The 71293-nt window shown below is 31.7% G+C and overlaps 6 protein-coding genes across 20 annotated transcripts; 5 read left to right on the top strand and 1 right to left on the bottom strand.

The window, feature by feature from the left end:
* The first annotated feature begins 3523 nt into the window (after positions 1–3523).
* On the top strand, positions 3524–4520 carry LOC137838245 (uncharacterized). Its single transcript, XM_068647497.2, has 2 exons — positions 3524–3645; positions 3818–4520. Exons 1-2 carry the CDS (start codon positions 3524–3526, stop codon positions 4518–4520), a joined length of 825 nt encoding a protein of 274 aa, XP_068503598.1.
* An 11359-nt stretch (positions 4521–15879) lies between these two features.
* Positions 15880–31185, top strand: LOC137837157 (cystinosin homolog). 6 transcript variants are annotated; one of them, XM_068646044.2, is made up of 9 exons: positions 15880–16062; positions 16148–16280; positions 16391–16480; positions 16591–16715; positions 18256–18298; positions 18883–19000; positions 19086–19135; positions 19400–19586; positions 30907–31185. In XM_068646044.2, the coding sequence occupies exons 1-8, from the start codon at positions 15944–15946 to the stop codon at positions 19583–19585; spliced, it is 864 nt and encodes a 287-aa protein (XP_068502145.1). In that variant the 5' UTR covers positions 15880–15943; the 3' UTR covers position 19586; positions 30907–31185. The 6 variants fall into 6 exon arrangements, 4 of the variants coding, with proteins under 4 accessions (XP_068502145.1, XP_090157512.1, XP_068502144.1 ...); XM_090301386.1 differs by lacking the exon at positions 30907–31185 and adding an exon at positions 29003–29126; XR_016520448.1 differs by lacking the exon at positions 30907–31185 and having other exon boundaries at positions 16591–16802; positions 19400–19795.
* Positions 31186–37267: 6082 nt separating this feature from the next.
* LOC137837154 (cystinosin homolog) lies at positions 37268–41304 on the top strand. Of its 3 annotated transcripts, none has more exons than XR_016520642.1 (8): positions 37268–37507; positions 37603–37735; positions 37855–37944; positions 38060–38943; positions 39710–39752; positions 40356–40473; positions 40563–40612; positions 40904–41304. XR_016520642.1 is itself a non-coding variant. In XM_068646038.2 (8 exons), exons 1-8 carry the CDS (start codon positions 37389–37391, stop codon positions 41087–41089), a joined length of 864 nt encoding a protein of 287 aa, XP_068502139.1. In that variant the 5' UTR covers positions 37268–37388; the 3' UTR covers positions 41090–41304. The 3 variants fall into 3 exon arrangements, 2 of the variants coding, with proteins under 2 accessions (XP_068502139.1, XP_090157966.1); XM_068646038.2 differs by having other exon boundaries at positions 38060–38184; XM_090301840.1 differs by lacking the exon at positions 37268–37507 and having other exon boundaries at positions 37603–37719; positions 38060–38184.
* A 6470-nt stretch (positions 41305–47774) lies between these two features.
* LOC137837153 (cystinosin homolog) lies at positions 47775–51593 on the top strand. 3 transcript variants are annotated; one of them, XR_016520661.1, is made up of 8 exons: positions 47775–47957; positions 48043–48175; positions 48292–48381; positions 48497–48621; positions 50122–50164; positions 50747–50899; positions 50986–51035; positions 51325–51593. XR_016520661.1 is itself a non-coding variant. In XM_068646037.2 (8 exons), the coding sequence occupies exons 1-8, from the start codon at positions 47839–47841 to the stop codon at positions 51508–51510; spliced, it is 864 nt and encodes a 287-aa protein (XP_068502138.1). In that variant the 5' UTR covers positions 47775–47838; the 3' UTR covers positions 51511–51593. The 3 variants fall into 3 exon arrangements, 2 of the variants coding, with proteins under 2 accessions (XP_068502138.1, XP_090158002.1); XM_068646037.2 differs by having other exon boundaries at positions 50782–50899; XM_090301876.1 differs by lacking the exons at positions 47775–47957; positions 48043–48175; positions 48292–48381; positions 48497–48621 and adding an exon at positions 49168–49374 and having other exon boundaries at positions 50782–50899.
* A 3095-nt stretch (positions 51594–54688) lies between these two features.
* Positions 54689–60154, top strand: LOC137837151 (protein FAR1-RELATED SEQUENCE 5). Of its 3 annotated transcripts, none has more exons than XM_068646031.2 (2): positions 54689–54776; positions 57378–60154. In XM_068646031.2, exon 2 carries the CDS (start codon positions 57382–57384, stop codon positions 59815–59817), a length of 2436 nt encoding a protein of 811 aa, XP_068502132.2. In that variant the 5' UTR covers positions 54689–54776; positions 57378–57381; the 3' UTR covers positions 59818–60154. The 3 variants fall into 3 exon arrangements, with proteins under 3 accessions (XP_068502132.2, XP_068502131.2, XP_068502133.2); XM_068646030.2 differs by having other exon boundaries at positions 54689–54841; XM_068646032.2 differs by having other exon boundaries at positions 54708–54780.
* Positions 60155–60460: 306 nt separating this feature from the next.
* LOC137837152 (uncharacterized) lies at positions 60461–64884 on the bottom strand. Of its 4 annotated transcripts, none has more exons than XM_068646034.2 (9): positions 64659–64884; positions 63404–64006; positions 62782–63324; positions 62596–62651; positions 62414–62482; positions 62172–62247; positions 62016–62078; positions 61791–61904; positions 60461–60951 (listed from the first exon to the last, which is right to left on the bottom strand). In XM_068646034.2, exons 1-9 carry the CDS (start codon positions 64728–64730, stop codon positions 60703–60705), a joined length of 1845 nt encoding a protein of 614 aa, XP_068502135.2. In that variant the 5' UTR covers positions 64731–64884; the 3' UTR covers positions 60461–60702. The 4 variants fall into 4 exon arrangements, with proteins under 4 accessions (XP_068502135.2, XP_068502134.2, XP_068502137.2 ...); XM_068646033.2 differs by having other exon boundaries at positions 62782–63327; positions 64659–64815; XM_068646036.2 differs by having other exon boundaries at positions 63404–64044; positions 64659–64800.
* Positions 64885–71293: the final 6409 nt, after the last annotated feature.

The raw sequence follows: 71293 nt of genomic DNA, 5'->3' as shown, positions 1-71293 counted from the left end.
CAAGTTGAGTCGGATTAGGCCAGTTCGAGCCAAGTTAGTTTGTGTTCATATCAAAATGGATTTAATGTATTTGACAAAGTGGATTTAATCTAATTAAGAAAGTGGATTTAATCTAGATTTAATCCACTTTAAATGCATTTAAGAAAAATCCAAATAAATTTGATCTAGTTAAAATGGATATGAATTTTAAATCCATTCTATTTATTTGGATTTGGATCTAGATTGGATTTTGAAAAATCCAATCCATTATATATTATGAATCAATCATATAAATTTATGAATTCACCTTTGCAATTTAAATATACATTTTTTTTTCTTAATTTATGGAGATTTTTTTTAAAGATAAAACCGTAACGTAAATATAGACAATACTATTCTCACATTTTCTATCATACATTTGGGTTGAGTAGGAAATGAATATATCTGACTTGACTCCAAAATCAGAAAAGACTGGTATGATTGAAAAAGGAATGGAGTGAGGTTCAAAGTCATTTGCAAGAAGTCAACTAACAAGGAAAACTAGCTTGGACAGAGATACTGGAATTTTCCGCGAAGCTTAGCATGTATTTTTCTTTTTTTCTTGTGTTCTTTTGTTCTACCATGATGTTTAAATATGATTTTGTTTGTTTCATAATAAATTACCAAGTTTTGTTTTGTCCTTAATATAAATATTTTAACCTTTTGGTTCTTAATAGATTCTTTATTTTACCTTTATCTCAAAACCCGCTTAGATAACATTTTTAACATTAATTATTAAAATAAAGAGAATTCGATATTGATCATGGAACAAAAATAAAATTAAAAATTTATTAAAATTTAAAAAAAATTAAAAGATGTAAGATTTAGTTATTATTTAATTTTAATATTAACAAATTATATATGTTTATATATTAATCAAGTGATACGCAAAAAAAATATGAAAACAAAATTCTAGAAAATTATAAGATTATATTATTATTTAATTTGAAAATGGAAATACCTTTCTAATAATAAATTATCAATGCATTAGTGTTACTAGAACTTTTTATGATAATTCTATAAGATTTTTCATCACGATTTTTATGACGATATAGATTCAGGTGACATGAAAACTTTACATTTTGTATGTTAGTTAAAAAATCATTATAGTAAATTGAACTTATTATATGATTGTTGTATACAAAATGTTAAAAAATGTGTAAAATATTTATCATAGTATGTTTTGATAAAACTTTTTATAACTGGTATTTTTAGAATCGTCTAAGAAAATATAACTTACTATGATGATTATCATCAGAACTATAATAATAAAAAAAAAATTTATAACAAATATCTTTTTCATGCATCCATTTTCTATAATAAATATTTATATCATAGTAAATATTATATATATTAATTACAATTAAACTTGAACTAGAAAAAAATATACTAATTGAAAACAGCATATTAGGTTGGTCCAATAGTTCACACTAACGTATCACAGTTCTAAAAATTATGAACAATGGTATTTTATAGTGTCAGTTTTGAAACACACATAATATGACGTCAGATTAATTAAATTTCGCGAGGGTTTAATCAATCTAATAAATTATAAAATAGTGATTTATTTGATAATAATAAGAGTCAAGCTGGAACTAATATTATTAGTGTAGATGCTATATAAATTCATTTTAAATAAAAGCAGGTATTTTAAATTCAATTCACATGACATGTTCAATTATCCTATCTTTTGCAGTTAAATTAATAAATAATAATAACAACAAATGCATACTCAAACATGAAAAGAAAAAAGTTAACTTGTTTCAGCTAGCTTTAATTATGTTGTTGAAGAGCATATAAAATTGAAATTTAGAAAAATTATGACACTGTCCTTGATTTGATCCAAAGGTGAGAATATCAATGATACTTATATTCTAAATCCTAAACACATACACATTTATAACTTTTTGTGAAGTGATTACATTTTTCTATATGCGTTATATTATTGAGTTTTTAATTTTTTTAGTACCAATAATAAATTGGGTTATTGTTCATATTTTATTTTAATTTTATTGTTTTGGTCATAAATTTTTTGGTAGATTTCTTTTAGTTAATTCTAGTTTTATTGGATTCTATATTTTTAGAGTTTCAAAATAAAAATATGACTTGTTAGATTTGGAGTTCTCTACTATATTTTATGACTTTTTTTTGAAGTTGAAATAGATTTGCTGAAAATCTTATAAATCAACTATATGTAGGCTCATATTGACTTTAGATTTCTGACCATTTAAATAGTCTAGATGTACTCTAAACCTGTACACACACAAATAATTTTACTAAATTTCAGAGCTTATGAATTATCTCTTCATTTTTTTTTCTCTTTTCTCTCATTTTCGGTTTTGTCGCTTTCTCTTTGAATTTCTTCTCTTCGTTTGGTATTCTTCATCCATGGAGAACTAAATCCTGAGGATTAATCCATAGAATCAAGATTAAACAAGTGGAATTGAGTTTTACATTGATCGTTTAATCCTCCGAGTTTGCTATTTTCTTCTCTAATCTCGATTTTGTTTTTTGTGATTGCAATTTGCGTTTCTAAATTTAGAATCAAATTAGAAATCGATTGAATATTGATTTAATTATTAAATATGGATTAAATTGAATGATATTTTGATTTAATTTATATAACCGATTTAGTTGATTAATTGAATCAATTAATTATTCAAACTTGAATCTAAATCTTTAGAGAACTATTATAAGAGATGGTTTAATTCTTGAATATGTCGATTGGTTTCTTTTCATCTAGTTGATTTTTGCTTTTAATCTCTCTATTGTTCCAATTTATGTTTTACCTTCTTAAATCTCTAAATCTCTAAACTTCTAAACTAATTTATACATAAAAAATACTAAAAATTGAATACAACAAATATGTGTTTTTTTTTATCAACAAAGAATAGAATAGAATAAAAGAGATACTTCAGGGATATCTCAACCCGTATACATAAACCAAGAAACTCAAACTAACTAAGGGTAATAGTTTCCTAGAAAGAAAGCAAAACTCATTCATACAAAGAAAAACCTTTCCTCCACCCCAAACAAACCTACACAAATGGCCTACATAGACCATTGCCTACTATCCCCCAACAGACCCACAAATTAGCACCTATTATACCACATTATGCAGCAGAAACAAGAAGAAAAAGAAATGATTGTGGCAGCAACAAAATGACTTAAAAAACAAAGATTATAGGTAGGCCTGGGATGCACTGAAATAAGCTGAAAGCCCTATCGGAAATTCAGCAATGATGCAACGTGCATTAATTAACTCCAGTGTGGGATTTGTCCCCAGGCGTTTACTGTAAAGCCCTCCCCAGGTGTTTAACTATAACTCTCGCTTTTGTGAACCTGGCAACCCGGCAGATCCAACAAAGTTATGAAAGATTGGGAAAGAAGTTGGCCTAATTTGTAGGGGGAACGAGGAGGAGGTTGTGAAAGAATATCAAGGTCTGGAAGAGAGGGATTTAAAGGTAATGAAGAGTTATGAGGAGGGAAAAGAGAATGGTCAATTATGTTGATAGCAAATCTGAATATAAGAGGATTGTGGGGAAGTGAGGGAATAGATTTTGCTAGTGAGGGAATAGATTTTGTCTGTATCCAAGAAGCAAAGTTGAGTGAGCTTTCAGACGCAAGGTGCTTTTCTTTATGGGGGGGACAACAATGTGGGATGGTTACATTATGGTGGTGATAATGGTAGTGGAAGCTTACTGTCCATGTGGCATAAAGAAGCTTTCTGTTACGATTCACATGTGATGGGGAAAAGGTTTATTGTAGTTTTTGGACAACATATTAAATCAAAGTGCAGGTGTGTGGTGGTAAATATCTATGCTGCTTGCTCATTGAGAGATAAGTATTCTTTGTGGGGGAAGTTGTCTGCGATTAAATTGGCATCCATTGATACAGTTTGGTGTCTCTCTGGAGACTTTAACGCCATCAGAAAGCGTAGTGAAAGGAAAGGTGTAAGCAAGACGGACAACCATGCAAGCGAGATGACAGGTTTTAATAATTTCATTGATACAAATCTGTTGATTGAATTACCTCTTGTAGGTAAGTGCTTTACTTGGTTCAACTCAAGTGGTAAGGCAATGAGCATGTTAGACAGAGTGTTATTCTTTGAAGACTGGATGGTAAAATGGCCTATGTGCAAGCAGTATGTGCAGCATAGAGAGGTCTCTGACCATTGTGCTATTGTGGTGAAGTCCATGGTGAAGGACTGGGGCCCTAAATCGTTTAGATCTATTGACGCCTGGTTTATGGAAAAGGGTTTCGTTGGGATGGTGAAGGACAAATGGACCTCTTACCCAACCCAAGGGAATGCGTTTATAGTGTTTAAAAAGAAGCTGAAATGGTTGAAGGGTGATTTGAAGTCATGGAATAGGGATGTTTTCGGTAACATTGAGACTTCTAAGAAGATGATATTGCAGGAATTAGAGACCCTAGACTGCCAAATTTGCAGTGGTGGTTTAGTGGAAAGTGTGAGGATGAAAAGGATTGAGCTAGTGCCTTGAAGGAATCTGAGAAAAAGATGGAATCCCTTTTATGTCAAAAAGCTAGAGCTAGCTGGTTTAAGAATGGAGACTCTTGCACTAAATTTTTCCATTCGTCTTTGAGATGGAGACACCTTAGAAATGAAGTAAAAGAGGTAGAGTTGGGGAATCAATGGTGCGAGGAACCTTGTTCAGTTCGTGCAGAAGCAAAGAAGCTCTTTGAAAACAGATTTAAAGAAACGAAAGACCTTGGAGTAAGACTTGACTTGGTTGAGTTTAAATCTTTATCTCAAGAAGACAATCTGAGTCTCTTAGCACTATTTTCGAAGGAAGAAGTAAAGGACGCGGTGTGGCAATGTGAAGGATCAAAGAGCCCTGGACCTGAAGGGTTCAAGTTTAACTTCATAAAGAAAAGTTGGGAGTTCCTAAAAAATGACCTTATGGCAGCTATGGCTCTCTTTCATGAAACAGGGGCTATCCCGAAGGGGTGCAATGCTTCTTTCATAGCATTAGTTCCCAAAGTTAGGGACCCTATAAGGCTTGAGCAGTATCGTCCCATCTCGTTAGTAGGTGTTCTATACAAAATCATATCCAAGGTGTTGGCTGGAAGAATAAAGAACATATTACCCTCAGTTATTGATGAAAGTCAATCGGCTTTTCTATAGGAAAGAGGGATTCTTGACAGTGTACTCATGGCTAATGAAGTGGTAGAAGATCTAAGGAGGGGTGAGAGGAGGGGCCTGTGTCTGAAGGTGGATTTTGAGAAAGCCTACGATTCGGTCAGATGGGTTTTCCTTTATGATATGCTACAAAGGATGAGGTTCCATAGTAAGTGGATCTCTTGGATGAGAGGTTGTATGGAAAGTGCCACTGTATATGTTATTAACGGGAGCCCTACGGAGGAATTTAAACCTTCTAGAGGTCTGAGGGAAGGTGACCCTCTAGCTCCTATCCTCTTCAAAGTAGCTGCAGAAGACCTGGCAGGTTTAGTAAGGCAAGCTGTTAAGGCTAATCTGCAGTCAGGTGTTAAGATTGGTAGAAAAGAGGTAGAGCTGAGCATCCTTCAGTTTACATATGACATTGTGTTTTTCTGTGAGGATTCCATTTCCAATGTGGTGACCCTAAAGGCTATCCTTAGGAGGTTTAAGTTAGCTTCAGGCTTGAAGATTAATTTCCATAAGTCAAAGCTAACAGACATCAATGTCCACAAAAACTCCCTTGCTTGTTACTGTTTTTGAATTTTAAAACTGTTTTTGAATTTTAACCATGAGCAGAAGAAGTTCAAAGCAGATGACATTGATCATAAAAAGATTGTATAACCATGAGAAAGAACTTTGAAACAGAAATTAAGAACAAATAAAGGAAAGTCTTATCCTTATGTTAATTCTTCAATGAGCCATGTGCTTTATGATCAAGAAGCCTCTTTTCACTATTGAGGTCTTTTGCATAACATTGATTCAGCTTCAATGACTGTCTTTTTCTTAAAAAGCTTGATCAGATGACTCAGTCCCTCCTTTTTCTTTAGTTTTCCTGCATAAAAGATTTCAAGCAGCAAGATTTGGTCCCCTTACAAATTTGGGTTCGTTTGACTTTTCTTTGCAGTTAAAAACTTCACATCCCTTAGGAATCCATTTCATAAAACCTCTTGGAACAGAATATATCCTTATTTTACAGAACCTAACAGAGTGGCCTTTCTTCATGCAGTAAAAGCATGTAACAACCGGTTGTTTCATCTTAACAATCGGTTGTTTTTATGATTTTCTTGAAAAACTTTTTGAAAACTTATCTTGCTTGTTCTGTGGATTAAAGCCTAAACCAGCCTTTCCAAAATCACAGCTTTGAGATGCCAAGACATTCTCAAAGTTTGATTTCCCTTTTGAAAGTTTGTCCACAATTTCAACAAGATAGTGAACCTTTTTCTCAAGATTTTCACAATTTTCGCAAATGAGAGTATCACACTTGCAAGAGGCATTTTTGAAATGATTTTCCAATTTTTCAAAATCACTTTTTGCTTTTTCCAGATCCTCTTCAAGTGATTTAACTCTCTTTTCAAGCCAACTGTTAAGATCTTTCAATCGATTGTTTGAAAGGACCAATCTATTAGCTTCATCATGTGTTTCTTGAAAAGCTTCAAGCAATTCACTGTAATTTTGTTCATTTAAGGAAGCACATGAATTTACCTCACTTGAGCTGCAAGATTCATCATCATTTTCAGCTACCAAACATATGTTTGCTTTTTCATCTTCACTTGATGAAGAACTTGATGATGACACCTCATTTTCATCCCAATCTATGTAGGCTTTTTTTGTCTTGCGTTTCTTCTCTTTGTAGTTAGACTTTTTCTCTTTGCTCTTGTTTGGACAATCTGCCTTTATATGACATTGCTCACCACAACCAAAACAAGTATAGTTATTTGAATTGAAATCATTGGATTTCTTGTTTCCATACCTATCTTTGTTGTTGTCTTTGTTGCGGTTTCTCTTTAGGAATTTGCTGAATTTTCTTGACAACAAGCTGAGGTTTTCCTCATCACTATCATCACTGGAATCTTGCTTTCCCTTGTGCTTGGAAGCTTTTAAGGCTATGCTCCTTGTGTGCTTATCTTCACTCTCTTGAACATTGAGTCTATTCATCTCTAGCTCATGTTCCCTAAGCTTTCCAAACAAAGAAGCAACACTTAATGATGTTAGATCTTTAGATTCGGAAATAGCAGTTACCTTTGGTTGCCATGCTCTATCAAGACATTTTAAAGATCTTGATGTTCAGCTCTTCTTTATCAAAGTTCTTGTCAAGGCTCATAAGGTGATTGATGATGTGCGTAAATCTTTTATGCACCTCAACAATTGTTTCTCCTTTAAGCATTCTAAACATCTCATACTCTTCGATAAGAGCATGCTTTCTAGCTCTTTTCACCTCATTTGTTCCTTCATGAGTGACTTCCAAAGTGTCCCACATTTCTTTTGATGATTTGCATTGCGAGACCCTGAAAAACACATCAGAATTTAAAGCAGAGGTTATAATATTTTTGGCAATGCAATCAAATTTGGCCCTTTTGCTTTCTGCATCAGTCCATTGAGACCATGGTTTCTCAATGACAGATCCATCCTTTTCAAACTTTGGGACAAAAAAACCATTTTCAATTGCATCCCAAATTCCTTTGTCAAGAGATTCCATAAATATTTTCATTCTTACTTTCCAAAACTGGTAGTTCAAACCACAAAACAAAGGTGGTCTATTAATTTAAGCACCTTCCCCAAAAGGTAGTCTATCAGCCATTAAAAAAGATTTTCAAGATCAACTTGAATAACTTTCAAGAACCAAGCTCTTGATGCCAATTGTTAGAATAAATGGCTTTAAACTAGAGGGGGGGGGGGGGGGGGGTGAATTGTTTAAAGAGAATTTTCGTAAACTTAAAAAAAAAAGAATGAAATTATCTCAAGAAATAATGGATTCAGAAATTCAGTTCGCCAAAACAGCAAGCAAAAGCTGCAGTACCAGAAAAACAATTGGTTGTTTCGCAGAAACAATCGGTTGTTTTGGTACTTAACAGTTCAACCATTTTAAAAACAGTTTTCAATCTTTTTCTCAAAACACCTAAGTACAAACAATCGGTTGTTTCGACAAAATAATCGGTTATTTTAACTTAGTTTGAAAACATTTTACTTTCACAAAGATTGAGATGCTTATGCTTTAGATTTAATCAAAGGGTGGATTACAACATCCAAACTACCACAGAACTAAGCTAAACCAGCACAGCAACATCAAACACAGCAGAGGCTACAACATCCTTCAAAGGATTTGGATTTTTCAAAGCTTGAACACCACTTGGTTCAACAAATAGGCCAATGCAATGTTGAGGTGGGATTTGAAGCAAGTAGAGTATACTACACTACCTCAACACAAAGATTTATTAATGTTGTTTTCAGAGTATTTATCTTTGAACTTTTTTATCTCCCAATAGTTTCAAAAGATCAATTCCTACTTGTTCACCAATTCAATTAGGTATAGTCTCCTTTATCCTAGCTTTGGTGAGCATATCACAAAAGTGTTTTTCTTACTTTAGCTTCATAAACATGTCAAATTTGTCACTCATCATGAGATACCAAAGTAACTCTAGCATGTAAAAAAAACATAAAATCAAATTCATCATAATAAAAGAATGTTTAGTATGGTAATTCATTAAAATTATTGTATGAAGTCACCTTAAAATATTTCCACAATTTAGCTTGGGCATCCTTAGTGATAACCTCGTACTAATGATTGAGACCCATAAATTGTGACCTAATTGTATGGCCAATTGTATCAATGGCATAATGATTAGGCGTCCAACTATTCAACATCCAAAGAAAAATATTAAGCATTAAGTTCCAAAATTAAAATGAAAAATCAATAATAAATAGATTTACCATTTATCCTTTGATTGTATGATGAACCTTCCATTATCATCACATTACATCTCCTCGTTGGAGACATTGTAGTCCACAATAGAACAATCATGTATATTTTTATCTTCCTCAGCGATAGTCGTTACAGGGGTGGGTTGGATTGGAAAAAAATGAGTGGGCTCGACTAGGAGAGCAAGGATGGGCTAAACTAGTGCAATAGTGACTAATAATCACACTCAAAGAGATGACACTACAAGAAAAAAATATTTTAACGGAGGTTTTTTAGCGAAGGTTGATATAACTTTAGAATTGATTTAATTAACAAAGGATTTTTTAACCTTCGTTAAGTTCCAAAGGTTACTCAAAAACCTCAAAAAAATAACCAAGGTTTTTTTAACCTTCGTTAAATTTCAAAGGTTTATTTAAAAACCTCAGCAAACTAGCGGAGGTTTTTTTAACATTCGTTAAATTTCAAAATATTTATTCTAAAACCTTAGCAAAATAACAGAGGTTTTTTTAACCTTGGTTAAATTCCAAAGGTTTTTTCCTAAAACCTCAACAAAATAATGGAGGTTTTTTTAACCTTTATTAAATTCCAAAGATTTATTGTAGAACCTCAATAAAAGACTCCAGATTTTTCAAAATTCAATAAATAAATATAATTAAATCTATTTATAAATAAATAATTAAAAACTACATAGTTTTAATATATTTTTATATATTTTATAACTAAATTCTCTAAAATTTTGAAAGTGTAACTTTACATTACAAATAAGTTTTCTAAAGTTTCAAAAATTTATTTTAAAAACTCAACAAAATAACCTTGGATAATAAGTATATCAACGATTAATCTTGGATAATAAGTATTTCAAGAGTATTTTCATATTTTTTTTATAATTGATGGTAATTGGTTTATATAATTCCTAATCTTTTTTGTTACGAGCTTATAGTTCAAAAAACTTGATTTATTTTGTTTTAGCTTTTGATGTACGTATATTTTATGTGCAATTTTGGTTTTAGTTATAATTGATAATATTTAATTCTCATAATTTTGAAATATTTTAAATTAAGGCTTTTATTTTAAAAATGCATCTAATAATTAGTGAGAAGTGATAATGTTAATTTCTCCTTGCAATATGTTCTTGCAATCTTTAGCCAAGAAAACACATGGCTTTGAAGCCCACATATGATAGATAATGCAATTATTTAGGATATATAAAGCAGTGATAAACACCAGCTGTGGTCGAGTTAGGTAACAGTAACTTATGACCCACGTTGAGACAATAAGGTTATGGAAGAAGTAATATTAGAGTAAGAAGGGGTTGAAGATGGGTGCAAATGGGGTTGAAGGTTATTTCAAATGGAAAGTCATAAATTGAGCCCATGGTATTTTACAGAAGTTTTAAAACTCATGGTATTTTACGGAGGTTTTTAAACCAAGGTATTTTATGGAAGTTTTGAGCCCATGGTATTTTACGGAGGTTCTTAAACCTATGGTATTTAACAAGGGTTCTGAAAGGCTTTTCCTGAGGTTTAAAAAAACTTCGGGGAACACGTTCCCTAATGATGGTTTAGAGAGGGAAACTGCAAGGGTAAACAACTTAATAGAGATTTTAACCTGGATAATATAAAAATAAACTCCCGTTAAAAACATTTTTTTCTTGTAGTGTGAAGAATGAAAAACTCTCAAAGAATGGGTAAGAAAGAATGTCTCATACATTCATAATTAATCACATACAAGTATCTTTATCGTACTTAAGCATCTTGTATCCTACAATAAACATGAACCTCCCATATAAAAAGCTACAATACATTACAAGTTAGTTAGAAGTACTCTAACCAACTCTTATAAAAAAATAGAATAAATTATACAATGATTATTGATCACTACATGTTGTATTATGAGTCATCAAATGTAATAAACAAATAAGACGAGTCTAAAGTTATTAGACATTCAACACCATAGTATTTACATAACTATTAGATGATACCTTAAGACGAGATATCTATTACCACTATATGTACATTTTAGAAAGTCTTTAGTACACCAAGATTTACATTTTGAAATCAATCAAACATGATGTGTTATTTTTCTTCAACAATTTATATTAACAAGAAAATACATTGAGCTTTTTTTCTTTCTTTAATTGAAAGTCACACATTTCCTTAATTGTCTTGAAGATATAAAGAGATAAAAAAGATAACATAAGCAAATAACATAAGAAAAAGATAAAAAGAGAGAAATTATTGCAATTGCATGAACATGAGAATTATTAACACAAGAATTGGTGGTAGCAAATTGGAAACACACTCTTAATAGTAATATAAAATATAAGAAATTCAAAGTAAGATAAAGATAAAGAATTTAAATAACAAATTAGGAGAGTATTAAGGAAATAATAATTATCAAATTATATGCAATTATTGTATGCAATATTTGACGATATTGTACACAATTATATGCAATTAATTTAATAATTATAGAATCTCATGATTAGTATCCTACCTAATTAGATTGTAATTTGGGGAAGAGAACTCCCTATATATTTCCTATACATGAAGTGATGTAATATACACATAAGAGAATAAGAAACTTCTCTTCTTCTTACCATTTTTTATCATTTTCTTATATGGTATCAGAGCACCGATCTTGGTGCCCTGACAGCCTCTCCATTCTTATCCCCTAAATAAAAAATCATGTCTGGCAAAGAAGGCACCAGTAACAAGTCCGATAGAAACCTCGTACAATGCTTCAGTGTCGAGCAAATTCAGCAATTGGCAAGGGCTATTTACTCGCTCAACAATAACGGTAAAAGTGACACGTTTGTTAGCTCTGCAGGTCTGCTTGCCCATAACTCCTCTTCTAATTCTGCTTTTACAAAACCATGGATTTTGGATAGCGGAGCAATCCATCACATTGCATCTGATTCACAATTTTTCACACACACTTCATCATCATTTATTTCAAATGTTAATCTGCCCACAGGCTCAACTGCGCCTATCTCATCTACAAGCACAATTAAATTCAATGACAAAATCACTCTCAAAGATGTTCTTTGTGTTCCTTCTTTTAATTTAAATCTCATGTCCATTAGTAAGATAACCAGTTCACTAAATTGTTGTGTCGTTTTTACTCCACATGGTTGCGTTTTACAGGACTTGGCTACGGGGAGGATGATTGACTCGGATAAACAACACGCAGGCTTATACTACATCTCCCCTCTTCCAAACCAAGCCCACGCATCTCAAATATCGACCGATCCTGATTTATGGCACAAGCGCCTTGGACATCCTTCTCCGGCGTGTCTACAACTTGTATCTTCCTTACTACCTATCCCTATCAGTAAAAATCTCATTCCCATTCATAATCATTGTAGTATTTGTCCCAAAGCTAAACAGACAAGGCTACCCTTTCCTTTAAGCACAATAAAATCTCATTCTCCATTTAATCTATTGCATGTGACATTTAGGGTCCTCATAAAACCCCAACTCATTTTGGAAAACGTTTTTTTTCTCACTATAGTCGATGACTATACTAGATGTACTTGGCTATTTCTTATGAATCACAAATCTGAAACCCAACATCTCTTAGATTCATTCATTACATTTGCACAAAATCAATTTCAGGCATCTATTAAAACCATTCGTGTTGACAACGGACTGTAATTTATTTCAATGTATGATTTTTTTTCTTAAAAAAGGTATTGAATGTCAACGCACTTGCGTTTACACTCCTCAACAAAATGGAGTAGTAGAACGCAAACATAGACATGTTTTAAACACAGCACGAGCCCTCCTATTTCAGTTGAATTTACCATTAGAATTTTGGGGAGAATGTGTTTTAACCGCCACATATATCATTATCACCTTTACTAAAAAATAAATCACCTTTTGAGCTACTATATAATCAACTACCTTCACTTTCTCACCTACAAACTTTGGTTGCCTCTGTTACGCAACTGTTGTTTCACCTAAGCAAAAATTTGATCCGCGCGCCTGACAATGCATCTTCATTGGTTATCCTCACAGTAAAAAAGCATACAAATTATTTGATATAGATGCAGACACTTTTTTTACAAGTCGGGATGTCATCTTCCATGAAAGTGTTTTCCCATTCTGCCAACAGTCACAGACACAATCCTCACCTCCATTACAAGGTATTTTGCCCACTATTGACATTGACTTACCCACTCCTACTCCTGTCCAACTTTCACTCGATCAACCTTCTTCTCTTACTCATCACAATGCACCCGAACCTCCATCAAACCAACCTTCTTCTCCTACTCGTCACAATACACCTGAACCTCCATCAAACCAACTCTCTTCTCCTACTCGTCACAATGCACCTGAACCTCCATCAAACCAACCTTCTTCTCCTACTCGTCATAATACACCTGAACCTCTAGTAGACCAACCTTCTTCTTCCATGCCAAGAAGTTTAGCACCCATTACCAAACCTTCTCCAACCGACCTTCCTGTTCGACGATCCAGTCGCACATCAACCCAACCTTCCTGGCTTCAAGACTACGTAACGGGATCCCAAGCCAATCATTCGACCACTGCCCAAGACCGACCGAATGGAACCAGGTATCCTATGCATCATTTTCTTTCTAATTCACGATTTTCTTCTACACATAGTGCATATCTTGCTAACATCACAGCCACCAAAGAACCTCACACTTATGCTCAAGCTATCCTTGATCCAAATTGGCAAAAAGCAATGGACGAAGAGCTTTCCACCTTGCTGCTAAATCAAAGGTGGACCTTGACACAGTTACCCGTTGGGCAGAAACCCATCAGATGCAAATGGGTCTATAAAATAAAGTACAACTCAGATGGTAGCGTCGACAGATATAAGGCGCGCCTTGTCGCAAAGGGGTACACTCAGATTGAAGGTGTCGACTATTCTGAAACTTTTTCACCAACAGCAAAATTAACAACTTTGAGGTGTCTCCTCACCATTGCAGCAGCCAGAAATTGGTTTACTCACCAGCTAGATGTGCAAAATGCCTTCTTACATGGCACATTGCATGAAATTATTTACATGGACTTGCCACCCGGGCATCATCGACAGGGGGAGAACATTGTATGTCGACTCAACAAATCCCTTTATGGTCTCAAACAAGCATCTCGAACATGGTTTTCAACATTTTCTCATGTGATTAATATGTAGGATTTCAACAGTCCAAGACAGATTACTCTCTATTCACAAGACAGAATAACTCATCATTTACTGCCCTTTTGATTTATGTGGATGATATTCTTTTGACAGGAAATGATTTGACAGAAATTCAGCGTGTTAAAGATTGTTTATTACAACAATTTTGCATTAAAGATCTTGGAGACCTAAAATATTTTCTAGGGATTGAATTTTCCCGTTCCAAAGCTGGTATTTACATGTCCCAAAGAAAATATGCGCTTGATATTTTGCAGGATACGGGACTCATAGGTGCTCGTCCAGGCAAATTTCCAATGGAACAATACTTAAAACTCACACCAGACGATGGAGAGTTATTAAAGGATCCAGTCAAATACAGGCGACTCGTGGGACGACTAATATACCTCATGGTTACTCGGCCTGACATAGCATTTTCGGTTCGGACCCTAAGTCAATATATACAGGATCCACGGAAACCTCATTGGGATGCCGCAATTCGAGTCCTAAAGTACATCAAAGGATCACCAGGACAAGGATTGCTATTGCCATCCGAAAACAATCTGACATTGACAGCTTATTGCGACTCAGACTAGGGAGGTTGTCAGACAACTCGGAGATCAGTATCTGGATATTGCATTTTTCTTGGTTACTCTATTATCTCATGGAAGTAAAAAAAACAGACAAACGTATCAAGATCATCAGCGGAAGCACAATACCGCGCAATGGAAAATACTTGTTTGGAGATAGTTTGGTTGCGATATCTGTTGCAGGATTTAAAGGTGTCATGTAACTTGTCAGCTCAACTTTTCTGTGACAATCAAACGGCATTACATATAGCAGCAAACCCAGTATTTCATGAACGCACAAAACACATTGAGATAGACTGCCACATTGTGCGAGAAAAATTACAAGCTGGGATAATCAGTCCTTCATATGTGCCGACACAGTATCAGCTCGTAGATATTTTTACGAAGGCATTGGGTAAGGAACATTTTTTACTCTACGACACAAGTTGGGGTTCTTGATCTTCACCTACCAACTTGAGGGGAGTATTAAGGAAATAATAATTATCAAATTATATGCAATTATTGTATGCAATATTTGACGATATTGTACCCAATTATATGCAATTAATTTAATAATTATAGAATCTCATGATTAGTATCCTACCTAATTAGATTGTAATTTGGGGGAGAGAACTCCCTATATATTTCCTATACATAAGAGAATAAGAAACATCTCTTCTTCTTACCATTTTTTATCATTTTCTTATAGAGAGTGGAAGAAAAATTATATATAATTATTGAAAAGTTGAAGGAAGAAACCAAATTTGTAGGGTTAATTAAAGATGGTCTCTTCTCACATGTCAAAGACGTGGACACCTCAACCTTTCTATGTTGTATCTTTGTTAATATAAAGTTTCAACCTTTCTTTTGGTTTCGATTTTTTTAATATAAGTACCACATCTCAATAATTTTGAATATATTAATTAATTACTTTGATCTTAACTACTAAGAGACTCATCTAATTATTATTTTATAGAAAGTTATGCAATTATTGATGCCACCACCTTATCCTTATTCATATCTTATTGGAACATACTATACACCAACTTATATATTACATTGCATATTGCATGTTTATATTTTTTATAATAACAAAAACAAAATCATTTAAAATATTTGATGTATTATTATTACAACAAAAAAAATAAAAATATAGACGTTGATGCACCTGTGTTTTCATATTTTTATTATATTGTCTTTTATATATATATATATACGAAAATATCATCTAAACAATAATTATAATAATAAGATTTTAGAAATATTTGGACGATTTAGACACCCATTGAAAGACAAACTCATTGATTCCTCTGTGGCAGAAAGAGAGACAAAGAAATGGTTCCTTGGAAGTCATTTCCATTAGAAGTGACTTACCAAGTATTTGGTTGGTTAGCTTTTCTTTCATGGGCAGTTGCCGGCTACCCACAAATCATCCTCAATTTTCGTAGGAAAAGGTGGTTTTTTTCATGTTCTATAATCATTGCTGTTGTTGTTTTTCCTTTGGGATGGATTCTTAAGTGGTTTTGTATTCAAACTCAGTGTGGTGGGATTAAGCTTGGATTTTGCGCTTCTTAACTTAACCAAGCAGTGTTCATATCTCATATACAATGCTTCCCTCTACTTTAGCCCTGTTGTTCAGAAGCAGTATTTTGAGAGGTATGGTTATGGACAGGTATGTTCTTTTCAACCAAGACTTTAACTTCAATGCCATCATACATAAGTTTATATTAGTATTTAATGATACAAATTGATTATGTATTTTTGGTTTATAACCTCTTGCAGATAATTCCTGTTGCAGCTAATGATGTTGCTTTCTCTAGTTATGCAGTCATATTACTTCTAATTATATTTTCCCAAATTGCTATGTTTGATGTAAGTATTATCACAAGTTCTTCTTAAGAGATTGTTCTCTCATGAATATACGTTTTAGCTTCTGGTCTTATTAATTCAAAGATAGTGAATGATCTGCTACTAATTTGCAGCGTGGAAATCAGAAATTTTCGTATTATTCCATTGCAATAGCTGTTGTAGTGTGGTTTTCTGGCGCTGTTTGCTTTTTCATAGCATTGCCTAGCCAATCCTGGCTTTGGCTAGTCTCCATCTTCAAGTAAGTTTCGCTACTTCTGTGATAAACGACTCCAAATCATGTACAAAAGTTCGGTTAGATGATGTGAAAGAGAAGTTAGATCATATAGTAAGTATTTGTTATAATTGTCTTAACGGTTTCTGTTTTGAATGATCTTCTATTACTTCTTCTACATAGGGTCTATATATATAAAGTTCTTGTGATCTTTGTAAAGATATTGTTGTCTGACCGTTCTTTGTGTATAGATATTTTGTTATCAAATAAAGTGTTTTCTTTAATCTTGTTTTTATTTGTTTTGCTTCATTATTATTGAGAACCCAATAATTGGCATTGTTTGTGAGGACAAAAAAAAAAGTCAAGAAGATAAAGAAATGACCACCAAGTTTGACATTGTTAAGTTTTTTTGGGAAGAACGACTTTGGGTTGTGAAGACTCAAGATGGAAGCCATCTTAATTCAACAAGGTTGTGTTGATGCTTTGAAGGATGAAACGAGAACATGCCAGCATCTATGTCTCAGAAGGAAAAGATTGACATGATCAACAGAGCCAAGAGCGTCATAATCTTGTACCTTGGTGATAAGGCACTGAGAGAAGTCACGAAGGAGAAGACTGTTGAGAAGACTGTTGCATCGTCGATGTGGGGAAGCTTGAGTCATTGTATATGACCAAGTCATTGACACATAGATTTTGTCCGAAACATAATTGTATTCGTTCAGAATGATCGATTAAAAAATATGGTTGAACAGTTGGTAGATTTCAATAAAATCTTGGATGAATTGAACAATATGGAGATGAAATTGGAAAATGAGGATAAGGTTTTACTTCTTATTACCCAAGACGTAAGAACATTTTAAAGAGTTTTGTTCGGAAAGGAGCAGGGTATTTGCTCAAAGTTCTAATGATACAAATAAATATAAGGCAACATATGTTGTTTCCCTTTTAAAACCTTTATTCCTATTGCTGGCGTTTATTAATCAAGGTTAAAAAAGGGCATCATGAATCTATTATTCTCAAGCACTTTATTCTGTTTTCAATATGTGATTATTGCACTCTTTGCACTTTCATTATTGCACTCTTTGCGCTTTCTAAGATTCACATTATGTGTGGGGTAAGCAAGATGCCACTGAGCATAGAGTACTTAATTAATGGTCAAGCTCAAACTTGGCTTAAAGAAATTTTGCAGAACTATGAAGTAGAGAGGCTATGGCTGAATAGTATGCAGTCTTTTCACATATTTATGACTACTGATATATACATTTCAAATGTGATTATTTCTCATATCTATGAATCAACTACCCTTGAGGATTCCTAACTTGTTCAAAAAGGAACGGTGTTATAAATTGAGTCACGTTTCCTTTTGGAATAGTTAAGTCATTTTAGTGTATCACAGTGCAAAACATCAACCTCTTGAAGGACTTTTGAATGGAATGTTGATATTTTTCTGTCTCTTCATATTTATTTATTTCTTAATATAATTGTTAATTTTATGGAGTTCTTTTTCTTTTTCTTTGCTATAATTTCATTTCTCTCTAATAATTTGAGGAAATCAATTATATTGCAGCCTAATTCAAGGAATTATGAGCCTCGTCAATTATTTTCCACAGGTCAGAATGCCTTAACCTCCTCTATATCATGTTCTATGCATAGCATGTGTAGAAAATTGGTACCATGCCCCAGAAGTGGATTTTCCTGTTGTTTACTCATAAGCAAATACCTTCCCACGTTTTGTAGCATAACTGACTTGATTTGATGTTTTCTTAATGAGTTTCCAAACATGCATATGATCTTAGAATTTGACTGCATTTGCTTACTTCAGATTTTCGTACTTTTTGGTGACACATTGGTAATATTCTGACAAATATTTTGTGTTTTTGCCATATTCTCAGTTAACAGAAGAAGATTGAATGTATTTCTAAATGTGTTTACAAATGTGATTTCAGTCAAAATTTATATACTATATAAATAATAGGTAATTAGACCTATAAATAACAGATAATTAAGGCTAGATAAATCAAATCAAATCATCAAAAGATAACAAATTTATCCTCATAAATAGAAAACAGAATCAGCACTAAGTTCTTACAGACTTTGTAGTTTGACAGAATAACACTGACAAACAAAAATAATAATGAAATAATATTTATCTGGTGTAGTTACTGAGTAATGGTTACTTGCTTATGAAATCTAGACATTCCTGAACTTCTCGAGGAAGAGCACAAATGGATTGAGCATTGGCACTATTCTACTTGATTTTTCTGGAGGTGTCTTTAATTATTCACAAATGGTTGTGCAGTCCATAGACCAAGGTGTGTGAAGTAATTATGAATTTGACCCTCTCATCAGATTTTATCTTTGAATATCTACAATGATTTCAATTTTATTCAAATGTAGATTCCTGGGTGAACTTCCATGGAAACATTGGGAAAGTACTTATATCCTTGGTATGAAATTCTGTGCTACTCCATATTCTTCTTGGGAAATCATTGTTGTCTCTTCAACTTAAATCATGTATTAAGTTTTACATTCTAAATGTTTTTTCAGATTCAACTACAAAAACTTGTTGAACATATTATTATTACATACTTTTAAGAAAAATGACACACTGAATGCAATTTCTTAGTTTTTGAATATTATAAAGACTCAGTGAACCACTTGTATCACAGATGATGTATATCATGAATTCTGATTTGTTTTAACCATTGTAGGTAACAATATTCTATGATTCTATCTTAATATGTCAACATTATGTTCTGTACCCTGATAACAAGAAAGGGCTTCCTTCTAAAAGTTCTGAAGAAATCAGGCAACCACTAATCTGTGCAAGTCCAATTGATCAAGAACAAATCAATGATTCAGTTATATCTTCACATCAATCTCCACCAGAAGTTTGAGGTATATATAACTTGGATCATGCAGTGCACAAATTTGTTGTTTCAGCTAGCTTTAATTATGTTGTTGAAGAGCATATAAAATTGAAATTTAGAAAAATTATGACATTGTCCTTGATTTGATCCAGAGGTGAGAATATCGATGATACTTATATTCTAAATCCTAAACACATACACATTTATAACTTTATGTGAAGTGATTACATTTTTCTATATGCGTTATATTATTGAGTTTTAAATTTTTTTTAGTACTAATAATAAATTGGGTTATTATTCATATTTTATTTTAATTTTATATTTTCAGTTCATCTCATTTTTATTTATTGTTTTGGTCATAAACTATTTGGTAGATTTCTTTTTAGTTAATTCTAGTTTTATTAGATTGTATATTTTTAGAGTTTCAAAATGAAAATATGATTTGTTTTTTTAGTTCTCTACTATATTTTATGACTTTTTTGAAGTTGAGATAGATTTGCTAAAATCTTATAAATCAATCCATGTAGATTAGTTTTTTCTCATATTAGTTTAAACTTTTGTAATTGAACTTATTGACCTACTTAAGCCTATATTTAGGTTCGTATTTACTTTAGATTTCTGACCATTTAAATAGTGTAGATGTACTCTAAACCTATACACAAAAATAATTTTACTAAATTTCAGAGCTTCATTTATTATCTCCTCATCTTTTTTTCTCTCTTTTCTTTCATTTTTGGTTTTGTCTCTTTCTTTTTGAATTTCTTCTTTTGGTTTGGTGTTCTTCATCCATGGAGAACTAAATCTTGACAATCAATCTACATAATCAAAATTAAACAATTCGAATTGAGTTTTGCATTGATCGTTTAATCTTCTGAGTTTACTCTTCTCTTCTCTAATCTCGATTTTATTTTTGTGATTGCAAAATTTGCGTTTCTGAGTTTAGAATCAAATTAGAAATCAATTGAATCTTGATTTAATTATTAAATATGGATTAAATTGAATGATATTTTGATTTAATTTATATAACTAATTTAGTTGATTAATTGACTCGATTGATTATTCAAACTTGGATGTAAATCTTTAGAGAACTATTATAAGAGGATGGTTTAATTCTTGAATATAAGAGGATGGTTTAGTTCTTGAATATGTGGATTGGTTTCTTTTCATCTAGTTGATTTTTGCTTTTAATCTCTCTATCATTTCCAATTTGCATTTTACCTTCTTAAACCTCTAAACTAATTTGTACATAAAAAATACTAAAAATTGAATGCAACAAATATGTGTTTTTTTTTTTGGGAGAATCAACCTAAGAAGTTGTATTCTATTTTACAAAATCTTAGGATAAACTTAAAATGTTTGAAAATCAAACCTAAGAATCACACTTCATATAAAAGAGAATAGGAGAATGATCTTATAATTATTACCATCTTTGTTGTCTCATAGCTGTTGGGAAAAACGGGTAATTTTCCCACTAAAACAAAACCCTAACAGAGCTACCCGACAGATAATATTGAATAAATAAAGCGGAATAATAAAAGAGATAAAGAGGAAAGAACACACCCGAAAATTGTTAACGGAGTTCGGCCTGTTTAGCCTAATCTCCGAGCACAGCAAAAACAGCTCACTTTTATTACTATGAGAGAAGATATTACAAATTGGGATATATAACAGTGAAGGAGGGGATGTTAATATATAACCCTCAAACCTCCTTCCCAAACAATGAACCCACCGATGTGGGACTTGAGATTAAGCCAAAATCAACAAATCTCCACCTTGGCTTAATTTCAAGTCCCACCTAAAACAAATCTTCTCAAAACATAACAAAAACAAAACTTTACAGTGCTTCAAATTTGCGCCTCTGGGCGCCAACTTCAAATGTGCAAAATATTAACCAAGTCTAAACAATGTTCAAACTTGGCCCTTGTAACCACCTTGGTGAGCATATCTGCAGGATTCTCCGTAGTGTGAATCTTCTGGAGAACAATCTCCTCTTCTTCGAGAATCTCACGCACAAAGTGATAGCGAACATCAATGTGCTTCGTCCGTGCATGAAAGACTTGATTCTTTGCTAAATGAATAGCACTCTGACTGTCAGAATATAACTCAAGTTGTTTCTGACCAACTCCCAAGTCTTTAAGCAACCCATGAAGCCAAATTGCTTCCTTCACAGCCTCTGTAATCGCCATATACTCTGCCTCTGTCGTAGACAAAGCCACCGTAGACTGCAAGGTAGACTTCCAACTGACTGGCGCTTTTGCTAAAGTGAACAAATAGCCAGTTGTAGACCGTCGCTTATCCAAATCACCTGCATAATCAGAATCACAATATCCAACTATGCATTGACCAAGTGATTCATATTGCTCAAATGCCAATCCAACATCTAAGGTATTTTGGAGGTACCGTAGAATCCATCTCACAGCTTGCCAATGACCCTTGCCCGGATCATGCATGTACCTGCTAACAACACTCACAGCCTGTGAAATATCTGGTCTTGTACACACCATTGCATACATCAAGCTTCCAACTACATTTTCATATGGGACTTTCGCCATGTATTCTCGTTCTTCATCAGTCGTCGGAGATAAACGACTACTCAATTTCAAATGAGGAGCAAGTGGGGTACTTACAGGTTTTGTATCTTCGTGTATACCAAAACGTTGTAGTACCTTCTGCAAATACTGCTTCTGTGACAGCCAAAGTTTTCCCCTCTCTCTGTCCCTGTTTATCTCCATGCCGAGAATCTTCTTGGCTTCCCCCAAATCCTTCATCTCGAACTCTTTACTCAACTGAGCCTTTAACCTATCAATCTCAACTTGGCTCTTTGTTGCAATCAGCATATCATCAACATATAAGAGTAAGTAAATGTAGGAACCATCTTCAAGTCTGCGCAAATACACACATTGATCATATTTGCTTCTCTTGTACTTCTGATCCTTCATGAACTTATCAAATCGTTTGTACCACTGTCTCGGAGATTGTTTTAGTCCGTACAACGATTTGCTAAGTTTACAAACCCAATCTTCTTTACCATCAACCTTGTATCCTTCTGGTTGAGTCATATAGATTTCCTCATTCAAATCACCGTGTAGGAACGCGGTCTTTACATCAAGTTGAGCAAGCTCCAAATTCAACTGTGCTACCAAGGCCAACAAAATTCGAATGGAGGAATGTTTAACAACTGGAGAAAATACCTCATTATAATCAATTCCCTCCCTCTGAGCAAAGCCTTTAGCAACCAACCTTGCCTTGTAGCGAACATCTTCTTTATTAGGAAATCCTTCTTTCTTTGCAAATACCCATTTGCACCCAATTGCCTTCTTACCTTTCGGTAATTGTGCCAGCTTCCACGTCTTGTTCTTCTTCAAAGACTGCATCTCCTCTTCCATCGCACCTGCCCAATTACCACTCTCTGAACTCAGAATGGCTTATGGGTAAGTGGATGGAATGTCATCAACAACTGGAAGTGCATAGGCAACCATATCCATGAAACGAGTAGGCTTCTGAATGTCTCGTCTCTGTCTTCTAACTACAATTGGCGCTGATTGTTTTTTAGATTCTTGGGTAGGAACCTCTTCCTCATCTGACTCTTCTTCTGCCATAGGAGAGTGACTTGTGGTATTTCGTGTTGGGATCACCACTGTCGGCTCAAACTCCACCTGCTTCCGGGCACACTCCACCTGTTGTGGAGTACTATCAGCTCCTTCTGGATTTACCTTCTTTAACATGGCAGATTCATCAAAGGTAACATCCCTGCTGATAATCGTCTTCTTTGCCTCTAGACACCACAAACGGTATCCCTTCACTCCAGGACTAAAGCCCATGAAAAGAGCTTTCTTTGCCCGTGGATCCAACTTTGATTCAATCACATGATAATATGCAATAGAACCAAAAATATGCAAAGAATCATAATCAGTTGCAAGTTTTCCAGACTATACCTCTAACGGGGTTTTGCCATCTATAGCAGATGATGGCAAACGATTGACGAGATGTTGAACGTATGTCACAGCCTCAGCCCAAAACTCTCTGCCTAACTCAGCATTAGACAACATACAACGAACTTTCTCCACAAGTGTCTTGTTCATACGCTCCGAAACCCCATTCTGCTGTGGTGTTTTTCTAACAGTGAAGTGCCGAACTATGCCACAATCTTGGCATACCTTCAGGAACGGATCACTCTTGTATTCTCCTCCATTATCTGTTCGGAGAACCTTAATCTTCCTTCCTGTCTGGTTTTCAACTTGAGCTTTCCACTTAAGGAAAATTCCAAGCACATCATTTTTGTTCTTCATAGTAAACACCCAAACTCTCCTGGAAAAATCATCAACAAAAGTGACAAAATAATGCCTACCTCCGATTGACGGAGTCTTGGCAGGTCCCCACACATCTGAATGCACATAATCCAGAATACCCTTGGTATTGTGAATTGCAGTGCCAAACTTCACTCTTCGTTGTTTTCCCAGAACACAATGCTCACAAAATTCAAGTTTGCAAGCCTTCGTACCTTTCAACAGTCCCTGCTTGGTAAGAATTTGCAAGGATTTCTCTCCAGCATGTCCTAACCTCATATGCCACAACTTCGCTGCCTCAGCATCCTTCTTAGAGCTAGAAGTTGCTGCCGCTACTGTCCCCACCACTGTACTACCTTGATAGTAATACAAATTGTTCTTCCTCACACCTTTCATCATCACCAGTGCTCCTGAAGTTGCTTTAAGAATTCCATCTCGCATCGTCACAACTAGGCCTTTAGATTCTAAAGCCCCCAATGAGATAAGATTCTTCTTCAACTTTGGAACGTACCGTACATCCCGCAAAATTCTAGTGGATCCATCATGATTCCGCAACTTGATTGAACCTATCCCGACTGTCTTACATGGATTATCATTACCCATGTAAACAACCCCGCCATCGAGTTCTTGAAAATCAAAGAACCACTCCCGAATGGGACACATATGATAGGTACAACCTGAATCCAATATCCACTCATCTGGATGCAATGATGCTGAAAGCGAGACAATCAACACATCACTTTTGCTTTCTGCAACATTTGTATCTTGCAGAGCCTTCCCTTCTTGATCTTTATTTGCCATTACAAACTCACAATATAATATTCAATATTACAAATAATTTCAAACAACCCAAGGCGAACCTTCGGCTCTTGATACCACTTGTTGGGAAAAACGGGTAATTTTCCCACTAAAACAAAACCCTAACAGAGCTACCCGACAAATAATATTGAATAAATAAAGCGGAATAATAAAAGAGATAAAGAGGAAAGAACACACCCGAAATTGTTAACGGAGTTCGGCCTGTTTAGCCTAATCTCCGAGCACAACAAAAACAGCTCACTTTTATTACTATGAGAGAAGATATTACAAATTGGGATATATAACAGTGAAGGAGGGGATGTTAATATATAACCCTCAAACCTCCTTCCCAAACAATGAACCCACCGATGTGGGACTTGAGATTAAGCCAAAATCAACAATAGCAAGCTCCAAAACAATCTACCCTTTGAGTCTCAAATTAGACCCACGACATAAATAAAATTAACGACTAAATATAGTTTTTTTAAATTAGATTGTTTAATATTTGAGGTTTGGTCGAGAACCAATTTAGTTTTCTACCATCATATTCATAAATTGATATTATATACATTTCTAAATTTAAATCCAAACTTTTATAATATTGTTGGAAGAATACAAATTGAACTACACAATTTCCAAATATAAATCTTGTACATGTTAACATCAAAATCCAAATTCAATTTACCATTTTTAAATCAAAATTGAATGTTGTTACAAAGTGTTAGGAGAATCCAAATTAAAAATTAAGCATTTCCAAATTTAAATTAAACTTTTCAAATTAAAATTTTAATATTTCCAAATTTAAATTAAACTTTTCAAATTGAAATTTTAATATTTCCAAAAGAAATGTTGCAAGACGTGAAGGAAAAGAGATATATACATAAATATAAATAAAGACAATCTCATAATACAACATTATTGAGAGAATCCAAATTCAATTTTACCATTTCCCATGATTAACTAGGAGCGGTCTTTCTTACTTTCATATGTAGATAGTGAGGACATTATCAATCATGTTATCAAAGCATATAACAATTTTTGTTTACCTTAAAATTGTTGATCAAGAGTGATCAAGTGCTTTGAAGAATCCAAATCCAAGGTGTTTGATGAAAGGCTGGTGTTATTGCTATGTGTGGGTGGAATCTGGGTAGATTAAAGTGTGATCCACTCTTTTGTTGAATCTAAAACAGATGTGAATTAAAACCTTTTTGAAATTCTATGTTTTTTCAACTAAGTGAAAAACAACCTGTTGTTTTTTCAAATCAACTGGTTGTTTTTTCAAATCAACTGGTTGTTTTGTAGTTAGATGTTTTTGAAAAAAGTTGAAGGTTGTTTGACTTGGTTGACTAAACTGTCAAACCAAATCAATCGTTTGTTTCGTGGTTTCAACTGATTGTTTCTCTGAAAATCCTAACAAAATTTTGTTTTTGATTGGTGAATCTGTTTTAAATGATTTCTAAGTAAATACGCTCCTTCATTAAATGTTTTGACCAATCTTTGGAAAATATAAATAGTTTGTTATATGTTTCTAAAGGGTAAGAAACAATTTTGAGAAATTCAATTTTGACATATTTGATCTCAAGTTTTCAAGATTCACATCAAGCTTTGGATTTTCAAGAGAGAGTGAAATAGGATTGCAATTGTATTCTTTTCAGATTTTTCTTTGATTAGGTGTAATCTTTTGTCAATCATCCGTATTTCTGTTGTTGTATTGCCAAGGAGTGTTGTGTGTTCTTGAGGTGTTCAAGATCAATACTCTCGGTGTGGTTTGCCAAAGGTAGTGTGTTTCTTGAGGGGTTCAAGGTCACTAATTTGATGTGTGGTGATTTGTAATCTGGTTTGATTGCTTAGTGGATTACCCAGTCGTTTCTGGGAACTAGATGTAGCTCTTGTTATAAGAGTGAACTAGTATAAACTGTTTGTGTGCATTTCTCTTTCCATTAAACTCCTTTAAATTATTTTTTTAAGTTTTGACTGGTATAACCAACCAATTGATTCGAAGAAACAACCGATTGTTTTTCTGTGCTTTGCTTTAAAAGAGTTTGTGTTCTTGGCTAACTTGATTCCTCTTCTGGATTTCTACACAAAATTTTATTGAACCTTCAAAAGTTTTTGAAAATCTCTTATAAACAATTCACCCCCCCCCCTCCTTGTTTAAGGCCATATATTCTAACAATTGGCATCAAGAGCTAAGTTCTTGTAGTTACTCAAGTTTTCGATCCTAAGTCTTTTTTCTATGGCTAAAAACTACCTTTTGGGGATGGTGGCTCAATTAACAGGCCACCTTTGTTTGTGGTTTGAACTATCACTTTTGGAAGGTTAGAATGAAAATTTTTGTTGAATCTCTTGATAAAGGGATTTGGGATGCAATTGAAAATGACCCTTTTATTCCAAAATTTGAAAAGGAAGGTGCTTCTATTGAAAAACCTTAGTCCCAATGGACTGATGCTGAAAATAAAAAAGTCAAGCTTGATTGCATTGCCAATAATATCATAACCTCTGCTTTGAACTCTATTGAATTTTTCAAGATCTCACAATGCGCATCGGCTAAGGAAATGTGGGATACTCTAGAGGTCACCCATGAAGGGACTAATGATGTGAAAAGGGCAAGGAAACATACTCTAATACAAGAGTATGAGATGTTCAGAATGCTCAAAGGAGAATCAATTGTTGAAGTGTAAAAGAGATTCACTCACATAGTCAATCATCTTATGAGTCTTGGAAAAATCTTTGACAAGGAGGAGTTGAACATCAAGATTATAAAGTGTCTTGATAGATCTTGGCAACCAAAAGTTACTACCATCTCTGAGTCTAAAGATTTGACATGCTTAACCATAGCCTCCTTGTTTGGAAAGCTTAGAGAACATGAGTTGGAGATGAATAGACTCTGTGTTCAAGAAAGTGAAGACAAGCATGTAAGGAACATAGCCTTGAAAGCTGCCAAGAAGAAAAATAAACAAGACTCAAGTGATGAAAGTGAGGGAGAAACTCTAAGTTTGCTATCCCAAAAATTCAACAAATTTTTGAAGAGAAACCGCAACAAAGAATCCAACAAAGAAAGGTATGGAAACAAGAAAACTAGTGATTTTAATCCTAACAATTACACTTGTTTTGGTTGTGGAGAACAAGGGCATATGAAATCTGAATGCCCAAATAAAGAAGGCAAGGAAAAATAGTCAAGCAAGAAAGGGAAATGAAAAAAGGCATACATTGCTTGGGATGAAAATGAAGTCTCCTCATCAAGTGAAGATAAAAAAGCAAATTTGTGTTTGATGGCAGAGGGAGAAAATGATTCAAGCAGTGTAAGTTCTTGTGCCTCTTTAAATGTTGAAAACTATAGTCAATTGCTTCAAGCTTTTAAAGAAACTCATGAGGAAGCTAACTGATTGGCTCTCTTGAATAACTGGTTGAAAGGATTGAACAACTGACTTGAAAATAGAGTCAAGACTCTTGAAGAATAATTAGAAAATTCAAAAACTGATTTTGAAAATTTTGAAATGCATTGCGAAAATTCTTCTTGCTTGTGTCACTCAAAAGCTTGTAAAAACTGTAAAACTCTTGAGAGTAAAGTCCACTATCTTGTAAGAACTGTGGATAAACTTTCAAAGGGTAGATCTAACTTTGAAGATGTCTTGGCATCCCAAAAATGTGTTTTTGAAAAATCTGGTTTGGGGTTTAATCCTCAAAGCAAGAAAAATGTGATTTCAAAGCCTTTTTCAAAAGTGCCAGAAAAACAACCAATTGAAAAATCGAAACAACCGGTTCTTACATGCTTTTATTGCATGAAGAGATGCCACTCTGTTAGATTTTGTAAAATTAGGAAATATTTTGTTCCTAAAGGTATTATGAGATGGATTCCCAAAGATTCTGAAGTTCCTAATCATAAATGTAAATCAAAAGGACCCACTTTTGTAAGGGGACCAAATCTTGTTGCTTGAATTTATTGTGTTGTAGGAATTCTAAGAGAAGCATGGACTCTTGAGTCATCAAATCAAGCTTTTTGAAGGAAAAGACCCTGTCTGGAATTGAACTAAGTATTTTGTACCAGCTTAAGTCTTCTTAAAAGCCAAAAGAAGTTCTCTTGATCATGCATTATGTCTTATTGAAAAGGCTCTATGACAAAAGAATAAGGCTTTCTTTGTTTCTGTTGTTTTTCTTTTCTTAATTTGTGTTAAATCTTCATCTAAATTGTGATATATCTGGAGCAATAACATTTTGATTCTTCTCTGTTATTGAAAATTGTAATTTGTTGCTAATTCAGAAAAACAACCGATTGTTTTCTCGAAACAACCGATTGTTTCTTCTCTGACAGCATTGCATAAAATTGATTTGATTTCTTTATGCATTCTATCTTTTACAGATTTCAATCTTGAAGGAATTATGAGTCAATAAAGCAGTCATAAGAGTCTGATTTGGTTCAAGAGGAGGTTACTTCTTGTCATAAAAGGAATATATTCCATATCTTGGAAATTCAAGTGCCTTTATGACTAGTCAAATCCACATGTGTTGACCGTGTGTTTTCCTGGTATGGGCTGATGTGGTTACTGTGCAAGCTTGGACCAGATTCCTTTTCTTGAAGACTGAAACCCACTGCAACCAAAGGATAAAAAAGGATTTTAGTTTTGCTATAAAACCCTTTGCAACTGTTTTTCTACACAAAAACAACCCATTAGCACATCTCTTGCCGCATCTCATATTTTTCTCTGTTTTCTTTTTCTCTCATTCTGTTATCATGGATTCCACTCCTCCGTCATAAAAAAGGATTAAAACTAGGGCAGTAAGAACAAGAAGGCGTCTTGAAGGCTGGTTTTCAGGAGATAATGAGTTGATTGAAAAATATCGCTTTGAAACAAGTAGAAAAGTGATAAACAACCCAAAAGTTGTCTCTTTCAGCTGGTTAAAAAGTCAAAAGTTGGATGATGTAAGAAATCTTCTCAAAGAACAGCTATTGAAGAGGTTCTTAGAGATGAAAGGGAACATTTATCCTAATCTTATTCGGGTTTTCTACACCAACTTAAAGTTTGTTGGCAACAACCTTGTTTCTCATGTCAAAGGTGTGGATATGGAGATTACTCATGAGGTATGGACTGTTGTAACTGGTTTAAAGTATGTTGGGCTGAGAATCAACAAAGGGAATATTGGTGTAGTGGAAGATTTCAACAAGATTCAGTATTATAAAAGTTGTTTTAAGAATCCTCAAGCACAAGCAAGAACTTGTTTTGTTGGAGGGTTGAAGTTGAATGAAAGGTTGTTGGCTCTCATTGTAACTTGTATTCTAACACCAAGAGGGAGAAATCATTATGTTCTCACTGAGGAAGATCTTATCTACATATACTACATTATGAGCAAAGTCAAGATAAATTGGATCCATATCATCAAGGAACACATGCAGAAATCTATGAGGTTAAGTGACTATCATTATCCTTATGCCATCTTAATTTCTAAATTCTTAAACTATTTTGAAGTAGATCTTGAGGAAGAAACATCTGAATTAGTGAAATCAACACATGAAGTGAACAATGGTTCACTATGCAAGATGGGTTTTATCAAGATTGGTGGAAGATGGGTAAGCAAGGATGGTGAACATGGTGGTTCCTCAAGTGGTGCACATGTTGAACATGATGAAGAAGATCAAAAAGTTGCTGAAGGTGCTGATGTAGATGCTCAAGATGAAGATCAACCTGCTGCTAACATAGGTGTTGGAACAAGTGCTGAAAATCAAGGAAATAGAATTCTCTCAAGGTCTCCTTTTGAGAGATTCATGGTCAATAGGTTGGACAGCTTTGCTGAAAATCAAAGGAATCTTCATGATCTTTGTGCTACAAACTTTCATAACTTTGACAACAGATTTCGAAGCATGGATACACGTTTTCAGACCCTTGATGAATAGATTGAAGCTATTCAAAAGCAACTTTTTGAGTTGTAGTGTGGGAAAGAAGATTGAAGCCAAGTTTTGTTAAAATTCTATGTTAGTATTGCTTTATTTTTGAACTATTCTATTATTATCTCTTCGTAAATTCTATTTGTGAAGAAAAATAGGGAGAGAATATGGTTTATGTGTTGTCTTAAAACAGCTATAAACTGCTATAACTCTGGTTTAAGTTTTTGTTGCATATGACATATGTTTTGGTGCTGTAGTTTGGTGTGTTTTGGCATAGTTCATGGCTGGTTTTTCTACTCTTTTGATTACGTAGAAAACTGGTTGATGTGTAATCATAACCTGCTATTAGAGATGGTCTGGATTGCATAGTTTCTGTTTTGCAGGTGCTGCTTCAGATTCAAAAAGATCAACACAAGCAACCAAGGATTTGTCTTCATCAAATAAGGGGAGATTGTTGATCAAGAGTGATCATGTACTTTGAAGAATCCAAATCCAAGGTGTTTGATGAAAGACTGGTGTTGCTGTTGTGTATGGGTGGGATCTGGGTAGATTAAAGTGTGATCCACTCTTTTGTTGAATCTAAAACAGATGTGAATTAAAACCTTTTTGAAATTCTAAGTTTTTCCAACTAAGTGAAAAACAACATGTTGTTTTGTCGAATCAACCGGTTGTTTTGTTCTTAGATGTTTTGAAAAAGGTTGAAAGTTGTTTGACTTGGTTGGCTAAACTGTCAAACCAAATTAATTGGTTGTTTCGTGGTTTCAACTGATTGTTTCTTTGAAAATCCTAACAAAAATTTGTTTTTGATTGGTGAATCTGTTTTAAATGGTTTCTAAGTGAATACGCTCCTTCATTAAATGTTTTGACCAATCTTTGGAAAATATAAATAGTGTGTTATATGTTTCTAAAGGGTAAGAACAATTTTGAGAAATTCAGTTTTGACATATTTGATCTCAAGTTTTCAAGATTCACATCAAGCTTTGGATTTTCAAGAGAGAGTGGAATAGGATTGGAATTGTATTTTTTTCATATTGTTCTTTGATAAGGTGTAATCCTTTCTCAATCATTTGTATTTTTGTTGTTGTATTGCCAATGAGTGTTGTGTGTTCTTCAGGTGTTCAAGATCAATACTCTTGGTGTGGTTTTCCAAAGGTAGTGTGTTTCTTGAGCGGTTCAAGGTCACTACTTTGGTGTGTGGTGTTTTGTAATCTGGTTTGATTGCTTAGTGGATTACCCAATGGTTTCTGGGAACTGGATGTAGCTTTTGTTATAAGAGTGAACTAGTATAAGTTGTTTGTGTGCATTTGTCTTTCTCTTAAACTCCTTTAAATTCTATTTTTAAGTTGTTTAAGTTTTAACTGGTATAAACAACCGATTGATTCGGAAAAAAACAACCGATTGTTTTTTTGTGCTTTTCTTTAAAACAGTTTGTGTTCTTGGCTAACTTGATTCCTCTTCTGGATTTCTACACAAAATTTCATTGAACCTTCAAAAGTTTTCGAAAATCTCTTATAAACAATTCACCCCTCTTTTTGTTTAAGGCCATATATTCTAACAAAAATGAGGTTGAAGTTCAACTCAAAGGTTGGTTTCTAAAGTATTTAGCATGGTGAGGATGCACTTAATTAGTGACAGTTCAACTATCTCGAATTTGTTGTTTTAACACCATGGTCTATTGTTCTTGTATAATCTCCATTCTCTTCTCCAATAATGCGTACCTTTTATTTGCCTGAAGTAAGCATATAGTTGTTGCATTATCTCTTTCATATACTTCTTTAACTTCTTTAAAAAAAAATTAGTCTCAGCTAATAGTTTGTGTTTGACCAGCGATAAGAACTAAAGTTGAGGGTTGAGTGCGGGATGACACATTATGTCAAGTCCCAAGTGTCATATGTTAGAATGTGTGACCAAAACAAGATGGGGGTGAATTGTTTTGACAAGATTTTCGCAAAGTTTGGAAGTAGAGTAAAAAGTTGTGAAAAATCAACCAATTGATTTCCTGTTCAACTGGATAAAATTTCAGTTTTATAGTTCTTTACAGAAATTCAACTGGTTGTATAAGAACAATGATGAAAATAATGTATAAGAGAAGGGATAGAGAGATTCACACAAAGCGATTTATATTGATTCACTCTTAACCAAGAGCTACATCCATTCCTCATTTAAGAATTCACTATGCAATCAAAACTAGATTACAAAAACACACTAAGAATGTTGATGTTGAACCCCTAGAGAACACACAACACTTCTTAGCCAAAACCACACAAAGAATGTTGATCTCGAACCTGTCAAAAACACACAACACTCCTTGGCAACACCTCAATTTACAGAAAGTCTTTCTGAAACTGATTTACACATATTACACAGATTTACAGTGTTCAAAAGAAGAAAATCGAGTACACCTGGGATTTACAAAGTAGTGGTACAAAAGTATACAAAAACCCAGTCCTATTTCACACACAAGTGATGATCCCAAACTCTTGATTCTCTTGAAAATATTTTTATAAGCTCTCTATCTTATTTTTTTTTTAAAACATCATCAAACAGTCTTTAAAACTGTTAGATCATAAATCAAAAGCAGTTGGAATCATTTAAAAACAATTTCAAACTCTTAACAAAATTGTTATAAAAACAACAGATTGCTTTACAAAACAACTGATTGAAATAATTTTTCTGTTAAGGATTCAAATAAAACATCTAGTTGTTTTATCGAAATAACTAGTTGTTTCAGTTTGACAACAAAGACAAAAGAAAACAAAACTTTTCCAAAACATTTTGAAAACCATTAAGTGTCAAACAACCAGTTGTTTCGACAATTCAACAGGTTGAAAAACTTGCTTTAGCCTCAATACCTTTGAGTAACATCCTTTTCAACTGGTTGATTATAAAAACAACTGACTAAAATTTCTTGGCTTTTAGTAAGAAAAACAACTTACTATGTTAATTTATGAAAATTATTGTATGAAGTCACCTTAAAATATTTCCACAGTTTAGCTTGGACATCCTTAATGATAACCTCATACTAATGATTGGGACCCATAAATTGTGACCTAATTGCATGGCCAATTGTCTTAATGACATAATGATTAGGTGTCCAACTATATAATATCCAAAGAAAAATATTAAGCATTAAGTTCCAAAATTAAAATGAAAATTCAACAATAATAGATTTACCATTTATCCTTTTGTTTGTATGATGAACCTTCCATTATCATCACATTACATCTCCTCATTGAAGACATTGTAGTCCACAATAGGACAACCATGTATATTCTTATCTTCCTCATCAATAGTCGTAAGAGGGGTGGGTTGGATTGGAAGAACATGAGTGGGCTCGACTAGGAGAGCCAGGATGGATTAAACTAGTGCAATAGTGACTAATAATCACACTCAAAGAGATGACACTACAAGAAAAAAAGATTTTAACGGATGTTATTTAGCGGAGGTTGATATAACCTTAGGAATTGATTTAATTAACAAAGGTTTTTTTTAACCTTCGTTAAGTTCCAAAGGTTATTCAAAAATCTTAACAAAATAACAGAGGTTTTTTTAACCTTCATTAAATTTCAAAAGTTTATTTTAAAACCTTAGCAAAATAGCAGAGGTTTTTTTAACATTCGTTAAATTTCAAAGATTTATTCTAAAAAATTAGCAAAATAACAGAGATTTTTTTAACCTTAGTTAAATTCCAAAGGTTTTTTCTAAAATCTCAGCAAAATAACATAAGTTTTTTTTTAACCTTCGTTAAATTCCAAAAAATTATTGTAAAACCTCAATAAAAGACTCCAGATTTTTCAAACTTCAATAAATAAATATAATTAAATTAATTTATAAATTAATAATTAAAAACTACATAGTTTTAATATATTTTTATATATTTTATAACTAAATTCTCTAAAATTTTGAAAGTGTAACTTTACATTACAAATAAGTTTTCTAAAGTTTCAAAAGTTTATTTAAAAAACTCAGCAAAATAACCTTGGATAATAAGTATTTCAACAATATTTGCATAATTTTTTTTATGATTGATGGTAATTGGGTTAGATAATTCCTAGTTTTTTTGTAACGAGCTCATACTTCAAAAAAATTGATTTATTTTGTTTTACCTTTTGATGTACGTATATTTTATGTGCAATTTTAGTTTTAGTTATAATTGTTAATATTTAATTCTCATAATTTTGAAATATTTTAAATTAAGGCTTTTATTTTAAAATGCATCTAATAATTTGTGAGAAGTGATAATGTTAATTTCTCCTCGCAATATGTTCTTGCAATCTTTAGCCAAGAAAACACATGGCTTTGAAGTCCACGTCTAATAAATAATGCAATTATTTAGGATATATAAAGCAGTGATAAACACCAGTTGTTGTCGAGTTAGGTAACAGTGGCTTGTGACCCAAGTTGGGGCAGTAAGGTGGTGGAAGAAGCAATGTTGGAGTAAGAAGAAGATAGTGCCTTATTTAATGTTTCTTCTCCTTATATATACTAGACATAAATGTGGCTGAATTGTGATTCCTTGTTAGGACTGTCGTCGGCGGCCATTGAGCCTATGTCAGAGAGAAGTGTGTCTACGGTGGAAGAGAGAAGTCAGGAGGATCGTTAAAGATGGTGGAAAATGGGGATGAAGGTTATTTCAAATGGCAAGTCATTTTACAAAGATTTTGAAACTCATGGTATTTTACTAAGGTTCTTAAACCCATGATATTTTACGGAGATTTTTAAACCCATGGTATTTTACGAAGGTTTTTAAACACATGGTATTTTATGGAGGTTCTTAAACCTATGGTATTTAACAAATGTTCTTAAAGGCTTTTCTTGAGGTTTAAAAAAACCTCGGGGAACACGTTCCACATGAATGGTTTAGCGAGGAAAATGCAACCTTAGGTAAATGACTTAATAGAAGTTTTAACCCTGAAAAATATAAAAATAAACTCCTGTTAAAACCATTTTTTCTTCTAGTGTGAAGAATGAAAAACTCTCAAAAAATGGGTAAGAAAGAATGTCTCATACATTCACAATTAATCACATACAAGTATCTTTATCATACTTAAGTATCTTGTATCCAACAATAAATATGGACCTCCCATATAAAAAGCTACAAAACATTACAACTTAGTTAAGTACTCTAACTAACTCTTATAGAAAAATAGAATAAATTGTACAATGATTATTGGTCACTAGATGTTGTATTATGAGTCATCAAATACTCCAAACAAATAAGATGAGCTTAAAGTTATTAGACATCCAACACCATAAGTATTTACATAGTTATTAGACGATACTTAAGACGAGATTTCTATTACAACTATATGTACATCTTAAAAAGAGTTTATTATACCAAAATTTGCAATTTGAAATCGATCAAACATACAAAGTATGTGTTATTTCTCTTCAACAATTTATATTAACAAGTAAATAAATTGAGTGTTTTTTTCTTCAATTCAAGGTCACACATTTCCATAATTCTCTTCAAGATATGGAAGATATGGACATTTGAATATTTTTCTTTATATATTTTATGAAAGTCATGCGAGCTCTAGAGTTTAACAAATGTCTCTATTAAGACTATAGTGTTTTTAGAATAAACTATCCATCTAATAATACTAATTTTGAAAAAGAAATCAATCCATTTTAAAAAAAAAACGTACATTTTATTTTTGATAAAAAAGTAAATCAATTTTTAAAGTAGCAAAAAATTTATTTAACTCTTGATATTTTATTTCATTCTGTTTGAATATGTAATATTTTATAATTATATATATATATATATATATATTAATCACTTAGAATGAGAAAAATATTAATATATGAAAAATGACATGTAATAATTATAGGACACATAAATAATAGTAATAATAATAGTTATTATTATTATTACAGATAAATATACATATACTTGTGAAATTATAATAAAAGAAAAAATAAGCAATAAGTGCTCTGTTAAAGAAAATATATTTTATAAAGTTAGAAAATTTGAATTGTGAGAAAATCAAGAGACAAACATTAATAGAATTTCAATAATAATTAATAATAAAATAAATCGAATAGATTATAACGATATCTTTTTTATCAATACTTTTTGAATTATTTATCATACGTTATATAGACAGAAGAATCTAACAAATCTACAAATGTATACCAAGCAAATAACATAAGCAAAAAGATAAAAAAGAGAGAAATTATTGCAATTGCATGAACATAAGAATTATTAACACAAGAATTGGTGGTAGCAAATTGGAAAAACACTCTTAAAAACAATATAAAATATAAGAAATTCAAATTAAGATGAAGAATTTAAATAATAACTTAGGAGAGTGGAAGAAAAATTATAATAATTGAAAAATTTAAGGAAGACGTGGACCTATGTTGTAGCTTTGTTAATATAAAGTTTCAACCTTTCTTTTGGTTTGTATTTTTTTAATAAAAGTACAACATCTCAATAATTTTGAATATATTAATTAATTACTTTGATCCTTAACTACCCCTCAGAGACTCATCTAATTATTATTTTATAGAAAGTTATGCAATTATTGATGCCACCACCTTATCCTTATTCATATCTTATTGGAACACACTATACACCAATTTATATATTGCATTGCATGTTTATATTTTTTATAATAATAAAAAATAAATTCATTTAAAATATTTTATGTATTATTATTAAAAAATATATATATAGACGTTGATGCACCTGTGTTTTCATATATATATATATATATATATATATATATACACATACACACGAAAATATCATCTAAACAATAATTATAATAATAGATTTTAGACATATTTGGACGATTCAGTCATCCATTGAAAGACAAACTTATTGATTCCTCTGTGCCAGAAACACAGAGACAAAGAAATGGTTCCTTGGAACTCATTTCCATTAGAAGTGATTTACCAAGTATTTGGTTGGTTAGCTTTTCTTTCATGGGCAGTTGCTGGCTACCCACAAATCATCCTGAATTTTCGAAGGAAAAGGTTGTTTTTTTCATGTTCTATAATCATTTCTGTTGCTGTTTTTCCTTTGGGATGGATTCTTAAGTGGTTTTGGTTGGTTTTATATTCAAACTCAGTGTGGTGGGATTAAGCTTGGATTTTGAGCTTCTGAACTTAACCAAACAGTGTTCATATCTCATATACAATGCTTCCCTCTACTTTAGCCCTGTTGTTCAGAAGCAGTATTTTGAGAGGTATGGTTATGGACAGGTATGTTCTTTTCAACCAAGAGTTTAATTTCAATGCCATCGTCATACATAAGTTTATATTAGTATTTAATGATACAAATTGATTATGTAATTTTGGTTTATAACCTCTTGTTGCTGCAGATGATTCCTGTTGCAGCTAATGATGTTGCTTTCTCTAGTCATGCAGTCATATTACATCTAATTATATTTTCCCAAATTGCTATGTTTGATGTAAGTATTATCACAAGTTCTTCTTAAGAGATTGTATTTTCCTCTCATGAATATACGTTTTAGCTCCTGGTCTTATTAATTCAAAGACAGTGAATGATCTGCTACTAATTTGCAGCGTGGAAATCAGAAATTTTCCTACTATTCCATTGCAATAGCTGTTGTAGTGTGGTTTACTGCTGCTGTTTGCTTTTTCATAGCATTGCCTAGCCAATCTTGGCTTTGGCTAGTCTCCATCTTCAAGTAAGTTTCACTCTTTCTGTGATAAACGGCTCTAAATCACGTACAAAAGCTTAGTCAGACGGTTAGACGATGTACAGGAGAAAGTTAGATAATTTAGTACGTGTTTGTTATAATTGTCTTAACTGTTTTGGTTTTGAATGGTTTGCATAGGGTTTATATATATATATAAAGTTCTTGTGATTTTTTTTAAAATATATTGTTATGTGGCCGTTCTTTATGTATAAACCTTTTGTTATCAAATAAAGTGTTTTCTTTTGGCTTCATTATTATTGAGAAACCAATAATTGGCATTGTTTGTGAGGACAAAAAATAAAAGTAAAGGAGATAAATAAATGGCCACCAAGTTTGACATCGATAAGTTTTTTGGGAAGAACGATTTTGGGTTGTGGAGACTCAAGATGGAAGCCATCTTAATTCAACAAGGTTGTGTTGATGCTGTGAAGGGTGAAACGAACATGCCAGCATCTATGTCTCAGAAGGAGAAGATAAACATGATCAAAAGAGCCAATAACGTCATAATCATGTACCTTGGTCATAAGGCACTGAGAGAAGTCACGAAGGAGAACACTGTTGCGTCGATGTGGGGAAGCCTCAGTCATTGTATATGACCAAGTCATTGGCACACAGATTCTGTCTGAAGCATAATTGTATTCGTTTAGAATGATGGAGTCAAAAATGATGGTTGAACAGTTGGTAGATTTCAATAAGATCTTGGATGGCTTGGACAATATGGAGATGAAATTGGAAAATGGGAATAAGGTTGTACTTCTTCTTAACACCTTATCCAAGATATTTTAAAGACGTTTTGTTGTTTGAAAAGTAGCAGGGTATTTGCTCCAAGTTCTAATGATACAGATAAATCAAATATAAGGGCACATATGTTGTTTCTCTTTTAAAACCTTTATTCCTATTGCTGCCGTTTATTAATCAAGGTTAAAAAAGGGCATCATCAATATATTATTCTCAAGCACTTTATTCTGTTTTCAATATGTGATTATTGCACTTCTGCACTTTCATTATTGCACTCTTTGCACTTTCTAAGATTCACATTATGTGTTGGGGTAAGCAAGATGCCACTGAGCATAGAGTACTTAATTAATGGTCAAGCTCAAACTTGGCTTAAAGAAATTTTGCAGAACTATAAAGTAGAGGCTATGGCTGAATAGTATGCAGTCTTTTCACATATTTATGACTACTGATATATAAAAGTTTGGAAGTATACATTTGAAGTGTGATTATTTCTCATATCTATGAATCAACAACTGTTGAGGCTTCCTAACTTGTTCAAAAAGGGACGGTGTTGTAAATTGAGTCAAGTTTCCTTTTGGAACAGTTAAGCCATTTCAGTGTATCACACTGCAAAACATCAACCTCTCGAAGGACCTTTGAATGGAATGTTGATATTCTTCTGTCTCTTCATATTTATTTATTTAATATAATTGTTAACATTATGGAGTTCTTTTTCTTTTTCTATGCTATAATTCCATTTCCCTCTAATAATTTGAGGAAATCAATTATACTGCAGCATAATTCAAGCAATTATGACCCTCATCAAATATTTTCCACAGGTCAGAATGCCTTAACCTCCTCTATATCATGTTCTATGCATATCATGTGTAGAAAATTGATATCATGCCCCAGAAGTGGTTTTTCCTGTTTACTCATAAGCAAATAGCTTCCCACGTTTTGTAACATAATTGACCTGATTTGATGTTTTCTTAATGAGATTCAAACATGCATATGATCTTAGAATTTGACTGCATTTGCTTACTTCAGATTTTCGTACTTTTTGGTGACTCATTGTTAATATTCTGACAAATATTTTGTGTTTTTGCTATATTCAGTTAACAGAAGAAGATTGAATGTAGTTCTGAATCTCTAAATTTATATCCTATTTACAGTCTAATTAAGAAAAAAAAAAAGATAATTAGAACAAGAAATAACAGATAATTAAAGCTATATAAAAATCAAATCAAATCATCAAAAAGATAACCAATTCAGAATCAACACTAATTATGGAATAATTATCTTCCAAGGATGCAACATATCATCTTACTAAGTTCTTACACCTTTGTAGTTTGACAGAATAACACTGACAGGCAACAATAATAAGGAAATGATATTTATCTGGTGTAGTTACTGAGTAATGGTTACTTGCTTATGAAATCTAGACATTCTTGAACTTCTCGAGGAAGAGCACAAATGGATTTAGCATTGGCACTGTTCTACTTGATTTTTCTGGAGGTGTCTTTAATTATTCACAAATGGTTGTGCAGTCCATAGACCAAGGTGTGTGAAGTAATCATGAATTTGACCCTCTCTTCAGATTTTATCTTTGAATGAATATGTACAATAATTTCAATTTGATCCAAATGTAGATTCCTGGGTGAACTTCTATGGAAACATTGGGAAAGTACTTATTTCCTTGGTATGAAATTCTGTGCTTATACTCCATATTCTTCTTGGGAAATCATTGATGTCTCTTCAATTTAAATCATGTATTAAGTATTACATTCTAAACTGTTTTTTCAGATTAAACTACAAAACTTGTTGAACATATCGTTATTTATTATTACATACTTTTAAGAAGTATATCTTAGAAGATAAATGACACACTGAATGCAATTTCTTAGTTTTTGAATATTATAAAGACTCAGTGAACCACTTGTATCACAGATGATGTATATCATGAATTCTGATTTTGTTTTAACCATTGTAGGTAACAATATTCTATGATTCTATCTTAATATGTCAACATTATGTTCTGTACCCTGATAACAAGAAAGGGCTTCCTTCTAAAAGTTCTGAAGAAATCAGGCAACCACTAATCTGTGCAAGTCCAATTGATCAAGAACAAATCAATGATTCAGTTATATCTTCACATCAATCTCCACCAGAAGTTTGAGGTATATATAACTTGGATCATGCAGTGCACAAATTTGTATATATAAGAAAACATTTATTGAAGAAGTGAGATACTTCAAATGATCCATTGTATATTGAAGAATTAATTCTTAACTTTCCAATCTGTATTGAAAATATAATACAGTATAGATATACTGTGTCCTCAATCCATACATTAAACCAGTAAATGATATTTAGTTTTGTTTCTTAATTAAATATTTTAGGATTGAAATTTAAGTCATACATTCTTTGTGTTTCAGCATACATATATCAAAGAATGACAATTTAGTAATATATATACATAGAAGGAATCCACTTATTCTAGAAATAATTATATGAACCTTTTATTTAGTTTTAGATTACCAGTGCAAATTAATGAAGAATAATAGAATAATTAGGTGTATTTTTCTTTTTCTCTTCATCAATATATATATATATATATATATAATCTTTGTTAAAAATAAAGATAGAAGGTAATTTCTCATTATATATAAGGTTTATAAAAACAGAATTTAGTGACAGTAAAAAAGTAAATTGTGAGACCATGAAGAAGCTTATAATGTAATCTTCTCCTCCTCCAGCCACTTGTAATTTGTTTCCTTTGTATTCTTTTTCATCTTTTTTATTCTTTAATAGATGGTTGAATTTACTCTAGTATTGAGTTACAATTCTATAATAAACAATTTATAAAAAGTTGTAATTTATAGCATAGATTGTGGTGAACATTCCAAGTCAAATTATACATGTAAATAATTATTTTATTAACTAAGAAAAGTAATTTTCTTTATTAGGTTGGTAAACCAATAAATGTAATAACATGACCTGAAAATAAGAAAAGAAAATTAAATTATTATTTTTTATTGTAAGTTCTACTGTTATGATCATGTTCTTCACATTCATGACATGCTTTGTTTTCCACTCATGACTTGTAAAGTGATATTTCAAGTCTATTCTTAAATCTAGTATCTTTGAGATATTTTTCTCCATTTATTCTTTCTTTATTTGCTATATATATGGATCTCTAAGAATTCAATGTAGTTTTTCACTTGCTACAATGTCAAATGTTATACTCTTTTTGAGATTTGGTTCTAAAAGTGACATTATGTCAACAATATTTAAAATTTTCTTGAATCTTAATTGTTGACGTATGAACTTAAACAAATTGTAAAATAATGAACTTATATATTTTATATTTTTTTTTTAATTCTTCAATATTATCATGTAGTGTGCTTTCTTGTTGTTGTACATGCATCTTATTCCACACTGATCCAAAACTCTTGATTCTCTTGAAAATGTTTTTGATAAGCTCTCTATCTTAGGAGTTTTTCTTAAGATCATCAAACAACCTTTATATAGAGTTAAGCAAGTGGTTAAAATTGTTAGATCATAAATCAAAAGCAGTTGGAATCATTTAAAAACAGTTTCAAACTCTTAACAGAATTGTTATAAAAACAACTAATTGTTTTACAAAACAACTTATTGAAATATTTTTCTGTTAAGGATTCAAATAAAACAGTCAGTTGTTTTATCGAAATAATTGGTTGTTTCAGTTTGACAGCAAAAACAAAATAAAACATTTTGCAAACCCACTAAGTATCAAACAACCAGTTGTTTCGACAATTCAACAGGTTGAAAACTTACTTTAGCCTCAATACCTTTGAGTAGCAGTTTTTTCAACTGGTTGATTATAAAAAACAACTGACTAAAATTTCTCAGCTTTTAGAAAACATTTCTTTTAAAAGAGATAGAGTCAAGTGAGCTTGGATCAATACAAGGTGTGAATTAACAAGTCAAAAACTACTAGACAACACACACAAACACTAGAGTAGGTTCATCAAGTCTTCAAAGCAGTTTTGGAGACATCAAAGCACATTGTTCAACATCATAACATCTATGTTCTCTTTCCTCTAATAATATCATTCTAGGTTGAATCATTTTTATTCCATTTAAGTATGAAAGGTTGTCAATGAATCCTTTATAACTATCTGATTGAATGGTCTGCAACTACTTAAGATAAGTTTCCTAGTTACGAAGTGGACTTTAAGCCTAACTCAACCCCATAAAACCGGCTCATAGAGTTGAGGTTTGCACCCACTTATATACAATGAAAGGCACTAATCTCTAGTCGATGTGGGATCTCCAACACACCCCCTCACGCCGAGACTGCCAACTCGTGCGTGAGACTATATATTATGGGTGGTCCGATAGCGGGTGGCACGATAGGCCCAACAAATACTCGCTAGGATAGGCTCGAAATGGCTCTGATACCATATTACAGTAAATGAAGATGAATATTCCTTTGCTGATGTGATGCTTTAATGTAGCGTACGTAATCGCACGTAATCGTAATGAAGAAAGAGAGGTTTTGATGAACCCTAATTGTAGAGAAAAATAAATATAAAAGAAACTTTTATTCACTTGTATATTACAGAGTTAAATACATGGTGTATATATAAGAAAAAGATTAAGACCTAGCTGAAACAGAAAAGGAAAGTTGGGTCAAACAAATAAAGCCCAATAATTTAAAATTGAAAATTAAATATATTAACAATAATATTTAGAAATGCAAGTTAAAAATATAAATAACAACATTAAAATGAATAACTTGCATAGGTCTCACAGGCATGACCAATACTCAAACATTATCCTTCTTGGTATGAGTAGTGAGAAATAACTCATTTGGTTCCACTGTCGATCATATGTAATTTCATTACAAAAATTTATACAATTAAAAGCATTATATTTCCAATACATTATTTAATAACATATAAGGATATTTGCATAAGATTGAGTAGTTAATATGCCCAATGCAATGTTGAGGTGGGATTTGCAGCAAGTAACCTCAACACAAAGATCTATTAATGTTGTTTTAAGAGTATTTATATTTGAACTTTTTGGTCTCCCAATAGTTCAAAAGATCAATTCCTACTTGTTCACCAATTCAATTAGGTCTAGTCTCCTTTATCATAGCTTTGGTGAGCATATCACAAAAGTATTTTAGTGTCATAAACATGTCGAATTTGTCACTCATCATGAGATACCAAAGTAACTCTAGCATGTAAAAAAACATAAAATCAAATTCATCATAATAAAAGAATGTTTACTATTGTAATTCATTAAAATTATTGTATGAAGTCACCTTAAAATATTTCCACAGTTTAGCTTGGACATCCTTAGTGATAACCTCGTACTAATGATTGGGACCCATAAATTGTTACCAAATTGCATGACCAATTGTCTCAATGACATAATGATTAGGCATTCAACTATACAACATCCAAAGAAAAATATTAAGCATTAAGTTCAAAAATTAAAATGAAAATTAAATAATAAATAGATTTACCATTTATCCTTTGATTGTGGGATGATCATTCCAATATCATCACACTACATCTCCTCATTGGAGACATTGTAGTCCATAATAGGACAACCATGTATATTCTTATCCTCCTCAGCAATAGTCGTAACAGGGGTGGGTTGCATTGGCAGAACATGAGTGGGCTTGACTAGGAGAACAAGGGTGGGCTAAACTAGTGCAATAGTGACTAATAATCACACTCGAAAGAGATGACACTATAAGAAAAAAAGATTTCACCAGAGGTTATTTAACGGAGGTTGATATAACCTTAGGAATTGATTTAATTAACAGAGGTATTTTTAACCTTCGTTAAGTTCCAAATGTTATTCAAAAACCTCAACAAAATAACGAAGTTTTTTTAACATTCATTAATTTTCAAAGGTTTATTTTAAAACCTTAGCAAAATAGCAGAGGTTTTTTTAACATTTGTTGAATTTCAAATATTTATTCTAAAACCTTAGCAAAATAATAGAGGTTTTTTTAACATTAGTTAAATTCCAAAGGTTTTTTCTAAAACCTCAGCAAAATAATGGAGGTTTTTTTTAACCTTCTTTAAATTCCAAAGATTTATTGTAGAACCTCAATAAAAGACTCCATATTTTTCAAAAATCAATAAATAAATATAATTAAATCTATTTATAAATAAATAATTAAAAACTACATAGTTTTAATATTTTTTTATATATTTTATAACTAAATTCTATAAAATTTTGAAAGTGTAACTTTACATTACAAATAAGTTTTCTAAAGTTTCAAAATTTTATTTTTAAAAACTCAACAAAATAACCTTAGATAAAAGTATATGAACCAAAATCTTGGATAATAAGTATTTCAACAGTATATGCATATTTTTTATGATTGATGGTAATTGGTTTATATAATTCCTAATTTTTTTGATACGAGCTCATTATTACAAAGTTGGGATCTCCAACACTCATACTTCAAAAAACTTGATTTATTTTGTTTTAACTTTTGATGTACGTATATTTTATGTGCAATTTTAGTTTTAGTTATAATTATTAATATTTAATTCTCATAATTTTGAGATATTTTAAATTAAGGCTTTTATTTTAAAATGCATCTAATAATTAGTAAGAAGTGATAATGTTAATTTCTCCTCGCAATATGTTCTTGCAATCTTTAGCCAAGAAAACACATGGCTTTGAAGCCCAAATCTGATAGATAATGCAATTATTTAGGATATATATATAAAAGCAGTGATAAACACCAATTGTTGTCGAATTAGGTAACAGTGGCTTGTGACCCAAGTTGGGGCAGTAAGGTGATGGAAGACAATGCCTTATTTAATGTTAAACACTAGTTGTTATCGATTAAGAAGAATATAGTGTCTTATTTAATGTTTCTTCTCCTTAGATATAATAGACATAAATGTGGTTGAATTGTGATTCCTTGTTAGGACTGTCAGCGGCGGTCATTGAGCCTGTGCCGGAGAGAAGTGTCTCTACGGTGGAAGAGAGAAATCAAGAGGATCATTAGAGATGGTGGAAAATGGGGTTGTAGGTTATTTCAAATGGCAAGTCATTTTATGAAAATTTTGAAACTCATGGTATTTTACGAAGGTTTTAAAACCCATGGTAATTTACAGAGGTTCTTAAACCTATGGTATTTTAACAGGGGTTCTGAAAGGCTTTTCTTGAGGTTTAAAAAAATCCCAGGGAACACGTTCCCCAAGGATAGTTTAACGGGAGAAACTGCAAACTTGGGTAAATAACTTAATAGAGGTTTTCACCCTGGATAATATAAAATTAAATTCCGTTAAAACCATTTTTTTCTTGTAGTGTGAAGAATGAAAAACTCTCACATAATGGGTAAGAAAGAATGTGTCATACATTCACGATTAATCACATTCAAATTCACAATTAATCATATACAAGTATCTTTATTGTACTTAAGTATCTTGTATCCAACAATAAACATGGATCTCCCATATAAAAAAACTACAATATATTACAAGTTAGTTAGAGGTACTCTAACTAACTCTTATAGAAGAAAAATAGAATAAATTGTACAATGATTATTGGTCACTAGATGTTGTATTATGAGTCATCAAATGCACTAAACAAATAAGACGGTCTAAAGTTATTAGACATCCAACACCATAGTATTTACATAACCATTAGACGACACCTTAAGACGATATATCTATTATCATGTAAATCTTAGTGTACATCTTAGAAAGACTTTAGTACACCAAGATTTACAATTTGAAATCGATTAAACATAAAAGTATGTGTAATTTTTCTTCAACAATTTATATTAACAAGTAAATAAATTGAGTTTTTTTTTTCATAATTTTCTTCATTCTCTATGGACATTTGAGTATTTTTCTTCAAATATAGATATATGAAAGTGATACGAGCTCTAGAGTTTAACAAATGTCTCTATTAAGACTATAGTGTTTTTAGAATAAACTATCCATCTAATAATGCTAATTTTGAGAGTGTCGGATCTACTTGAAAAAGAAACGTACATATTATTTTTGATAAAAAAAATCAATTTAAAGTAGCAAAAGATTTATTTAACTCTTAATATTTTATTTCATTCTATTTGAATATGTAATATTTTTAATAAAAGTACAACATCTCAATAATTTTAAATATATTAATTAATTACTTTGATCCTTAACTACTCCTCAGATACTCATCCAATTATTATTTGTTAGAAAGTTATGCAATAATTGATGCCACCACCTTATATTTATTCATATCTTATTGGAACATACTATACACCAATTTATATATTGCATTGCATGTTGATATTTTTAGAATAAATAAAAAATAAATTCATTTAAAATATTTGATATATTATTATTAAAAAAAATAGAGAGGTTGATGCACCTGTGTTTTCATATTTTTATTATATTGTCTTATAACTTTATATATATATATATACTTTATTTTTGTGTTATTTTATTTATTATATAGAAATAAGATAATTAAATATATTATTGTGAATTTTAATTATATTTTGACTTAAAAATAATACTAAGAGTAAAATAAAACAATATATGTCTATGAGAAACTCATTATATATTATAATAAATAAATAAAAAATCATCTAAACAATAAAATTGTAATAAAATATAAAATAATAATTATAAAAATTATTTAGTTTTGATTAACTATTATAAATAAAAAGTACTTATTTTATTATTATGTTGGTTAAGAAATATAAGAATTTAGCCAAATAAAAATAAAATAATATATATATATATATATATATATATATATATATGTATAGACACATACACATGAAAATATCTTCTAAACAATAAATTATAATAATAAGATTTTAGACATATTTGGACGATTTAGACATCCATTGAAAGACAAACTCATTGATTCCTCTGTGGCAGAAAGAGAGACAAAGAAATGGTTCCTTGGAAGTCATTTCCATTAGAAGTGACTTACCAAGTATTTGGTTGGTTAGCTTTTCTTTCATGGGCAGTTGCCGGCTACCCACAAATCATCCTCAATTTTCGTAGGAAAAGGTTGTTTTTTTCATGTTCTATAATCATTGCTGTTGTTGTTTATCCTTTGGGATGGATTCTTAAGTGGTTTTGTATTCAAACTCAGTGTGGTGGGATTAAGCTTGGATTTTGCGCTTCTTAACTTAACCAAGCAGTGTTCATATCTCATATACAATGCTTCCCTCTACTTTAGCCCTGTTGTTCAGAAGCAGTATTTTGAGAGGTATGGTTATGGACAGGTATGTTCTTTTCAACCAAGACTTTAACTTCAATGCCATCATACATAAGTTTATATTAGTATTTAATGATACAAATTGATTATGTAATTTTGGTTTATAACCTCTTGTTACTGCAGATGATTCCTGTTGCAGCTAATGATGTTGCTTTCTCTAGTCATGCAGTCATATTACCTCTAATTATATTTTCCCAAATTGCTATGTTTGATGTAAGTATTATCACAAGTTCTTCTTAAGAGATTGTATTTTCCTCTCATGAACATACGTTTTAGCTCCTGGTCTTATTAATTCAAAGACAGTGAATGATCTGCTACTAATTTGCAGCGTGGAAATCAGAAATTTTCCTACTATTCCATTGCAATAGCTGTTGTAGTGTGGTTTACTGCTGCTGTTTGCTTTTTCATAGCATTGCCTAGCCAATCTTGGCTTTGGCTAGTCTCCATCTTCAAGTAAGTTTCACTCTTTCTGTGATAGACGGCTGTAAATCATGTAGTAAAGCTTAGTCAGATGGTTAGATGGTTAGATGATGTGAAGAAGTTAGATCATCTAGTACGTGTTTGTTATACTTGTCTTAACGGTTTTTGTTTTGAATGGTCTTGTATTTCTTCTGCAATAGCATCTATATATATAAAGTTCTTGTGATCTCTGTAAAGATATTGTTGTGTGAGAGTTCTTTGTGTATAGACATTTTGTTATCAAATAAAGTGTTTACTTCAATCTTGTTCTTATTTTTTTCCTTTATTATTATTGAGAACCCAATAATTGGCATCGTTTGTGAGGACAAAAAAGAAAAGTCAAGAAGATAAAGAAATGGTCACCAAGTTTGACATCGATAAGTTTTTTCGGGAAGAACGACTTTGGGTTGTGGAGACTCAAGATGGAAGTCATCTTAATTCAATAAGGTTGTGTTGATGCTCTGGAGGGTGAAACGAACATGCCAACATCTATGTCTCAGAAGGAGAAGATTGACATGATCAACAGAGCCGAGAGCTTCATAATCTTGTACCTGGTTATAAGGCACCGAGAGAAGTCACAAAGGAGAAAACTGTTGCGTCGATGTGGGGGAAGCTTGAGTCATTGTATATGACCACATCATTGGCACACATATTCTTTTTGAAGCAATAATTGTATTCGTTCAGAATGATCGAGTCAAAAATTATGGTTGAACAGTTGGTAGATTTCAATAAGATCTTGGAGATAAGGTTTTACTTCTTCTTAACACCTTACCCTAGACGTAGGAACATTTTAAAGATGTTTTGTTGTTCGGAAAGTTGCAGGGTATTTGCTCCAAGTTCTAATGATACAAATAAATATAAGGGCACATATGTTGTTTCCATTTTAAAACCTTTATTCCTATTGGTGCCGTTTATTAATCAAGGTTAAAAAAGGGCATCATCAATATATTATTCTCAAGCACTTTATTCTGTTTTCAATATGTGATTATTGCACTCTTTGCACTTTCTAAGATTCACATTATGTGTTGGGGTAAGCAAGATGCCACTGAGCATAGAGTACTTAATTAATAGTCAAGCTCAAACTTGGCTTAAAGAAATTTTGCAGAACCATGAAGTAGAGGCTATGGCTGAATAGTATGCAGTCTTTTCACATATTTATGACTACTGATATATAAAAGTTTGGAACTATACATTTGAAGTGTGATTATTTCTCATATCTATGAATCAACAACCGTTGAGGCTTCCGAACTTGTTCAAAAAGGGACGGTGTTGTAAATTGAGTCAAGTTTCCTTTTGGAACAGTTGAGCCATTTCAGAGTATCACAGTACAAAACATCAACCTCTTGAAGGACCTTTGAATGGGATGTTGATATTCTTCTGTCTCTTCATATTTATTTATTTAATATAATTGTTAACATTATGGAGTTCTTTTTCTTTTTCTATGCTATAATTCCATTTCCCTCTAATAATTTGATGAAATCAATTATACTGCAGCATAATTCAAGCAATTTTGACCGTCATCAAATATTTTCCACAGGTCAGAATGCCTTAACCTCCTCTATATCATGTTCTACGCATAGCATGTGTACAAAATTGGTACCATGCCCCAAAAGTTGTTTTTCCTGTTTACTCATAAGCAAATAGCTTCCCACGTTTTGTAGCATAATTGACCTTATTTGATGTTTTCTTAATGAGTTTCCAAACATGCATATGATCTTAGAATTTGACTGCATTTGCTTACTTCAGATTTTCGTACTTTTTGGTGACTCATTGGTAATATTCTGACAAATATGTTGTGTATTTTCCATATTCTCAGTTAACAGAAGAAGATTGAATGTGATTCTAGTCCAAATTTATATATTACTTACAGTCTAATTAAGAAAAGAAATAATAGGTAATTAAAGTAAGAAATAACAGATAATTAAATTAAAGCTATATAAATCAAATTAAATCTTCAAAAGATAACAAATTTGTCTTCATAAATAGAAAACAGAATCAGGGAATAATTATCTTCTAAGTATGCAACATACTCATCTTATAAGTTCTTACAGTCTTTGTAGTTTGACAGAATAACACTGACAAACAAAACTAATAAGGAAATGATATTTATCTGGTGTAGTTACTGAGTAATGGTTACTTGCTTATGAAATCTAGACATTCCTGAACTTCTCGAGGAAGAGCACAAATGGATTTAGCATTGGCAATGTTCTACTTGATTTTTCTGGAGGTGTCTTTAATTATTCACAAATGGTTCTGCAGTCCATAGACCAAGGTGTGTGAAGTAAATATGAATTTGACCCTCTCATCAGATTTTATCTTTGAATATCTACAATGAATTTCAATTTTATCCAAATGTAGATTCCTGGGTGAACTTCTATGGAAACATTGGGAAAGTACTTATATCCTTGGTATGAAATTCTGTGCTTATACTCCATATTCTTCTTGGGAAATCATTGCTGTTTCTTCAATTTAAATCATGTATTAAGTATTACATTCCAAATGTATTTTCAGATTAAACTACAAAACTTGTTGAACATATCATTATTTATTATTACGTACTTTTAAGAAGTATATCTTAGAAGATAAATGACAGAATGAATGCAATTTCTTAGTCTTTGAATATTATAAAGACTCAGTGGACCACTTGTATCACAGATGATGTATATCATGAATTCTGATTTGTTTTAACCATTGTAGGAAACAATATTCTATGATTCTATCTTAATATGTCAACATTATGTTCTGTACCCTGATAACAAGAAAGGGCTTCCTTCTAAAAGTTCTGAAGAAATCAGGCAACCACTAATCTGTGCAAGTCCAATTGATCAAGAACAAATCAATGGTTCAGTTATATCTTCACATCAATCTCCACCAGAAGTTTGAGGTATATATAACTTGGATCATGCAGTGCACAAATTTGTATATATAAGAAAACATTTATTGAAGAAGTGAGATACTTCAAATGATCCATTGTATATTTAAGAATTCATTCTTAGCTTTCCATTAAAAATTATAATGAACAGTATAGATATACTATGTCCTCAATTCATACATTAAAACCACTATAAAAAGACAGTAGAAAAGTAAATTGTTAGACCATGAAGAAGAGTGTATAATGTAATCTTCTCCTCCTCCAGCCCCTTGTATTTGTTTCCTTTGTATTTTTTTTTTATCTTTTATTCTTTAATAGATAGTTGAATTTACTTTAGTATTGATATAAAGTTGATAGCCACATTTATCTAAAAAAAATTAAGAATTTCTTTTACTTAAAAAATCATCAATATAAAGTTGATAGTCACATTTATCTAAAATGATAGTCACATTTATCTAAGTTGATAGTCATATATCTCTGAGTTCAATATATCAAAAATAAATGTATCAGGATCATAACAACAGGACACTTGATAGACAGTAGTAGAACTATCTCTCTTTATCTTATTATTAGTAAATCAGTTAATCTTCCCAAACTCATATTAAAATTTTTAAAAAAATTCCTTTAATAAATAGATGTAACATGGTGCTCAAATTTGGATTTAATGCTCAAAATACAAGATTTGTGCCTAGATTTATAATATTTCCTTCTTTCTACCTCAACTAGCTATCAACTTCCTTTTCAAACTTCACAAATTTTTGGAGGGTTGTTCTTGCATGTACAAAAAAAGAATAAAAAAAAAAATATTTTCACTTCTTTATGTAGTATTCATCCCAACAAAAAAGATACTTATATTGTAAATGAGTGCCTATGATTCTTTAATGTTATATAGTTCTAGAAGTCATTCATTTCCTCTCAAATTATACTCAATCATTAAATAATTCCATTTTTCTTCAAATATTTGAATAATAGGTGAGTCTTAAATGTATTTTTTCTGATTTGAAAACAAATCTTATATGATATATTAGCTAACTTCTCAAGAAACTTCTTCATAATGTGCCATAAGGAAAGACAAAATACTTTTGTAATACCAACTCCAATTGCTAAATCTCGACCTGTCAGTATAGATAATAGTTGTTTCCCACCCATTGCCTCTAGTCAAGTATGAAACAACTATTTAAATGAACTCTCTTAGTTGTCTTGGAATAAGGCACAACTAAACACAATGACTTATATTGATTATTTAATCCAATAAATAGGGCAAACAATATATTATACCTGTTAGTTTTGTATGTTGTATCAAAAGTTATAGCATTTTCAAATTGTTGGTAAACAATTTTTGATCTAGCATCCACACCAAAAATCCCATTTAAGACTATTCATCACATTGGTTTACACAAAAAAGTATTTGGATTTTCAACTTGTTTTCACTTACAATAATTGGAAGTGGCTTCAATATCTTCAACGTCTAAATCTTTCTTTGAAACATTCCTCGTACGATTCTAACTATCTTTATTAAATAATGATAAGTCATTATTGTTTAAAGCGGCATACACCTTTTCTATAGATAATCCTTCTTCCTCAAGGGTTGAGTTGTAGCTCTATTTTTGTTTGAGCGGAAAATCATTTGCTTGAGTGGAAATAAAGTTCGCTCAAACAAAAATAGGGTTGCAAGCAAGGTTGATTTTCAACTCTAATTTCACTTGAGCGAAAAATCATTCGCTTAAGGGAAAATATGGCTGAGAACAAAGTTTAAATTTTTGCTCTATTTTCACTTAAGTGAAAAATCCTTCGTTTGAGAAGAAATATCATAAAATCAACTTCATATAATAGAACCCAATATGTTTTCAAAGGTTTTATTCTAAACCATTTTAATGAAAACAACTTTTAAAAAATTCAAAATCATCAATACAATTCCTAATTTGCTCAAACATCACCCTTCACTCATTTCAATTCAACTATAATCATTCAAACTCTCTATATATATTTCCATTCTCATCAAACTCAAATTAATGTATGAGAAAACTATAGGAATTAACTATACTCATGTAAACCATATTCAAAACTCAGTTTAAGAAATTGTATACTTTAATGCAAAATTCAGTCATTGTCTCAGTATCTCAATAAGAGTATCATATCGAGAATATTTAAAAGTAATCCTCAATTAATAAAAAAAGTTAAACAATATTCTTACACTTGACTTCAAGTGTTGTGCTTATATTTTGAATAAGGTATTTTAAGACAAAATTAATAACATAGAACAAATTTCATTCCTTCAAACTATACAAATCTCATATCATTTAATATTCATCTAAAAAATTTAAACATTTAAAATATATAAAACGACACTCAATCCTACATAAAACTCAAGATATTGTGATCACATCACTTTCACGTATAATAATCTATCATAAAGTTACATAAAAAAAACTTAAATAATTTCAATATCTATAATGTATTGTTTCTAAAGAAAGGTTAAGCTCAAATAAGAGAATGATTCAACATATAAAAATCTATAACAACGTATTCAAATATAATAAGAGTTGAGGAAAAGTTTAACCAAGTTGAAATATTAATATCAAATCTAAAAATAAAAAATATTTAAAATAAACAAAAAAGTTTACTTTATTTAAAAGTATGATCGATTAAAAGTTCGGATATGAGAAAAAAATTTAAAATAGAGAGGAAGGATATGGGTAAAGTGGTATAGGAGTGTGTTTACCTAAATTGTAGATTTTTTTTTTATCACTTTTAAATATTGTTAATAAATCTTGCAAACAAAATTTAATGTTGTAAATAAATATTCCAAACAACTATAATCACAGGTACTAACGTATATACTAACAAAAATTAAAAATATGATAAGAATTATAATAAATTAGGTATAATAAGGAAAAAAAGGTTAAAAATGAAAAATGAATAGTATACAAAATTATAATTAATATCTTTTAAATACAAATTACTCTGACCTACTAAAATATAAAAACTGATATAGAAAATTAACTTTTAATAATTATTAAAGTACACATCAAGAAAAACTCATCTCATAATAGTATAATTATTGTTAAATTTAATATATATATATATATATATATAATTATATATATAATTATTTTTATTTTTTATAAAGTAATTATTCCAGTCTTATAAAATATTATACATAAAAATTTATAATAATATAGAACATTCAAGCAAGACTATACAAACTTTAACTCGCCTTGTAAACAAGAAACTGCAGAGAGGAGAATTGCCCACTTTCTCTCCGTTTCCCTTTGGTGTCGGTAACTGCTCCCAATTATTTTAAGCCCTAATAAAATTCCTACTGTTCTTCCGATTCTTTAGGTTTTCACAATCTCTATGCTTTCGCTCTTATGCCTCTTAATTTTCTGTATCAGTAATGCAATTATTAACTCAGGAACCAATGCAATTTATTAGAACAATTTGATTTAAGCTCTTTTTCAGTGCCAATTAATTGAATCTAATTTTCCCCTTTCTAATTCCTCTGTTTTTTTTTCATGCTAATTTTATCCCTAGTCAAGTTGTTGTGTGATTACTGGTTTGGTGCATTGCTTTGTTTAGGATATATGCATGGTTACCCTAAACCCTAAAACGTTGTTCTCTCACTAGTGCTCATATTTGGTGTGTGTGTATATGCATTAGGCGATTGATTGAAGTCTTCTGCTTTTTGTTTTGGATGTGTTTGTGATTTTTTTTTTTTTATCGGCAATGATGTGTTTGTGATGATGTGGCTAATGATTTGTGATACGAAATGAACTTAACGGAGTGTTGAGAGAGAGTGGGTAGTGCAAGTATTCAGCACTGCCATTTTTGTAATATCTTGTTTCCTCAATTGTTTTGGATTAATTTCCTGAATTAGTCTTCTCTGCTGGGTTGGTTCTTTCTTGAATTGAAGTGTGTTTGTATCATTTTGAACCTCTATTTGTTTATATTTCCTCATTTTCTAGTCTTTCAAAATGAAATATTGTCAAAACATCATTGAATAGTGGTGTAAAATGGTTTTTCTATGATGCAAATCAAATTTGAACTTTAAATAGCTTGGAAGGAAATGGAATGTACCTCATTTGTCCTGTTTCGTAATGTGGGAGGAGTATGGGATTGAATGAACTTATTGTTTAGTAATTTTCTTATGACGTCATTTACTTCCCAAACAAAGAAATAAAAACTTTCCTTCATTTCGTCATCAAATATCCCAATACATTTGTTATGAATCAACACTATTTTCAGAGAAAACAAAAAGTAAATCTGAACTTCTCTAATTTCACTAATCATACAGCAGAAGATACAAAGGTGCACTCTCCTTTCTACTGGAGTATTCCTGTTACAAAACTCAATTCCCTGAAAAACTCCTCCCATTTCCCCTAAACTTCCTATGAAAAGGGGTCCTAACTGCTAACAAACACTATGCTGTAAAAGCTACCTTGCAACTATATTCTTAGTTATTGTTTTTAAACCTTCTCCTATAATAAACCTGCAATCTTGTCTTATTGTCAACATGCTGTATTTGCTTCTGTCTAACAACATTTCTGGTAATTTTACTTTACTTCATCATTAAATATCCCTATTCAATTGCATTTCTTTCCTCCTATTATTAGATTTCCAAACGAAGCATTTAGGTGGTATTTTTTATCATGCAACAATCAGGTCTCTATTCATACTTAAATTAGTACAAAACACAGTTATCAGTTCTAACGACCAACTTGCAGACATTCTCATAGAGTCTTTGAGAGGGCCTAGAATTCAGTTTGTATGTTCCAAGCATAGTGCATATGATTTAGTTGCTCCTGCTTGAGAGAGTGTTAAAATTATGATTTTTTATTATATTGTATACAACTTTTATAAAGCTGCTTTTTGGGTGTATGTTCCTTGCATGTGTTATCGGATATAACTTTCCTTTTTAATGCACTCTTCTCTTTTTCAAATATATGAAATATACATCAGCTGAGTATGTAACTCACTTATTTCTTATCACATATAAATTCAAAACCCTTGTTAAAATTATGTTGTTCCATACCATTTTTTTTCCTGTTAAAGAAGTTTTAAATTAGTTATCCTATCCTTTTTGTCCCTCTAGAGAAGAAAAATGTAGAGTGATGTAAATGAACATATGGACGATCAAGTGATGTTTGATTGAATCTAAGGGTTTGAAATGAAACCCTGGTTTTCATTGAATCACATCAACTCTTTGGTGCCATCTCTAACATTCTATGGTGATGTTGAGACAACCCATGACTTCTGTAGCAACATTCTATTCTCTCCCCGTGGCAGTGCTCTGTTCTTTATCTGAGACTGAGCTTCTTTTGGCCTTTTCATGTGTCTTTCTTCTTTGTTATTTACTCTGTTCCCTTTTGTATGTCTTCAATTTTTGGTGATCTAAAATTGTCTTTAAATTTAGATGTTTTAAAATTTTGGGCATTTGTATATTTATAATATTTGTAACTATTTATATTCTTTACCGATTTCATCTATAATATACTATTTTGAGCAATTATAATATTTATGACATCTGTCCCACCTCGATGTTTTCAGGATTATCCAGGATTCATAACTATGATTTAAAACTTTTGAAGTATTTTTTTCCTTCTAACCTGTAGCCTAGAGATCTTATAACATGTTTTGTTCTGATATAATTTGAAATTTCTGTATTTGGATACCTTCAAAATCACAGTGGATACCCCAAAACCATGTAAAAAACATTATTTTTCCAAAGCAAGTTGCTTCCCATTAAATTAAAATTGGTTATGGCTCCTCTCACCACCACCCTAAACACCTTATTAATGTGTGTATTATGCTGTCTGTCATGTGTTGCTGCTGCATTATTCGCCCTTACATGTTTTCCTTGTGTATATTTTGAGTACAGGTTGATGGAGGGTACTGAACCTGATATAGAAAGGCAGCCCCTGGAAGATGCAGAAAAAGAATGTCCAATATCTGCCGAGGTGGTAATTGATATGGGGCAAGAGAGTCAGACTCGGAACCCCAGTGATTCTTCTGTAGCAGACACTATTAAGGTCATTGACACTGGGAATGAGTGTACAGATCCGAATGTTTGTCCTGTTGACCATAGTCACATGGAAATTAATGATGAATGCCAGACATCAAATATTTTCCATGTTGACAAATTTCATAATGATAATGTCAGTAGTGGACAGCTGTGTGAGAACCCCTGTGCTACATCTGTTAATGTATCAATGCCTAGTACTGATGTGAAAAATGAGAACGAAATATATGTGGCACCAAAAATTGGTATGGAGTTTGAATCAGAAGACAATGCTTACAAATGTTATAGCATGTATGCTGTCCAGAAAGGTTTTATCGTAAGAAAGGATTTTGTCAACAAAAGTAGGATAAATGGTGCAGTGGTATCCAGAAGATACACATGCCATAGACAGGGTTATCGGCCAAACAAAAATGGTACATTCTTGAGGAAATTTCAGCAGGAAACAAGAACTGGTTGTTTGGCACACATGACTATTGCTCGTCAGCCAAATGGCAAGTTTCAGGTCACTCATTTTGAAACTGAACACAATCATGAGTTTGTAACACCCTGTACTGCTCATATGTTACCGTCACAGAAAAGATTGAGTTTTGCTCAAGCTATTGAAGCAAACTTAACTGTATCCGGGTTAGATGAGGTACCAAAACTGGGAATGGGATTTGACTCAGACGAGCATGCATATGAATTTTATAATACATATGCTGGACGTGTTGGTTTCAGTGTAAGAAAAGATTATGTAAATAGGAGTAAAATTGATGGTGCTGTGGCATCTAGACGATTTACTTGCTTCAGAGAAGGTTTTCGGCAGAAAGACAGACGAGATATGAATCCAAAGAGACCTCGGAAGGATACTAGAATTGGATGTTTGGCCCAACTGGTTATTTCTCGCCAACCTGATGGTAGGTATCATGTTACACACTTTGAAGAAAAGCATAATCATGAACTTGTTGCTGCTTGTAGAGTGCACTTGTTAAGATCACAAAAGGGGCTAACTGCTACTCAAATTGAAAACTTAGTAGATGGGTCCAACTTGCTGCCTACATCAACCTCTGAAACCAATTGCAAGGCTCGTCTTGGTTCTGATCCCATAGGCCGTGATTATAAACTACCTTTCAAATGTACTATCAACATAAAAGAGGGAGAAATTGAAAAGATTAAGCATCACTTCCGAAGCAAGCAATCAAAGAATCCTTCTTTCTTTTACGCATTCCAGCTTGATGCTGATGATCAAATAACTAATATATTTTGGGCTGATACAAAGATGATGGTAGATTACACTGATTTTGGTGATGTTGTTTGTTTTGATAGCAGTTATAAATACTATAAGGACTCCCGGCCATTTGTTCCATTCCTTGGTATAAATAATCACCAGCAAATGACTATCTTTGGGGCTGCACTTCTTTATAACGAATCTGTAGAATCTTTGAAGTGGCTGTTTGTAGTTTTCCTTCAGGCAATGTCTGGAAGAAAGCCAAAGACAATACTGACAGATCTAGATGTTGTAACAGCTGAAGCACTCAATGCCATACTACCCGAAACAAATCATCGAGTTTGTGTATGGCATGTCTATCAAGATGCCCTCAAGCATCTGAGTCATGTTTCTGCTGGATCTGATTCTTTTGTAAATGATTTAAGAAGCTGCCTTTTTCATCACGAGGAGGAGGACTATTTTGTTAATGAATGGAATGCTCTCATGGACAACTATAATCTGTGGGAAAATGAATGGTTACAACAAATATTTGGAAGCAGAGATCGATGGGCCATAGCATATCGAAGACAATTTTTTTGTGCCGACATAGAAAGCATGCTACTGAGAGAAAATCTTAGTGGCAACTTGAAAAGGTACCTAAAGCACGACTCCGACATTCTTCCACTTTTCAAGTATCTTGTTAAAGTTGTTACTGATTGGCACTACAAGGAATTAGATGCCAATTTTGACATGAGCCAGCGTATGCCACCGCTGCTGGGGAATATCATTACGTTAAAGCATGCAAGTGCTCCATACACACCAAAGATATTTGAGTTATTTCAGAAAGAATATGAAGCATGTTTGAATCTAGTGATAAAGCATTGCACTGAAAATGGATCGTTGTATTATTATAAAGTTAGCGTATATGAACAGGCACGAGAGTATTCGGTCACATTTGATTCTTCTAATGAGACAATCAGCTGCTGCTGTATGAAATTTGAGTATGTGGGGATATTATGCTGCCATGCATTAAAAGTTCTTGACTATGTGAACATAAGGATTGTTCCATCTCGCTACATATTAAAGAGATGGACAAAAGATGCTAGAGTTTGACCACTATATAGGCAAATTGAAATTGTAAATTGGAGGGTTTAGACTAACCAAGGGTGCCGTTTTGTAACCATGGCAGATACAAAGTAGCGTTTCACTACCAGAACAAGCAGCTTATGTAATGTTTAGTCAAAGGTTAGCTTTGTAACCTATGCAACCTATGTAATGTTTAGTCTGAAAGCTGTACATCTTCCTGAAAGGTTAGCTTGTAAGTCAAAGATCTAGATACAGAAACACACTCTGATTTTGAAATAAGCAAATAAATTTCCATAAAGGATTGGTCTCAAATATATGTAAATTTTAATTAAATTCACTATATAATGATATTATGTTCACAATATCCTTCATTTAATTTAGGCCTTATTTTCAATGACATTTTTATACATATCAAATTTCAATGAAGAGAAGTTTAGCATAAAAAGGTGGTTTTTAAATGAGGTTACTAGAAATAAATAATGTAAACTAACTTTCTTAATTGACAAATAATTTTTCTCTTATTTATATTTGAGACTATTGTACACTATATACTTCCTTTGGTGATTATAAACCAATTTGCAATTCCAGTTATATAACTGTGATTTAGTATTTTCATTTCTAGGCACCACTATCTTAGAGTAGGAAGATCTAGCTACAGCTTGAGCATGAATTCTACAAAAAATCTAATACATTTTAAAATAATGAATTGGTCAACAATGGTGAGGGTGAGGGTGGAAATAGAAAAAGGAATATCATGTCAGAAGGCCAGTAATGACCAATGTTGCTATATACCCAGAATGCAACAAGGCTAACACTTATGATCATTGAGTCTAACTAATGTGATACAATACAAGCTACATTTACAAGTTTGCACTAATCTTTCCTCCCATGGTTAATTTGGAATCAACATGGTTAATATTTGTAGTTTCTAGCATTCTGGAATCCGTGCTGAATATTTGGTGATGCATTCTCATGAGTTGGAATTGTGGTGGAAGTTGAAGTTAGAGGATGAGTCAAGGTGCGACCACTCTTTCCCTGCAAATGCTTAGTGCCACTGGTTTTCAAAACAGGTCTGTTGGGAGGAAAATAAGTTTTACTCTCTGCCATAGTGGGAGTGGATTTCCTTCCATCTTTACTTGTTTCAGAATGTGTCAGTAGGTCCTGGAAGACAGCAATAGAACTTTTAGCTATTAGTAATCAGAAAGTTCTGATGGAAAAAAATTAAGTGCTTCCTGATCATGGACTTGTTATAAACCATAATATGTTTCAATTACTTTTCTTCCATTTTAATTTGTTCAGATAAAAAAAAAATATTTAAAAAATTAGCGGATTTTCATTTCTGTACAAAAAAATCTTTGTTTTTTCATTTTTAAAAAAATTGAGATCATTATTTTAGTCTTTGTGGGATATATGAATTTTAATTTTTGTACCTAAAATTTTCTTGATTTTATTACTTTTAATACTTGATAAATAAATAAAAATGATTTATTGATAGTCATATAATACTAGTGTCATACTAGAATAAAAAAGTAGTGCTTTTTAATGTTAGAGGAATAAAAATAAAATACACAGAAATTAAAACTCATTTATTTCATAGGACTATAAGGTCTCAAAAATATTTAAGCAAAAGAATGAAAATATAAGAGAGAACTGATAAAGGAGTAGGTAAGATACTGAAAATTTGCTCACCACTATCATGGATTTGAACTTGTCTGGTTTGAAAAACATTTATTGTTTTTATCTTTTAGTTTTACTTCTAATTATGAACACGACACATAACCACTTTGTTTGAATTTCGAAAGTTTCAAAAACAAAGTGTATATTTTATTTTTGAAGAAAACAAGCGTGCAGGAAACACAGAAAATAACTTTGTTTTCACCGTTATCTATGAAGACTTTCAAAAAAAGAAACTAAAGTAAAAACAAAATCTTGTCTCAAATATAAAACAATCTAGAATTCTCTGCATTGTCCAATTCTGAACTGCAATTTGAGAAAAATACCTTTTTTGTCTCACTCTTCGATGTTTTTCTTTCCTTATAAAAATCAGGTAGTGGCCTTGCTTTGAAGCAAAAGCTTTGGCGCAGTTTTCTAATAATCTCAGTCTCTGTTTTCTCCTGCAAAAACGAGGATTGGGTGTAATTGATTAACTAAATTCCAAGGAACAAAGTAAGATAAATCTCACAACAATGTTTCACTTGGTATTAATTTTACTTGTCACCACCCACCTTGAGTTTGGTATGCAGCTGCACTTTTTGTGCTTCATTAGCATTGAACTTTTCTTCAAGTTTCTAAAATTGATGAAGATCAACAGATAAGTACTTTAATAACCAAAGTCTCATAATCAGCTGAATGTAAGAGAAAATTAAGGTTTTTGGTTTTGCCTTCTTTCTTCTTGCAGCCCTTTCTTCTGTCCTCAAGCTGAAAGGGGATGATATAATTGGGGACTTCATTCTGTTTCTGCATGCAAATAATACATTGATAATAAAGGTCTAAAGACAATAACAATGAAAACAAAAGCCCCTTAAAGATCAATACAATATACTGGTAAAAGAACTTGCAAAGGTGTTAGACCTTAACAATCAATAACTAGAGAAACAAAAGCCCCCAAGTGGAGATAACTTACTCTCCAGAAAGAAAGCTCCATTTAGGACCACCCGTATGTGCTGATGATAAATCAAGAGGTGTTTTGTTCCTGAAATTTTACAATTTCCATACTCAATACAGGTTGCGAAAGAGCTAGAAACAACTGAAAGCAAACAGTTTCACATTATAAGTATAATTAACAACATGTTAGAAACCATGTACCTTTTCTTTTCAGTTAATGGGGTCAATGAAAAATGCTTTTGAATCTCCTTGGAAGCCTGCAATTGGAAAATGACTCACTTTAGCATCCTTGATGGAAATTGCAACATGAATGAGCATGACAAAATAAAAGTAGGAGGCTTGGAATAGGGTGAAAATTTTCAAAAGAAACAAAAGGCTGAAAAATACCATAGTTGGAGTTCTTATAGGAGTCAAGTTATCCTTTGAAGCCTTGGAAGGACCAGCACCAACTCTTGTACTTTCAAACTTTCTCATGACTGATGCAGTCAACCTATTAAGTTCCCTAATGGGTGTAAAATTAACTGATCTTGGAGTAGATCTCTTTTTATCTGCAGTGCTTAATCCAACAGTCATATTGTTCATTGGTGTAACAATATTATCTCTTCTGAAAGAAATAGCAGCAGTTGACTTAATAGGTGTAGCAGTGGACTTGGAAGGTTTATTGCTCATTGGTGTAGGAATGTTATCTCTTCTGAAAGAAGTAGCAGCTATGGGTTTAGCAGGTGTAGTGTTGAACTTGGAGGTTCCATTTGCAGGTTTTATGCTCATTGGTGAAGCAATGTTTTCTTTTTTGAAAGAAATAGCAGCCGTGGACTTGACAGGTGTAGAGGTGAGCTTGGAGGTTCCATTAGCCTTTGACAACTTTAAGGAAGAAACTGGGGGTTTCTTCTTGCCCACACTAGCCAAAACTTCCTGATCAGATATAGAGACCTGCTGCAATAACAAGTCAGTGCCATGACCTCAAAATATCAAAAGAAAAGCATTCCATGAAATAAATTAACATAATAACCTTCACTAATGGTGTCAAAATTGGTGTTACAGTTACACTAAGCTTTTCATTTTGCTCCCTTTGTGCATCAAGATCTTCAAGCTGGTTTTGCAATTCAACCTCCATTGAATTTCCTACAACGGCAACTTCTTCCATCTCTGCCTCAGTTCCCTCAACCTTGACACTTTCAGGTGTAACACTTGCCTCTACACTGGCTGTGAGTTGGACCATGGCATTATTCTCATCAGAGGTAACACTCAAAACCTTTGCATCTTGCTCTACCTCGACAACCACTTCAGAATTTGGAGTTATTTGGGAATTATGAGTGACAGTGTCATTGTTATTGTCATTGTTAATTACTCCCTCGCCTTCTCGTTCAGTGGCATTGTTTTGTGCCCCATTGTTTGCTTGTTCAAGCAATGCAGCAGCCTTCTGAGCAGCAAGTTTCCTGTAGTGAGCTTCAAAGAAAGCCTTCTTCTGTGCAACAGATCCAGGTCTTGAGTACCTCTCTGCTTCCTCCACATAGCGGTTGTGGGAGAAACTGGACCACTTCTCCCATGCCAGGGACTCTGACATGAACCTCCCAAACGAAATTGACTGCCCAAGTGCATGAATCGGGTTGTTCTGAAACGCACAAGTTTCACAGTTTTTTCAAGGTGAACCTTCATTGAACATAGAAAGAAAAATCTCCTCTTGATTAATTGCACCCAACAACACGCCAAATTAGAAAGCTTCAATCAATTATGTTATTGTAACCCATCAAACATTAATCAATGTCTTTGGGTTCTTGTTCACAAACCATGGGTTGACCTCTAGAAAAACATCATTTTCCCTTCATTTCTACTTCTCAAACTGACCCAAGACCCAAGACCCAAGAATCATGTTCCTATTTGCTAACCATGTTATTCTGTGGATGAAACTTAAATTGCACTCTCTAAATTACATTCCAAGTCCATGTAAAATACTACACTGTTATTTGTGGAAGAACTGTACTCTTCAGACTAAGATTTGAGGTATACAATTACAAACAAACTACATATAATCCAAGAGACCACCAAACCCAAAAGGTTGTATGAATCTACATGCTTTTGAAACGAACACCCTTTTGAAAGTGCAATTTTTTTTTCTCTTTCGTTCCATTGTTTCATACTCTACATGCATGTCCAAGTAAAAGAGTAAGAAAAACATATAAAAAAAACATGGAAGTTATTTGAGGGGATTAAGAATGCAATAATTCATATCCCAGAAAACAGAAGTGACTGGTGAAAGAACTGACCTCATTGGCTTCATTGGAAATGCCTGAAGCATAGCAGAATGGTTGCTGCATGAGACAAGTCGAGTCCCCCATGTTCCACTGCAACGTCCAAACCTCAAAAGATCCAAACTTTACCACATTATTATTATGATTCTCTTTGTTAGTATTAGCATTATTAGTATTGGTGTTATATATTTTTATGTATGTGACCGTTTGTTTGTGGGTACATCCACATTCAAATTTGAAATTCAAATGAGAAGCATGGTTGGTTGTGTTGTGTGTGAATGATGTGTAAAAGCAGACAACTTTAACAGATTATAAAAAGTGAAGTGTTCTGCAATCTTCAATCTTTCATAGTTTCCACAGTGTGGGGCCCACTCAAAGGTCTTTGAAAGAGAAGGAGCCTCACACTTTTTTTAAAAAATAATAATAATAATAATAATGTATAAAATGATATTACAGTAAATTTTATTGTTTTTATTATGATTATTGTAAAAGTTGAGTTAAAATTTACAGATGATAGTGTTTTAAGTTTTATTTTTTCACTATTCTAACTCAGTGAAAAAATAGTGAAAAAATAGGAAAACTGTGGTAAGATTGTTCAGTCAATAACTAAATTCAGACAATAATCAAATAATTCAAACTCTTGTGTTCAACTTCTTTATTATTTTAAAAGTTATATTACCATTTTAATTATATATAGTTGACTTTTAGTGTAAAATTTATTTCAATTGCATAAAATTAAACTTTTTAAATTATTTTATAGGGTTTGGATTTAAGCTGGATTCTTCAAAAATGACGTTGAAATAAATAATAGTTAATGCGATTTTATTTTATGTTTGGCTTAGTGTTTTTAATCTGTCCAAATCGAAGCAAGGATTTATAACTTTTACACTTTTATATGAATTTTACATGAAAATGAAAGATACACATTCAAACCAACGGTTAGTTTAGAATGGATTTTTAGTTTTTTCTGGTAAATTTTAGAATTGATTTATAGGTGAAACAAGTCTAAGTAACTTTTACGTTTTTGAAAAAAATTAATTGATTTATTAAGATTTTGAGAATAAATATCATTGAAACATCATTCATTTTACTTAAAAAATAAATTTAATTAAAATCAATGTTGGAAAATAAATTTCATTCAAAATTAATCTACCATAATGGTCACCCAAACATACTAAATAAGAAACGTGACCAACAGATTTTTTTGTAACTTTAAATTTAAATAGACTTATTTATGTTTTAAGTTCCTGAGTTTTATGATAAATTCTGCTAATGATCTTAAATTAGAAACTTAATTTAATTCTCCAAATTAAAAAAAATGTTTTTAACATCTAAAATTATCATTAAAAAAAATTATGAAATAGAAACAAAAAATAATTAGTTGTATAGTGACTAAATTAGAGACCATCGAGATTAAAAGAAATTTGATTTTTAAATTAATTTTTATTTCATTCTCTCAATATTTTAACGCGAAGAAACATTGTTAAGAGCGATAATATTTAACCTAGATTTAATAGAAAAAATAGAAACAATAGAGAAGTTGATTTATTTTTTTATATATATAATATTTTTTATAATTAAAATTAATTGAATAATTAAAGATGAATTTTTGATTTATTGATTAGTGGTATGTGTTGTAATGATTGTTCATATATCAGACTTGAAGGAGAAAGAATTTACTAAAGAATCATTCCTAATTTAGCAACAAATAAATAAAAGGATGTTTGATAAAGCATAAAAAAGAGGAATCACGTGATGTAATAATGGCAGTGACAGTAATTGAATTATGAATTGGCACGTGCTGTTTTTCCCAACGTTAGAGATTATTATGCACCAATCACATGGGGTGAGTCCCATGTCACTGTAAGTGGGTCTTAAGATATAATAAAGAGTAGAAAAACTACGAACATAGGCATGTCAATAAATATTTATATTTTTTTTTTACTGAAAAACATTATTTATGATTAGTGTAAAATATATTCGGACACATTTCTCAACAATGAATAAAAAGAAAAATTAAAATGAGTTTCTTTTTATAAATTGGAATTAGTTTATGCATAAATTAGTTTGTAAAAACTATCTTATATTGTTTATTTTTTTTAACTTAATGCATAGTCAACTTTATCTTATGAAAAGACTTGTTTATTTTTTCTTCTAAATATTTATATAGAAAAATTGTCTAAATACATTCTTAGTTTTGGTAAAGTATTATTCCAGTCTTATAATACTTTTGTTTATTTTCAATTAGTCCGTTTGAAAAATATTTAATAGGGGTTAAAAGTAAATAATCTTCATATTATAAATACTAAAATAAAATGCATATTTTCTATGAAAACAAAATAATAAGAACTAAAAGCAAAAAAATTACAGGATAAAATAACCAAGTAAACTTTTTAAGGACTAAAAAACGTTGTATTTTTAGAGTCTAAAAATATTTAAGCCATGTTGAATATTAATAGAGGTCGAACCTTGTCACATTGCTTGGCATATGATAGAAAATGAAGAAAGAGAAAAGAATAAGTATCTTTTTGTATTAGTTAATAAAAGGAGAAAACAAATCACTCTATGTTATTTGTTTGAAAAGAAAAAGTAGAAGAAGATTGTATAGAAGATAAATGAGTACACTCTTGCACTAAGTTTTGTCCTTTTCAATTTATTATGGAATAGTGAATGCGAATTTAATTAAATAAGCATTCAAATGAAAGGTTTATAAAATTTATTTTTGAAAATATTTTAAGATCCACTATTTTTAAAGGCTAAATTATTTATCTAGTTCATATTATTGTTTTACTACATTAAAACTTTATTATAGAGTGAACCACTAACTGTCTCAAAGAGAAAAAAAATCGACTCTAAAATCAAATTTGCGTTGAATTTGTGTGGGTTAAAAATTGACATTTTATACATCAACGCTAATAAGGTAGCGTTTAAGACTAATAGAGTGAGTTCAGTCCTTGTTAAGAGGAAGTTAATAGAGTGAACTCAACCCTGGGAAGCTAATAGCGTGAGTCAAACCCTTACTAAGTTGCATGTTTAGACAATATTTTGTGTTTAGATATGTAGTTATACAAATAGAAAAAAATGATAGAGTGGGTTAAGCCCTCTCTAAGTTGAATGTTTTGTCAAATATTATTTTGAAACAATGACTCAAATTAAAGGTACACATAATTGAAATAACATGAGAATGAAACTCCGTGTTTGTGTAATTTGAAATATTGGGTCACCATTTTTTCTTGTAAGATACTTACAAGTAACTTGTATTAAGTCTACAACAATAATAACCATGAGAAATGAACTTCATCAAATTAGACTTTAGTTGTATGCAGAGTACTATATGCAATCCACACCTAGAATCCAAACTCATAACCATAAAAATTAAACACAAACTCAACAATGAAATATCCATAACCAAGAACAAACTCACCTTTTAACCAAGAACCAAAAACGAATCAAGAACATAGATTTGAAGCATTAACTACTCCAACTCCTACCCAAACCTCCACACTATCTTAGCCAACAAGGAGCCTTGCAAGATTGCAACAACAACCTCCACACCAACTCACTTTGACCAACAACGCACCATAGAATGAGGAAAAGAACAAAATGCATAATCTAGGAATTTCGGAAAGTTGGAGAAAATGGCTAGCGTGGAGAAATGAGATGTGTTTTGGCTTTATAAGCCTTACCCAGCGTCAGCTAAACCCTAACAACCCTACCTAACACCATGCAATGACTAAGCCCTTGCACCTTAACCTAACACTTGTGAGGATTAAGCCATCGCATCCCCCACCTAAGACCTTGTGATGACTAAGCCCTAGCATCTCTATCCTACCTCCTTGCGTCAGTTATGCCCTATCACATACTTTATTTACATTTGCATCTGCCTAGAAGAGCATGATCGATACAAAGCTTGGTTGTGTCACAGTATAGTGTATTTCACCATATTTAACAATGTTTGGGATAGAGCCGACATTATGTTTTGGTCTCTACTTCATTGCATTCTTGTAATGTTTCCACTTTAAAGTTTAGTCTCTACATAATAAAATTTTAAATTCTAGTCTTCGAAAATAATTTGTGGTAATTTATCACAACTAGAAAGTATTAGTACAGTGACTTTATAATGTGAACAAAATGGAGACAATTTATAGAAGATAAATAAATAATTTAACCTAATTTTAAACATAAAACTCCTTTAAAAAATTTTCATGTTAGTTAGGTAAATGGAGAAGGGTAAATGAAGATTGAAAAAAATACTAGATCATTTTACAGACAAGATTATCCTTATGAGAATTTTGGGCGTGATTTATTGTATTTGTAAATTAAATTGATTCGTTATTATATTATTCAAGATATGATACATGGGATATAAATGAAAAGTGTAAATACATAAGTCCATATAATTAAAGTTGAGTTGTTTTAAATTTAAGATTGAAATGAAAGTGATGTTTTTTTTTTTATAGAAATGATGTAATTTTTAAATAATTACATAATTGGTAAGTTCTACAAGCAGATACAACTTTAGAATGTACAATCAACATATTTTATTTTTTCTTATGTGAAGTTGTGCATGTATGTTTTTTTAATTTTTTATTTTGTTTTATACTAAAGTCATGCTATCAAACATGTTTTTCAATTTTTCTTTTAATTTGAATTTTTCTATTTTTTTATTTTCGTTGAAGTCATGTTTCGAAACCCTAAACCCTAAAATAAATAAAAAATTACAAAGAAGTATGACTTTAACAAATATCAGAAAATATTACAAAATTTCGAATTTTAAAAAAGATTGAAAAATGTGTTTGGTAGAACAACTTTACTATAAAGCAAAAAATATATAAAAAAAATGAATGCATGCCCAACTTCATAGAAGACAAAAAAAAAATATGATATGAATTGTAGTTGTGTTTGTAAGTACAACTTCTTCATTTTAAAATTAGGCTTCCTCACATGACTAAAAGCTCGACTACCCAATTGTGCCATTTTTTAAAAATTTACCCATTTTTGTAATTTTGGGTAAAACTTACATCATTTGTGTAAAAAAACCTCAAAATGGAAGGGACTTGATATGGAGGAGACTATTATATTAGAGCTTAAACAAACATATAAAGCGTGAACTTAGTAAAAAATGAGTTTCAATAGAAATCTAAAAGAAAAGAAAATTTTTCCTTTGGAAAGATAAAAACATTTTTTTTTAAATTTTCCATACTACCTTGTTCTTCTACTTTCCTTCCCATCTTTCAAAATTGCAATCTAAGGTGTCATTTACTTTCTAGGGCATTTTTTTTTTTTAGAATATATAATCTAGTTAGGAGATAGATGGAGCAAGGATAAGTTGAATTTTATCTTCTCTCTTTAAACTTTCATCTTTTTTATTAAAGGTTGACATGCAAGGGTTTGGGAAACCAAACGCATGAGGTTAGCTCTTTTTTCTTAAGTAGATCATAAACTTGGGTATGTTTCCTTCGTTAGGTTTTGAATTCGGGTAAAAATTACATTATTTGTGTAAAAAACCTCAAAATGGAAGGGACTTGATATGGAGGAGAGTATTATATTAGAGCTTAAACAAATAGATAAGGCGTGAACTTATTAAAAAATGAGTGTTAATAGAAATCTAAAAAGAAAATAAAACTTTTTTTCCTTTGTAAAGACAAAAACTTTTTTTTTTAATTTTCTGTACTACCTTATTCTTCTACTTTCCTTTCCATCTTTCAAAATTGCAATCTAAGGTGTCATTTACTTTCTAGAGCATTTTTTTTTAATATATAATCTAGTTAGGAGGTAGATGGAGCAAGAATAAGTTGAATTTTATCTTCTCTCTTTAAACTTTCATCTTTTCCATTTATGGCACGCGGTAAGAGCTCGCACAGCTGCCGCAGGATTTGAAAAAGGAATAGGTAGACATGCAAGGGTTTGGGAAATCAAATGCATGAGGTTAGCTCTTTCTTCTTAAGTAGATCATAAACTTGGGTATGTTTGCTTTGTTAGGTTTTGAATCTTGAGAATCGCAGGTAGAAGTATGAAAATTAATGTTTTTGAAATTTTTTTTAGAGAAATGATGAATTTTGGTTATAAAATGGAGAAAGTAGAGTTTTTCTTGAAGTTATGAAGAAGTTGAAAGATGGGAGTTGGTAGCAAGTGTTATTCTTGTAGTTGAAAATTTAAGTGTGTAGTTTACATTGATATAACTGTTATAAATTATTACCATGCAACAAATATTATGGGTAGAATACGGTAAAATTGTCAAAATTGATCAAATTGCATTTGTTAAGTAGAAAAATATAGTGTATGATACCTATTAGACTACTAGAGTAGTCAAACTTATTTTTTTAACAATGTTTCCTAGTTTCATGGGCAAGTATTTGGTATAGAGTCTCATTATTTAAGTGATTAAGAAGCCCCTCAAACAGTGAATATGTTTATTAAATGATAACTCATTGTTTTGACAAGAAGAATGTCACACCAATTATCTTTGAGTTTGAAATGTCGTCGTCCAAGTGATGAGCATATCATTTAAACGATTGTTGAACATTTGAGTAAAGAAGGAGATTGAGATCAACTTCTTTTCTTAAGAAATATCAATAAGCAAAAAATATATATATATATCTTAAATTATATGCATATATTAGCCTAGTTAAATATCTCTTAAAATATAT

This window comes from Phaseolus vulgaris, chromosome 4 (genome assembly GCF_051622355.1).
Source record: "Phaseolus vulgaris cultivar YP4 chromosome 4, ASM5162235v1, whole genome shotgun sequence".
In the NCBI taxonomy this organism is placed as follows: domain Eukaryota; kingdom Viridiplantae; phylum Streptophyta; class Magnoliopsida; order Fabales; family Fabaceae; genus Phaseolus; species Phaseolus vulgaris.
This window is presented reverse-complemented; position numbering and strand designations above follow the sequence as displayed.

Bases quoted from the DNA above. Each gene is read 5' to 3' on its own strand.
- LOC137838245 (XM_068647497.2), top strand. From the start codon at position 3,524: ATGTTGATAGCAAATCTGAATATAAGAGGATTGTGGGGAAGTGAGGGA. The intron at 3,646-3,817 runs GTGCTTTTCTTT...ATCAAAGTGCAG, and splicing joins AGTGAGCTTTCAGACGCAAG to GTGTGTGGTGGTAAATATCT.
- LOC137837157 (XM_068646044.2), top strand. From the start codon at position 15,944: ATGGTTCCTTGGAAGTCATTTCCATTAGAAGTGACTTACCAAGTATTT. The intron at 16,481-16,590 runs GTAAGTATTATC...ACTAATTTGCAG, and splicing joins CCCAAATTGCTATGTTTGAT to CGTGGAAATCAGAAATTTTC. The intron at 19,001-19,085 runs GTGTGTGAAGTA...ATTCAAATGTAG, and splicing joins TGTGCAGTCCATAGACCAAG to ATTCCTGGGTGAACTTCCAT.
- LOC137837154 (XM_068646038.2), top strand. From the start codon at position 37,389: ATGGTTCCTTGGAACTCATTTCCATTAGAAGTGATTTACCAAGTATTT. The intron at 37,508-37,602 runs GTTGTTTTTTTC...ATTCAAACTCAG, and splicing joins CTGAATTTTCGAAGGAAAAG to TGTGGTGGGATTAAGCTTGG. The intron at 37,945-38,059 runs GTAAGTATTATC...ACTAATTTGCAG, and splicing joins CCCAAATTGCTATGTTTGAT to CGTGGAAATCAGAAATTTTC.
- LOC137837153 (XM_068646037.2), top strand. From the start codon at position 47,839: ATGGTTCCTTGGAAGTCATTTCCATTAGAAGTGACTTACCAAGTATTT. The intron at 48,622-50,121 runs GTAAGTTTCACT...ATTATACTGCAG, and splicing joins TGGCTAGTCTCCATCTTCAA to CATAATTCAAGCAATTTTGA. The intron at 50,900-50,985 runs GTGTGTGAAGTA...ATCCAAATGTAG, and splicing joins TCTGCAGTCCATAGACCAAG to ATTCCTGGGTGAACTTCTAT.
- LOC137837151 (XM_068646031.2), top strand. From the start codon at position 57,382: ATGGAGGGTACTGAACCTGATATAGAAAGGCAGCCCCTGGAAGATGCA.
- LOC137837152 (XM_068646033.2), bottom strand. From the start codon at position 64,730: ATGGGGGACTCGACTTGTCTCATGCAGCAACCATTCTGCTATGCTTCA. The intron at 62,483-62,595 runs GTACATGGTTTC...GTAAAATTTCAG, and splicing joins CCATTAACTGAAAAGAAAAG to GAACAAAACACCTCTTGATT. The intron at 62,248-62,413 runs GTAAGTTATCTC...ATTTGCATGCAG, and splicing joins TGGAGCTTTCTTTCTGGAGA to AAACAGAATGAAGTCCCCAA.